Source organism: Neopsephotus bourkii, unplaced genomic scaffold (genome assembly GCF_033783945.1).
Source record: "Neopsephotus bourkii isolate Nb327-2 ecotype Australia unplaced genomic scaffold, CSIRO-AGI_Nbou_v1 NB_1373, whole genome shotgun sequence".
NCBI lineage: Eukaryota > Metazoa > Chordata > Aves > Psittaciformes > Psittacidae > Neopsephotus > Neopsephotus bourkii.
In genome coordinates, this window is record NW_026901852.1 from 2357310 (window position 1) to 2418347 (window position 61038).

The 61038-nt window shown below is 48.3% G+C and overlaps 2 protein-coding genes across 3 annotated transcripts; one reads left to right on the forward strand and one right to left on the reverse strand.

The window, feature by feature from the left end:
• Positions 1-895: 895 nt before the first annotated feature.
• Positions 896-6561, reverse strand: MGME1 (mitochondrial genome maintenance exonuclease 1). Its single transcript, XM_061367094.1, has 5 exons — positions 6418-6561; positions 4034-4640; positions 2916-3138; positions 2328-2460; positions 896-1122 (listed from the first exon to the last, which is right to left on the reverse strand). The coding sequence occupies exons 2-5, from the start codon at positions 4578-4580 to the stop codon at positions 922-924; spliced, it is 1104 nt and encodes a 367-aa protein (XP_061223078.1). The 5' UTR covers positions 4581-4640; positions 6418-6561; the 3' UTR covers positions 896-921.
• A 221-nt stretch (positions 6562-6782) lies between these two features.
• Positions 6783-24494, forward strand: SNX5 (sorting nexin 5). Of its 2 annotated transcripts, XM_061367135.1 has the most exons (13): positions 6783-6923; positions 16255-16359; positions 16895-17005; positions 17604-17725; positions 18056-18179; positions 18786-18881; positions 20105-20210; positions 20291-20366; positions 21169-21208; positions 21300-21386; positions 22058-22217; positions 22838-22923; positions 23943-24494. In XM_061367135.1, the coding sequence occupies exons 1-13, from the start codon at positions 6891-6893 to the stop codon at positions 23988-23990; spliced, it is 1194 nt and encodes a 397-aa protein (XP_061223119.1). In that variant the 5' UTR covers positions 6783-6890; the 3' UTR covers positions 23991-24494. The 2 variants fall into 2 exon arrangements, with proteins under 2 accessions (XP_061223119.1, XP_061223120.1); XM_061367136.1 differs by lacking the exon at positions 6783-6923 and having other exon boundaries at positions 16249-16359; positions 16872-17005.
• The last annotated feature ends 36544 nt before the right edge of the window (positions 24495-61038 follow it).

Consider the following 61038-nt stretch of genomic DNA (forward strand, 5'->3'; position numbering starts at 1 on the left):
AGGCAAACCTTTCAGAACACTTCCTGTATTGGTTACAGTTCTGCTCCTCTTCTGATAAGACACTCAGAACCACAGACTGGGTTGGGATGGAAGAGACCTTAAATAGCATCCACTTCCAACCCCTGCCATGCGCAGGGACACCTTCCACTAGACCAGGTTGCTCCAAGCCCCTGTGTCCAACCTGGCTTTGAACGCTGCCAGGGATGGGGCAGCCACAGCTTCTCTGGGCACCCTGTGCCAGGGCCTCACCACCTTCACATGGAAGAACTTCCTAATTTCTAATAAAAATCTACCCTCCATCAACTTAGAGACTTACCCTGTCATACCTGCCCTTGTAACACCTTTTAACACTTCTGTTAAATGACCACTTGCCTGAGTATTTTAAATAAGTGCTTACTACAACTTTGGTTCTAATTCCTAGCACAGTTTTTCCAGTTGTTGCTGTAAGAAAACCCACAAATAGCAACAAGCCTGTTAACAGATACCTTTGAGATGAGCAAGAACTAAGCTGACTGAAACCCAGTCTGCTATATTCATTTGTTTATCATTTGCATTTCTCTCAGCTCAAGACAATGCAGATGTCATTTTGCTTTAGTTCACTAACTTCATTTTCAAAGCCTCAGTTCCACAACAGTTGGGTTTTTTTTTTGTCTCAAAAATGACAAAAGAAGGATGACTTGATTAACTTTTTTACTTGATAACAGAAACTTTCCTATCAACCTCAGGCTGTATAAACTATGAGGGGAAAAGCAGAGATTAATAAAGTTGACTTTGACCTGGCTTGTCCACTCCAGTCACCTTCAGCACAAGCAAAAACACATTCCCCCTTCCCCATTCCAAATTTTCTTCCTTTTTGGGGAGGGTGAACCTGATATAAAGAAATTAGCCGACTCAACAAAAAGTATGTACAAAATCACAGATTTAACTAAAGGATTCTTGCTCTGGCTCTGTGCTCAAACCACTTGTCTCTGCACAGCTTAGTTTGGGTGCTTTTTTCTCTGTGTACTCTTCAAGGCGCAAAAGCCACTTATTCCAGTACTCGGAGCACAGCTCAGGAGCCATGAAATGCTGGTGCGCAGGGGAGCCGTCCTTATAGGCAACCACGATGAGTCCACAGCTAACCTACAGGTAGAAACAGAAGGCTGTTGGAAATCCAACTTTAATGAGAAATTCTACAAACTAAACCCCATCTTAACATGTAAGCATCTTAAATAAGAAACAGGGAACAGAAAAAGAGCAGTAATTCACCGTAAAATACTTGGAGACTGATGTTCAAATGCTCCAAAGACTCAAGAGTCCAAAGCTCTGACTGACTTCAGTGCTAACCAGAGGACTTGAATTCTGCGTCTCAGAGTGATGAGGTCTATTTAAACCTTGCAGATGCTGACAGAATTCCCAGTGACTAACTAGGTTTTGCATGGGGTCATATAACCAGACTGATGCCATTCTCCAGCATCGGTCTAAATAGAAATGGTTGCTTAGGTATGTTCTGACATCCTTCGTATTTGACAAACATCTAATCCAAACCCCAAACAGCCACCAGGATGAAAAGAAAGTGGTGGGGGACAGAAGGCTAATAGCAGAATTCTAGAATTACTGCCTATATTTCACTCTGCAAGGATCATGCCTGTTATGTGCTTGTGTTGACTGACCTCTACAGTATCCTAGAAAAGTCCTTTGCACAGCCTATGAATTACTCTACTTTTTTCTGCTGTTTCCCCCTTCAGTGTTTTGTATTGAAATAACAATTCTTCAGGCCAAGCAGGCCTGGCTAGAATTGCATTTGGAGTATTTAAAAACACTATTCCACTGTCTTCTGTGGTTAAGTGATTGACAACACACTTCGACTGTACAGCTTCCAAACACTTGAGTAAATCAGTCCCCCTTTTGCTGGTGGGATACAGCAACACATGATGCTAGCAATGCCCTGCCACTACATTTCCCTGTTTGCAGGCTCTTCTGCTTCACTTCTTCCCCTTCCTACTCTTCACATAAACAAAAACCACACAGAACTATGCACTGGGGGTTGCCCAGATGTCAAGTCACTGTGAGCTCATCTGACCTCCTGAGCATCCCTTGGTCCCACTGAGCAGCTCCTTAAAAACCACCGAATATAGACTGCTGACAGGCAAAGGCAGCAGGATTAGCAAGGGCAGTGGAGTTATTTCACAGTATGGCAGCTAAACCTGATCTAAGACTGAGCTACTTTATCACAAATCCTACCAACAGTTCCGTGATGGACAGTAAGTGCTAAAGGCAGTAGGTGGGGAGAAATGAAAACAACATGGGTGCTGCTGCTTGTCTTGGCAGGCAGCAGGGCTACTGACCTGGAAGTCATAATTGGCATCATGATTGATGGCTCCAATATATGCTGCAACCTGTAAAGGGTTGTCAAAAGTATCCTTCAAAGATGGCTTTGGTTTCTCTGAAGTTTTCCAGTCAATCACACACAACTGGCCTCTGCATAAGAGAACAAGATAGGACAATGTTTTAAACTTAAGTTTAGTCATAAGTGAGAAATAAGGGATGAGACAGCAAAGTTGTATCGCTCTCAGCCTGCTTCACCGATGGCATGCTGCTCATGATTATGCCTAAACAAGTCTCTTTCACACTTTGGTAGTTTAGATCTCCAAAATGAGTACTTAACTAATATCCACTGCAGTTCTGCCAGCTGCTGAGGATCCCTTAACCCTGCCCCACTCATACTCTGTTCCACTAAAGGAATTCTTCACAACAGCACTTCTAACACCAGGTTCATCCAGGGGAGTTCATCTATTACTATTCTCTTAGAGATCTGGTCCAGCTTCCCCCTCCCCAGACACACCAGCTCCAGCCTGGGACACAGCCTCCCCCGTGCCACGAAGCACCAACACCACACTGGCATGACCAGGTTTCTTAGAGAACCAGTCCCTCACCGATACTTAGCCACGCAGTCTACTAGGCCCAGATACTGAAGAGTCTCATGCTGAACTGCACTTTCCAGAGCTCTCACTTCGCTGATATCTTTCAAGACATGTTCCACACTCGACAAGTAGCCAGAAACAGTGACATCTTCTCTCCGCTCCTTAGTTACCATCTCTTCAGACAGGAATATAGATTCCAAAGCGGCATGAAAGAGATGTCCTTGGAGGAAAAGATCTAAGAAAAATGTGAAAAAAACCCACATTTTACATACTACTCATAACACCTGAGGGACTTGTATTCTAGATATTACACAACATAGGTCATCAACTAGTCCTAGTTTATGGACTGAAAGTTTGAGGATATGGGGAGGAGAGGGAATAAGACAGAAAAACAAATGAAATGTCAACAGTGAAATCAGTATCTCTTATATTAATGCTTACTTTACTTTTTTCTGGTCTCTAATTACACAGAAACAAAAGTATGACTTTAAATGTATTGTTAATTTAAAGGCATTTGTGAATGTCTGTGAATTAAAAGTATTATTCTAGGCTGCTTTTGCTTCTTCTGCTGCATTGGTTCATTTGAATGGAATTAATTAAATCTCCTCCTGAAATGGGCGGACAGAGTCCTAGAAGTAAAGGCTTATCTCAGAAATGATTCCAAGAAAGACAAATTTTAAATAGTTATGTAAGGTTTGTTATGCCACATTATTCACTGAAGTGCTTAACTCAAGAAGCACAAACACAGGATACTCAGTTCTAAAAAGCATAAGAATTTATGTGAGGAGCACTCAAGTGTTTGTCAACCTTGCTGCAAGAGGCTACCTTCTATCCCCCAGGTCTTCCCAGATGCCCATCAATCCTACAGCTTGGAGGAAGTTACCTTTGTAGGTCTTATGAAATGAATCATAGACTCACAGGCTGGTTTGGGTTGGAAGGGACATTAAAGCTCACCCAGTTCCAATCCCCAACCACAGGCAGGGACACCTTCCACTAGAGCAGGTTGCTCCAAGGCCTGAATTTCCAAAATGCTTGATCTGTAGGGACAGACACTGCAGCTACGCTAGCACATCCCAGCCAGCTGTCCAGACATTGCTTCCGCTTTGCAATCACGCTGTGGTTAGACTTACTTTTAGTATACTCTGTAAAACCATCTTTTCCAAGTTCCAGTATCATTTTCTGCTTCCATCTTTCTAGATATAAGGCTTGCTGTGGAGAAATAGTCTGTTGAAGAATATGGGTAACACTGGGCATTTTTGTCTTGTTTTTCTCTCGTAAAGGGATTTTCACGGGGAAGTTTGAATCACTGTTGAGAAGGGGAATCTTCTTGTTCCGGTTTATTAAAGGAATCCAATTCCTTGGAGCTTTTGTTTCAGCTTTAACCAGACGTTTGTGTTGTTTTGGTGGCCCATATAAAAAACTGTCTTCTTCAAGTATTGTCTCCGGTGTTTGGGCACTGGTTTTGTAAGAGATCACAGAGGAGACCAAATTATTGTATTTGTCCTGGTCAACTAGTTCATAGCTGTTCACTTTTTTATTTTTACTATGAAGACATGTGGAGGTAGCCAGACACATAAATGGGAATTGCTTTTGGCAAAAAGGTATTTGAAAGAGTGTTTCTAGTTTCCCTGGTTTCATGCACAGTAGCTGTAGGAATTTCATTCTGACAGGAAGCATTGTGAGTAGGAATTTTCTTTCTTCTGTTAGGAACAGTCGGTAGATTACTGTATTTCCACCCTGTAGAAAAAGAAATATGTGATTTCCAGAGTCATAAAACTCTGCCACCAACCTATTTTTGCCCATTGCCAAACAGAGAATTGCTGTGGTCATAAAGTGTCTTCATACACTTTATGCCACCAAAACTCCTTTAGGCGAGTAATAAAGTAAGAGAAAGAACAAATAAGCAATGAAAAGAGGAAATGATCCTGAGAAGAACTGGTGCTGTTCCACAGAACCTGAAGGAGAGCAAATGTATAAAGATGTTTCAAGCAGCAAAAGCTGCAACAGAGGATGCTCTTACAGCAACAGTATCAGAAATGTCATGAAAGTGGACACCAAAAGCTGATCTGCAACAAACAATCCCCCAGAGGAGGGTGAGGGTAATAGAATAAAAAGGCTATGCAGAGAGAACGAAGCAAATTCATTGTTGTGAAGTATTAAGATCATGTAAGCCTATAGTGGATGACCAGCTTAAGGGGATTGTGGCAACAAAGTACATTTGGGAGAACAAAACAATGTTCTTACTTTAGTATCCCTAGAAGAAAGCAGACAGCAGCAGTATGTGCCTTTTGAAATCAGGAGATGTGAGACTAGGAAAGCCAAAGAAACCGGATGGACTGCAAGTATATTCAGATTCCACTAAATCAGAGCAAAATAGAAAAGTATTTTCCTAAACTCAGTTTCAAATGTGGCTGTGTGCCAGGACACTTAAAAGCTGAAAAGCAAAACCAGTGTACCATAAATATTGTTCCCAGAATAGCTTTCAACACTGCTTTGGAACTGCTGTGCTAAGTCCTATGAAAGTTTATGCAGTTGTGAACGCTTCAATAGTGGCATTTAAATCAACACTGAACACTTGCAGAATTGAGGCCCTATTCTCCTACTTGAAGTTATCTGCTTACCCTGATAAAGTTCCATTCCACCCACTACAAAAAAAAAAATAATGCAGGCAATGCACACTGCCAACTATCATTGGAATTTTGCTCCTGACAACACTTAAATGTTATTCATTGTTTTTCCCACACTTCTTAACCAACTTTTCACACACTGCCTAAGCCATAGGCACCACAGACAACAAAAACATAGTAGGAGGAGTCATCCTGCATGGACAAATCCTGTGCTCAAGCAGAACTGCAGTGACACCAACGTGTGGGTGCAGGCATAGAATCCCAGACTGGTTTGGGTTGGAAGGGCCCTTAAAGCTCATCCAGTTCCAACCCCCTGCCATGGGCAGGGACACCTTCCACTAGAGCAGGTTGCTCCAAGCCCGTGTCCAACCTGGCCTTGAACACTGCCAGGGATGGGGCAGCCACAGCTTCTCTGGGCACCCTGTGCCAGGCCCTCATTACTCTCACAGGGAAGTTTCGTCCTAATCTCTCATTTAAATCCACTCAGGAATAAGATGCCCTGGTTGGGCTGCCCCCGCGGCCGGCCTGCCCCCCTCAGCGGCCATGCCCACCCAGCCCTGGAGAGTCCGGCCATGAGACCCGCTCGGTTTCAAACCGGGGACACGGAGGGAACACGCTTGACGGTTGAGACGCAAGGATCGACCACAGGCAGAGGTAGCTGCAGGCCCAGCAGCCGGGGCAGGCAGCTGCATGCCCTCCGCTCACCAGGGCCAGATGGAGACCGCCGCTGAGAACGCGCCCCTTCACCTCCCCACCACAGCCGGACAGCCCCAGCCCGCCTTCGCCTTCTCCCCCTCCCCGCACTGCAGGTTCTTACCGAGGCGGCCCCGGCCGCAAGCCTGTCACGAACAGCAGCCCCGGGGAGAAAAACCGGCCACGAGTGTTACCTCACGGACGCACTTCCCGCCACCGCCGCGGCCTCCGGTGCGCGGGCGCAGTCTGGCCACCGCCAGCACCCTCACTGCACATGCGCACACCGCGGCTTGCTGGTATTTGTAGTTCCTCCGTTGCTCGCGGGGGCTCGGCTCTGGGGTCCCTGAATACGGTGATGAGCGGGGGAGTCTGTGCCTTTAGCCTTGTTTTTTTTAGGGTTCTTTGAAAATCGTTCATGAGAATAACCTATATCTTTAACAGTAAGGAAAAAGGACAAAAAAAATCCAACTAACGTTGTGCCGCCATCTTGGATAAAGGCAAGCAGCACACTGCCCTCACCCAATATGGCCGCCGCCCCGCGCGGGGGCCGCCGGGACGGTGGGGGTGTGTCGGCGGCAGCGGGAGGCGGTGGCCGCTCCGCCCCGGGCTTATATGAGGCGGCGGCGGTAGTGGGGAGGTTTGTGAGCGGTGGTTGTGGCTCGGCGGGATGGATTTGCTCCGGGAGGACGCGCAGGGCAAGGTGAGGGCGGCGGCCCGGGGCCGGCTGAGGCGGGTTTGGGGGAGTGCGGCTGGGTTGGCCCGCGGAGCGTGAGGGAGCTCCGGTCCTGCCCGCGGCAGTGACAGGGGTTTACTTCGGTTCAGTTTCTTGGGGTGTTTCTGGTTGATTTCTTTTTAAGTGTGAATTTTCCTAGTCCCTGTGTTGTTTGTTCCCTGCACCCAAGGTCCTGTGCGAGCAGGTGGTCAGGGTGAGCGTGGGGTGTTGCCCCTGAAGGAAGAGGTGCCCCGAGAAAGATAAAGAGGGGTGGAAGGAAGAGAAGCCAGAATGGGAAGAAGGGACGGGTTCTGACTGCCACAAGCAGGGCAGGCTGAGTGTGGAGCACCTTTGGTGTTGGTGGTGGGAGCAGGATCCAGGCAGGGCCTGGGCCTGTTGGGGATGGAGGAGCTGGACCTGCTCGTCAGGGTTTGTGGCTGGGCACTAGCAGTGAAACGCTGTAGGTGCCTTTGCCGAGGTGCTTAAACTTGCAGGCCAGCTCGCGTGCTTGTGCTTAGCTTTCCTGGTGGTGTGGCCTGTGTTACCCAGGCTGTTACTGGCCCTTCAGTTGTGCCACTTCTTTGCTTTGCTTGCCCCATCGGTAGCTGACTTGGTTTGTCCTTTGTAGCAGTGTTGAAGCTTTAAGTGCAAAGGAGGCTTATGTCTTGTCTTTGAGGGAGCGGGGGGGTGTTGCCGAATGTGAAGACTCAACTTTGCAGAGGAAATGCAAATTAAATGCAAAAGTGGGAACTTTGTGAATCAATGTGCATGTATGTTGGCAGTGCTTGGAGTTATTTCTTATGCTGGAGAAGCTGCCTGGTTTAATAACTACCCCCAACACACATTGTATAGAAGATAAGCCAGTTCTGTAACAGGCCGTGAGCTGCCTATTTGACTTTCATATTGTTGCAGTAGCTTTGCACTGTGACTAAGCTTAACTCACTTGTGGGTAGATGAGATGTGCCTTATACTGTTAAGGGAGCTTGAGCCTTTTCATTCTGTGTTTTCTCTAGCTTTTTGGAAGATGTGTATTGGCTGACTTGAGAGCTAGGAGTACACCTACTTTTAACTTTCCTAGGTAACTTCCTTGCACATGGACAACTTAAATATGCACAACTTCTCCTGCATATGACTTTTAAAACAATCTTGATCCAGCAGAGTAGGTAAATGTTTGTTGAGCAAGTGTTTTCCTGTTTCTTGTTTTGAGCTATGAATGAGCCAGGGCTTTAACTTTCTCCCGCTGCTTGTGAATCTCTTAGTATTGGGTTGTCTGCCACCTGAGAATGAGTGTAAGCCTTTATGGGCCTGCAGGGACTAGCTGGGGAAGGTAAAATATCAACTGTCTTTCAGCAAATAGTAACTTTGAGTATTTGTGTGTCATTTTGAACTTAACAGGAATATTGGGGGGAGGGGAAAATGTTCCTACAGTGAGGGCTTGAGTAGCTTTAAGCTCTAATGCTCAATGGCCAAAGATTAACCAGCTTGTGTCAGGTAGTAGGGCTGCCTTGGGATTCAGGCAGCAAGGGGGAGGATAGAAATACTCCTGTCTTTGGTGTTTCCTTACCTAAACAGGAACAGACATGTGGAACTGATGTGTGGCCAGTAGATAAAGCCTGTGCCTATAAAGGAAACTTGATTAGGTATTAACCTTGAATAGGACTCAATGGTAAGTATAAACTAAAAACTGACCCTGAGGTGGCAAAGCAGGAGAAGCTCAGGATATGTAGGAAGAGGGAGGAAGAGTAGGATAAGGGTGACTGGAAGTGCAGTGGGGAAAGATGGTGTAATCTGTCATGGAGAGGAAAAGGCACTTCAGAAAGTGAAGCGAGTAGTGGGACTGCCAAGCTAAGCTCGGTGTTTTTTAATGTCAGTGGCTTGATAGCATTTTTAAAGGCTGCAGTCTGCAGTTAAACTGCTCTAGATTGAAATACTGAGAGTATTGTAGCCACTTTTTCTCACAACAGTCAGTGGGAGAGATAAAAATGCTATGCCATAGCCTGGGACTTGCTCGTATTACTCTTGAACAGTGGTTCTCTGTGCTAGACAACTTCTATATGCTCTCTAAACAGAGGAAAGATGAGAGCCTACTAGATCTTGCTTGTGTTCTGCAAGAAAACTGCTTGTGCATCCTGCTGGGCCTGAAAGCAAGGAGGGAGATGAACTGCCAGCAAGGAGAAAGCTATTGGATAATGTACTGTTAAGGACATAGAGAATCACAGACAGGTTTGGGTTGGAAGTCATCTTAAAGCTCATTCAGTTCCAACCCCTGCCACAGGCAGGGACACCTTCCACTAGAGCAGGTTGCTCCAAGCCCATCTGACCTGGCCTTGAACAGTTCCAGGCATGGGGCAGCCACAGCTTCTCTGGGCAACTGTGCCAGCACCTCACCACCCTCACAGAGAAGAACTGCCTACTGTCCCCTCTGTAAATCTCCCTCTGTCAGTTTAAAACCCATTTCTCCTTGTCCTGTCCCTGCAGGCCCTTGTCAAAAACCCCTCTCCAGCTTTCTTGTTGGCCCTTTTAGGCACTGGAAGCTGCTTTAAGGTCCCTATGGAGCCTTCTTCAAGCTGAACAAGCCCAGCTCTCTCAGCCTGTGTCCTCTTTGGGCTAATGATCTGATCTGAAATCCATGGGAAACGAGAGCATGGTGTGAGGCTGCATTGCTGAAAACACTCTATCACCAGTTCTGTCCTCGCTGCAGGAGGTCAGCAAAACACTCTTGTAGATGCTGACTGTGGCTCAGGGTTTGCTTCTGTTGCCTGATTCCAATTTAAGCTGGTCATGCATCATGTTACAGGTGGCACGTTGGCTAAAAGTGCTTAGCCATGGGCTGTGCTCTGCCAGCAGACTGCTGCAGTGGGGTGGGTTTGGCCTGTGCTGCAAAAGCTGCTTCTCGACCCCTCGAGCTGAGGAAGAAGTGGGTTGAGTGGAGGTCTCCATGTGCTCCTTGGTGGAGCAAGATGAGCTAGAGAGATTTTTCCTTTGAATATGGGATCCTTCAATGTCCTGCCCTCTAAAAAGGTGTGTGACCGCTTGGTTTCTGCAATGATGCAGAGATCCCTCTGACAGGAGAGTGAAGTGATCAAGGCCAGCTTATTGCACAGCCAGTGGTAATAGCGGCTGCCTTCTGCTTACTTGGCAAGCACTGTACTTGGTGAGAAATGCGATTGCAATGACTAAATTGAGCTGTTACTTCCTCTTTATCTGTTTTAAGCAAAAGTAATTAAACCATTGCATTGCTGGAGTTCTGTGGTCCAAAGTCACAAATTTGGGGAAGCATTTTTTGTATCCTAAGTAGCAGCATGAAAACAGTGTGAGAAGACTGGTTCAGTGGCTAGATGTACTGCTTCAGCTGCGTGGTAGAGAGCAAAGAGCAAATCTGTTACAAAGGCTGAAAAATCAAAGTTTCATATCTACTGTGTGGTGTCTACACTGCTGCGTGTGTGCAGTGTACTTTCTGATGTATTTTTAGTATCTTGATTAAAGGGAAGCTTGGACCACTTGTATCAAATGTGACTAAAACATAGTTATAGCAACTAATATCACTAATACCTGCTGGCCTGTTACTCTGAATGTTTTGCTGGTTAACTCCTGGGTGTTGAAACGAGGCCTTCTGAGGGCTCTATAAAACTGCCAGGAAAGATCATGATCTTTTAGTGCTCTCTGGAGAGCACTTAAACTGGCTTAATTAGACTGCTCTGTAGAAAGTAATGAATTCTGGGTAGTGGCAGATGTAATCACTACACTCTTGTTTGTGGCTATTGTTTGAACGACAGCAGGGAGGTGATCAGTAAGAAGGAAGGTGTTTTCTTATAAGGTAGCTGACAATAAGCAGAAAGCTCTGTGACATGCAAGCCCTTGTGGAAGGGCTCCTTGCTCCTTCTGGTAGCCTAGCTATGTGGGAAACCCCAGCATTAACCTAAACAAATATGTATTCTTATTTTGCTAGCAGTTGGATATTGTACACAGTTGCTTGCACTGGCAGATTCTTTTGTTAGAATGCAGAAGTAACACTGAGTCATCCAGAACTGATGCTAAAACTGCCAGCAGCTCGGGCCACTTGAAAGAAGCAGCTTCAGTGGTGAGGGCATTTCATTCCCCTGGGTACCTGTGAATGTGACAGTGTATTTGCATTGGGTGGGGCTGGTCAGAAACTTGTCTGTCAAGCTAAAGCCAGGGCAGGTGATAGTAATCGATGGGTTGTACTTAAATCATCCAGCCCTTTAATATCTCTAAGCAATGGAAAAAGTGCTGTAAAACTGTCTGGATTGGTCACAATAATGTTCTCTGCTGGCTCTTCTCTTGGGCTTCCTGATAAGGTGATAGTGTCCTAATTGGTACCATAATACCTATTTTTAGTCTTCTAGTCCTGGTGCCTAGAAACAAGGATCAATAGGATGACTGTCTGTTATTCTGGAGGGCTCTGCTTATGTCTTGTTTTAATTTTCAGGTCAGAGTGTGGTGGACAGTATCTTTACTGAACAGGGAGAAGTTTTTCTTCAATCCTCACAAACCCTGCTGGATCCCAATAGAAGTCACTAGAGGCATGAAGCTAGAAGGCATCAGAGCAGCTATAACAGTTGCTGTGGTCACTGTAAAACAGAAGTGTCTAAGCTTTTTCTGAGAAAGGGAAATAAGAGGTGAAAGTGGGGAGCTGTGCTGAGCTTGAGTGAGTGTTTCAGTTTGCTGTTTTCCCACTGTGCTGTTCCAGTTGCCATCCTCTACTTCTTTTGGACATGAGCTCCAAGTAAGGACTAATCTCTTGCCAGCTGCTGAGCTTGGACTATATACCCTTAAGAGTGTAGGGGTGATGGTGGTTTCTGGTAATTGGGATAGAGAAACTTCATTTCTCTTGCCCCCCTGCCTGGAGTGCATGAAAGAAGCAATGATGTCCTATCAGAGAAATGCCTCCAGAGATGGAGTTGCCAGACATGGCAGGCCAGAGAGCTAGGATGGAGTGGTTTCACGGGAAGGGCTTGGGTTGGATGCCTGTTATGGTAAAGGAACAAGCCTGGGGCCTGATGATGAAAGCTTAATTCCTTTGCTCTGCACAGCCTTCATGTGATCATAAGCAAGGTGGTCTTCATTTGTGCTTGTAGGATGGGTGTAAGAGAGATGGTGGAATGAGAAGTCCTGTGTGATGAGCTGCTAATGCTACAGGAGCAGGTGCTTGTGTTGACTGAGGGCTGGTGTGGAACATCTGCTTTAGGTGTTTGCTGGGTTAGTGCCTTACAGAGCTGTGGTAACAAGGTGGGGTGTAGGGGCTGCTTCTTGATTCTAATTCGGTAGAGAAATGCTGCTCCATCATGTTCTTGTAGGGAAAGGAAGAGCTCTATCCTCCCATAGTCAGACACTGTGAATGCTCTCTTTGTAGTCTGAGCCTTGCTGCCATGATTGTGTAATCCTAAAGGTTTCTGGCCTGGAGTTAGGAGGCCACAGTGACCTTCAGAGGGATAGAACAGAATGGTGGTTTTGATTCTCTTTCAGATGGCTCCAGGTCCTTTACTGAACTTCAGAGTCCTGAAATGCAGAGGTGATAATCCTGCATATATAACTGTCTTCGAACAGTTATATGCTTAATGTTTGAGCTTGCAGTGACCTTCAACAATAGGGGGCCATGTACACTTACAGCAGATGTTTAGGGTAATAGAGGACCAAGATTCTTTACTTTAAGCAAGTGTCTTCATGTAGGCTTGAGAGGCTGAAACCCACCACTGAATGTAGGGGTGCTCTTGACTCTTCTTCTGTTTCTGGGCTGCTCTCACATTTTGGGCACTATGTGTAGTGCTCTGGAATGCACAGCTGAGCACTGCTGCTGACTTCCAGTTGTTTCTGAGTGAGGCCACACTGGGACAATCAGCTCTCTCACAGCAGCATCCCTGGGGATTGTTGAAGCTGGAGGTTATTTGTTCTTGCTCATTGCCTCTGCAATTTATAGGCCTAGTGTGTGGGGAGAAATGCCTGTGATACATGAACTGTTTTAATCTGACTAAGTAGTACCATCCTTGTCCATACCTGCCTATCTCCTGTGCAGCCAACTACTAGGCATGGAAGGGGGTGCAGACAGCACTTAATCATGGCTTACCTTCTTCACAAGACTTAATAAGAAAGCTCACAAATTCTGAACTGGCTGATTGGTGTAATCCTTTCCTTAGTTTAACTGAGAGGAAGCAGTTTCCTTTGGCTTATCATACTTTCTAGACTCAGCAGTTCATATTGTTAGCACTGCTGAGCCTGTTTGGACAGTAAAGATAAGTAAGCAGGATGCAACACATGGGTCTGCATCGTTGTCACTGCTTTGGCTGCTAGTGTTATCTGGCTGGGAAACACTGACCAACTTGCCTTTTGTTTAGCTGGCAACACAGAGCTGTACTTGCAGTGAGACTAATGCCTGAATGGTGGCCTTCTATCTGTCCTTCCTCTAGTGCTTGAATGGGGCAGCTGCTGCCTAAACCAGTGTGAGTGACCTCTGAACCATGCACATTTGGGCTGTTTGGTCTATACCTTCCTAGTAAGTATCAGAATTTGCATGCCTGTAGGATAAAATGATAATCTGCCCTATGGGGTTACTGGAGAGAATTGACTGCCACTGGAGTCCTTGAAGTGTTTGGAGTCCCACTGTGTCCATTTGGATGTGAGCAGTGCTGGGACTGCTAGGAACTGTGTTCCAGGGTATGCTGTGTAAGCTCAACATTCTTGCTTGTTGCCAAAGCAATACCCAGAATGGGATAGAAGTCTTCTGTCCTATAGAAGCCAGAATAGGAAGCTCAGTGTGCTTGGTCTTTCCATAGCTGTAGAATCGCAAGCTTCAACTACCAGCTGAAGTGGGAGATGGAAGCCTTTAGCATGGCTTGAAGGATAAGGCTACATTGACTGGGCTATCCCTTGTTTAGGTGCGAGACCCTGATTATAGATGATAGCAGTAACCATCAGTGGTAGTGGGAGTCTAGGCAGGGATAGGCAGGCTGGAGGCAAATGCAGGCAGCCAGAGACTGGTTTCCCACCAGATCTGGGCTGCAGCACACACACAGAATTGCAGTATCAGTTAGGTTGGAAAAGACCTCCAAGATCATCAGGTCCAGCCATTCCCCCAGCACTGCCAAGGCTGCCACCAAGCCATGTCATGAAGGGGCTTGTCTACACGGTTTGTAAACACTTCCATTGTTTACACTGCCCTGGGCAGCCTGTTGCAATGCCTGACCATCCTTTTGGGGAAGAAATTGTTCCCAATATCCAGTCTAAACCTCCTGTGGTGCAGTTTGAGGCTGTTTCCTATTGTCCTACCATTTGTTCCTTGGGAGCAGAGCCCAGCCCCCTCCTGGCTCCATCCTCCTTTCAGGCAGTTGTAGAGAGAAGTAAGGTCCCCCCTGAGCCTTCTGTTTTCTGGACTAAACCCCCCTCAGGTTCCTCAGTCATTCTCCATCACACTTGTGCTCCAGGCCCTGCACCAGCTCCATTGCCCTTCTCTGGACCCACTCCAGCACCTCAATGTCTCTCTTGCCATGAGGGGCCCAGAACTGAACACAGTTGAGATGCAGCCTCACCAGTGCCCAGTTCAGGGGAATGATCACATCCCTGGCCCTGCTGGCCACACTATTGCTGATACAGGTGAGGATACTGTTGGCCTTCTTGGCTGCCTGGCCGCAAGCTGCTCATCTCCAGTGGCCATCAATCAGCACACCGACATCATTATAAAGCTATTCAGTTAAAAGACAGAAACAGGGAAGAAAAAAACAAACCTAAAAAAAAAACCCCAACAAACAAAACAAACCCAGAAAGGACAGCCCTCGAGATATTTACATCAACAGACTAGGACCAGACTAAGGAGAAGGAGCTTCTGAAGCTTTTGGATGCAAAGCTTCACTGTATAAAAGGCAACCCCTCAAAAGCTTCTGGAAAGCTGCATAAGAACTGAAGGCAGCATTCAAGCTATCTGTGACATGACAGCCTTGCTCAGATGCTGTCTGGCACTGCTTGCTTGTGAGCTTTGATGCTGAAACTTGTGCTTAGTGGGAGGCTAGGGCAAGCTCCTGGCTGGTGGGTTCTGTGTATTTATTTGTATGCTGCAGGGTGGTGAAATGATACCAGTCTCCTGCTTGATTTCCTGGGAAGGCATTCAGAATTATCTCTAAAGGATAATGTTGGGATTCAGCCTGGCTGTGATGGTCGCTCTTCAGCAAACTTCCTGTGTTGTGACCTTGATCTCTGGCTGCTTCTGCCTTCTGCAGAGAGTAAGTGCTGCAGCACTGAAGGGAGGGCCTCTTTGGAGACTGGTGTTTCACGTTACGGTGGTTCCTGTGCTAGGCTGAGGTTCCTCCATGCTTCTGGACTACAGATGACTGAAGCTTGTGATCACTAGTGTTTAATAGCTTGTGGAAGTCTATTTCTTGGTATCTAAACACATGATCCTGCTTGATGTAAGAATTGGATGTATGCATTCCTCTAAAGTGATGCTGGATATGCCTAAACTTTTTTTTTGCTTGTTTCTGAGGTCATTCAGGAAATTGAAGCCACAATGAATAATATGATGCCAGGTATCCTGAAAATAAGATCAAATAGTTCTACTGCTGTAGTGTTCTTGGGTTTTGACCCTGTTTCTGCCAATCAGTTGGCTCTTAGACTTTATGGGAGTCTAAAGGTGTTTTGTGCCCCACTTTTCTCCAAGATCAGAGGTGGTGTAGTCTCTGCAGCTGTCAGCACAGCAAGTGGAATATGTGCAATAGTTTTGGGAGGTAGGAATGGCAGTAGTGATCAATCTGGGCCTGGTGGGGAAGCATCAGGCTCTTGCCTAGGGCTTGCTACTTGTGATAAAGCACTTAATTCTTCTTGCCTTAGATTAAAGCAGCTCTCTGATCTAAGAGTGAGGAAACAGATCACAAGACTAGGCTCTTGGGAGCTGTGCTGCCACATATTGTGGAGGCACAGAGTAATGAAGAGAGAACTATTTTGGTTGTTGCTAAATGGCATAATAGGCTCTGGCTTGATGTGTTCCAAGTAAACAAGCTGGAGGAGTACTTGAAGGAAGAGGCTTCTTTTCTTTCAAGGCAGGTATTTCCAAATACTTGTGTGAATTCTACCAACTGGTTCTATTGGTTCTTCAGGCTTTAAGCTAATAAGCCTTGTTCTTTTCCTGTGTTGGGAAGGCTTGCCACAGTGATGTGCAGGTAGTGTCAAGTCTGTTGTGCTTGTTCATATGTGCTCATCCTGAAGGCAGCAGTTTAGCGCAGTGTGGTTCTTGTTGATAGCTGATGGCCAGTCTAAGCTTCACTAAACCTACTTGATATTTGAACTGAGGCTTATACTGTGAATTCTCTTGCAGCTGAGGTCTGTATCGGTAGACCTGAATGTTGATCCTTCTCTCCAAATTGATATACCTGATGCCCTAAGTGAAAAAGACAGGGTGAAGTTTACTGTGCATACTAAGGTAAGATCATGGGGTAGAAAGAAGCCTTTATAAATGTTATGCAAGTAATGTTTGTGTTTGTAATATGCATACCTGTAAAGATGGACTTGGCAAAGAAAGAAATCTAATTAGATGGAGATTTTTCCACTTAAAGGTGGCCTGAGGCTGTATATATATATATATATATATATATATATGCAGAAACTTCAGATTTCCTGAGACTTGAACACTCCCTAAATAGAGACAAGGTAGCTGGTACACTAGATTGGCTTTTCTGAGGAATCCTAGCTTGACACCAGGAAACTGGGGAGTAGGGGTGGAGAAACCAGTTACTGTGAAACTTCATAGAATAAACTGCATTAATGCTGTTTCACAACAGTGCCTTTTCTTTAAATAGTCTCCTTGGGAGTATGGCTCTGAAGTGAGTGCCAGCTCAGCTAAAAGGGAGTAGGCGAGGCTCTTACTAGGCAAAATAGCTTCCTTTGGAAAGGGACTGAACTGTTTCTAAAAGCTACTAATTTACAAAACAGTAGGGCTTCTATATCTTCTTTTCCAGACTACACTGCCAGCTTTTCAAAACCCTGAGTTTTCAGTTACAAGGCAGCATGAAGACTTTGTGTGGCTGCACGATACGCTCACTGAAACTGAGGAGTATGCAGGACTCATTGTAAGTACTTCCTAAAAAACTTCATTCCAAGCAAAAGACTGTAGTGATTTTAAAATGCATATTAGTAAGGGCATGAAGCTTACTTTACTAATATTACTAGCATTTAAAAAACTTGGGTGTTCCCTATGCTTCCTCTTGCCTTAATTCCCAAACAGCTTGAGTGGTATGGCTCTTATGTTAACTTATGAACTTATGGCTGTTGTTATAGCTTGGAGCAGCAAAAAAACCTTGATGCTCTGGGAGTCTTTGACTCTCTGGTGGTGCTGGAAGGTAACAGTGAAATACTCCTACTTAATATAGTCTTTCTTTCCTATTGTGATTTCTTTTAAGAGGCCCTGAGGGCCACAGAAGATGGCTGACTATAGGGTGGATATAGACACTATTCTTCTTGGTTGGTTTCCTTCCTGGGGCAGGGGGTAGCACAGAGCTGGGAAGAGCAAACAGGGACCCAGACATCAAAATGGCCTTAGAATTCCTGTGTGTGAAGCCTCCCTGGCTTGTGATGACCAGGCAGAAGGGCCTCCTTCCAGGGAAGGCTAGAAGTAACTTTGGAAAGCTTTATTTGCTAGCATCTATCACTAACCAGTTCCTTGGCTAGATACCTCCAGCACCTTCGAAGCCTGACTTTGATGGTCCCAGAGAGAAGATGCAGAAGCTGGGGGAAGGAGAAGTGTCCATGACAAAAGAAGAGTTTGCCAAAATGAAGCAAGAGCTAGAAGCGTAAGTAGAATGAGACTGCTGTCAAAAGCAGCTGCACTTTGAGAATCCTCCTGGGAGGCCAACTTAGTTGGTGATAACTGATTTTGAGTGTGACTGTTTTGAAGGGTGTCTGATGCTGCATAGTCTTTAAAATCTTAGAGCTGGGAGTTGCCAGTTTATTTTCAAACTGGATAACTTCCTAGCTAAAGGGATTGAAAATAGCTTCTCTATCACCACTAGCTATTTCAGAGGACTGCTGTTGAATATTTTCACTGGATAATCTTAAAGCAATTCTTTGTGTATTGAAGAAGGCAGTACAAGAGAAGATCTCAGTCTGTTCTTTCCTTTCAGTGAATACCTTGCTGTCTTCAAGAAGACTGTATCATCGCATGAGATCTTTCTTCAGCGGATTTCTTCTCATCCTGTGCTCAGCAAAGATCGCAATTTTCATGTTTTCCTGGAGTATGACCAGGATGTAAGGCACTCTTTTCTCCTTTCTGAATGAGGCACAATGTTAGAGGTGTCCCTTTTTCTGGCACGGTCAGAATGTTATGTAAGTCTATGTGCAGCATCAGCGAGCGAGATATTGCCAGTACTTCTGTGAGATGAAAGGGTGAAAAGCCTGACCTTTAGACCTCTTTCTGCTATAAATCTGATATTTGTTTCTTAATTCTAGTGAAGTTGGTTAGGAAGTCAGCTTTGTATGTCTTTATCTTAGGAACAAGTATGGTTCAGGTGTAGCTGTTCTGTGTGTTGCATGGAGTAGTGTAGGTCTATTAAAGTTAGTGCTGCATCTGTTTTGTCACACCCAGTGATGAATGGTAGATGCTGATCCAAGATATGTAAGGAAAAACTGAGCTGTTTCTGAGAATGGGAAAAAAATCTGTGACACACAATAGTTGAACAACTTCTAGTCAAGCCATTTCTTCATGCATCTTATACAAGTGATCTGGAGAGCTTGGAAATCATCTTGCTCTGTCATATGCTAGATGTAAATGATGTTACTTCATTGCAAATGTCAAAATCCTCACTTTTTTCCCCTTGGGATAACTTCTTAAAGCTTTTTTGGTCTCTGTTGCAGCTGAGTGTTCGGAGGAAAAACACAAAAGAGATGTTTGGTGGCTTTTTGAAAAGCATGGTAAAGAGTGCTGATGAAGTCCTCTTCTCTGGAGTCAAGGTAGGTAGTTGCTGTACCTCTTGCATACCCTCATTGATTTTTGCTTCCTGCTCTAGGGAGGTTAGTTCTGTCTGCTTTAGGATTGAGGTATGTAAGTCTCAGCTATTAATGCTAACCTTCCTTGTTACTGCTGGCCCATGTTGGGTGGAGTAGCATGGATTAATTTTGTCTCTTGTAGAAATAAGACAGTAAAGATATAGGCTGTTAAAAATTGAAGTGCATATTTAAAAGTTTCTGGTGGGTGCAGAAAGGTTGCCTTGACACCTGATACTGGTGAAAAGGAAGGAACTACACCTTCAGCAAATGTGCTTGTGGCTTTTGTCTGCTTTGGAGCTCTGAACAGACATGATTTAACAGGTTTGTGCTTGCACTAGACAAGATCAACTACCAAAGACTCCTGCAACTAGTCCAGCTTCAGCTTTTCTATGGTGCTGCCACAGTAGCTCTTTCTAATACACTTGCTTTTCTAATCAGGATGTCAGGAAACATTACAGTACGTATAATGTTTGGTGTGGATATGAAGCAAGCTTGTAAGCTGCTTAGCTACTGTGTTGTAGCAGGCCTGGGAAATTCCAACAGTTGGTAGCCCTGAGGGCTGTCTGATACCAGCTTACTGGTTGCTTCAAACAACCTGCAGTGTTGAATAGTTGAGTGTTAAGTCCATCTTCACCGTGGTAAAGAAACTTGCTGGACAGCTTGGTTTGTCAAACCCTTGGGTCAGGATCTTGTCTTGAACTCTACTCTTCAGTAGAGTTTGATGGGCATAATGAATCCCAGACTGTTTTGGTTTGGAAGGGACCTTAAAGCTCATCCAGTCCAAGGCCCTGACATGCACAGGGACACCTTCCACTAGAGCAGGTTGCTCCAAGCCCTGTCCAGCCTGGCCTTGAACACTGCCAGGGATGGGGCAGCCACAGCTTCTCTGGACACCCTGTGCCAGGGCCTCAGCACCCTCACAGGGAAGAATTTCTTCCCAATGTCTCATCTCAATCTCCCCTCTGTTAGTTTAAAGGAATTCCTCTTTGTCTTGTCCCTACAGGCCTTTGTCAAAAGCCCTTCTCCAGCTTTCTTGTCTGTCCCTTTAGGCAGTGGGAGACTGTTTATATGGTCTCCCTTGAGATGCTCAGGTGGTTGTGGTTATAGCTCTTGGCTCCTTCCAAAATAGGGATGTGCTTGTATTCTGCAGTAATATAACTGACATAACAGGTCATTCTCTCTTTCAGGAAGTAGAAGACTTTTTTGAACAAGAGAAGACTTTTCTTGTGAACTACTACAACAGAATCAAAGATGCATGTGCAAAAGCAGATAAGATGACAAGATCTCATAAAAGTGAGTATTTTCAAAGACCTTCCTAAAGGTCTTACAGTCTTGCTGATTTCAGCCTGAAAGCCTTGCCTTTGTTCTTGCAGATGTTGCAGATGACTATATTTATACTTCAGCTTGCTTGAACAGCCTGGCACTAGAAGAGCCTACAGTTATCAAAAAGTAAGCAATTCTAACTGTCCATAAACATACCTTGAGTCTGGGAATATCAAGTTGCTTCTGCAGAATCCAGGGGATTGAGTCATAGCTGGTTTGAGTTTCTTGAATTGCAAGCAAGTGGATTGAAACTTTCTTTTCTCTGCTGCTCCTGGTGATTCTTAACTAGCTGATCTCTTGCCAGTAGTGCCCTAGAGCTGAATTGTTCTGGTCACCAAAGCTTCTTTTAAACAGAAGTCTCCTTGATATTTTTTTCAGGTCACAAACTCCCAGAGAATATGAGAGGAAGGGGTTGTGCATCTGTTCTAATGTGCTGTTAAATACAACCACAGCTTACACTAGGCCTGTATTATCTTCTGGACTTTTGAAGTTCCAGAATAATAGGGCACTTTTCAAGTTATGGAAACATTGTCGGCTTCTCTAAGGTGAATTATTCCACCTTGCTAAACTTTGCTATCTATTTACCAAGGCTGGTAAATAGATAGCCTGGTGAAAACAGAATATACCTGGTTAAAACAGAGTGTATAGCTGAGTAATCAAGACAGTTCATCCATCTTGGAGGGTAGTAGCAGGGAAATTCTTCACAAGACCTTCATGCTCTAGAAGTCAGTGTTTACTTTAAATGGTGTTTAGCTGCTTAGCTGTAGTTGTCTGTTAAGCTGGAATCCAGCACCTCTTCCACTGAACCTTTTGTCCAGGTCTTTGCCTAGACCTGAGTTCTGGTCAAGACCTTGATGGGGTCTGTATATCCTGTTACTTACCAGACTAAGAAGTATCTACAACTTACTTATGCTGTTTTTCCTTGTAGGTACTTGTTGAAAGTTGCTGAGCTTTTTGAGAAACTCAGGGTAAGAGAAGCTTTGGAGGGGGAGAAAAGAATCTCTCAATGTGGATGTTGCTGTTTCCTGTTACATACCAACTATTTGATCTTTTCTGCAGAAGGTAGAGAGTAGAGTTTCATCTGATGAAGACCTGAAACTCTCTGAACTGTTGAGATACTACATGCTCAATATAGAAGCTGCTAAGGTGAGAACAGTTTTCTCTTTGAAGCTTAGTTTTATTATGGGCATCCTGACTCACTTGTGCTCTTTGTGCTTTAAGAAGACAGGAAGTCCACCTTAAAGGAAGCTGGACCCTTCTTTTGCCTAAGGAACCTGGCATTTCTAAACCACAGCAGAATATAGTAACTATATATTGGCTAGCTGCAGTCCAGCCCACTTATAGAAAAGCTGTAAGATCTCCAAAGAGTTTTTCTAGATTAGAAAGAAATTAGTGCAGAGATCTGTACTGCCTCTCATGTCTAGGTTAGTATAGTCCATCTGTTAGGTCTTTACCAAATTTAATGATAGGGACACATCCCTTAATAGAAGTAGACTGAGGGAGTTTAGAAAGTGCCATTCCTTCTTAGTGGAAAGATCCACCTTATAGGATAAAGACACTTCAAGGGAAGAAGTGAGGCCTGCAGTAGCCATCAAGCTTCTTTCTTGCTCAGGCATAAGTGGCTGTACTGAAAACTTGGCGCTGCACTTGTGAAAGGCTTCTGTTGCCATGCTAGGAGCATAACAGATTATAATATCGTGTTGGAAGAAGGAGAATCTGGTGCTGAAAGAAGTGAAACCTGCTGCTAAGATAGTTGAACCTCAGTTTGGGAAGTAGTTCTCTAAAGGCTTTGATGCATTATTACTGTCTGCTTTCAGGATCTTCTGTACAGACGTACAAGGGCTCTTGTCGACTATGAAAACTCGAACAAAGCTCTAGATAAAGCGAGACTAAAGAGCAAGGACGTCATGCTTGCCGAGGCACATCAACAGGACTGTTGTCAGAAGTTTGAAAAGATTTCAGAATCTGCAAAACAAGGTATTTGTGCTGAACGGGGATCTTAATGCAGTGCAAGTCTCCACCTGACTTTTAAGTACTGAAGGCTTCTGAAGCAAGTAGTCTAAGGGCAATATAGATGCCTGTAAAACTAATGTAGCTCAATGCTTTTAAGAATTGACTGAAGTGTTGTTTTCCATCTCCACCTGAAGGTGACTACTTAGGCTTCTGATTGTCTCAGTTAGAACTGTGCAAACAGGCTTTTACTCTGTCCCAGTACAGCTGAGTCTTATAGAGAGTTTCAGACACTGGTTCTTAGATACTTTTGGACAGTATAAAAGAGGAAACATGCTTTCATGGTACACATGCTACTCCTTTAATGTTCTTGGTTAAATGCACAGTGAGAGCATGTAATGTGTGGTTTGCTTATGTTTTGTTCTGATTGTCTTCCTACAAAACCTCTGTCTTAGACCAGCTGTTTCCTCACCAGTGTTGTGTGATGAATGCATCCCTGGCTACAAACAGAAAGGCTACCTCTTGAACCTCTTTGTGGTCGAATACTGTAACTAGAACTGTACAACAGAACTCGGGAAACATCAGAGGCATTACTGAAAGTTCAGTCAGACTTTGTCTGTTTTGTCTTTGTTCTTTCTTCTCTACAGAGCTGATGAGCTTCAAACAGAAGAGAATAGCAGCATTCCGCAAAAACCTAATTGAAATGGCAGAACTGGAAATAAAACATGCAAAGGTGTGTTCTCTTCGGAATTTAACAGGCATAGCTTTAGAGCAGTGAGTATGATGTGACTTGGAGAATTTGCTGGGTTCCCTTTAAAGCTAGGGAATGTAAAATAGAACAGTGTCGCTCTTCAGCTGAGAGCTGAAGAGGGGAAGGAATGGAAGTGAAAAGCTGTAGGTACAGCACATACAAAGACAGTCTTGTCTTGTCTGTCACGTGCAGAAGTTGTTTTCAGCCTGTGACTCCTACAAGACCAGCCTACTGCACTGCAAGTGAGAAATCTCAATTTGCAGGTAGTATGTAACAGCTCACCTCATTTACCATCAGGCAGTCTTATCTGTGGGGGTTGACCCTTCCTGTATCTAGAGGCAGCTGCTGCTTCGAGTGTTCCTGAGTGCTGTGAGAGCACACATACTGCTGCTTGTGGTTTAGCTGTCAGCCTTTCTCACTTGGCTTGTCAGTGAAAGGGGACACTGGCTTTGTAGCAGCCTCTGCCAGGCTTTACTGAGCAGGCTGCAGAGACAGCACCATGTACTGCCAGCTTAATCCAGGAAAGTGTACACTGGTGACAGGGTCTGTTAACTTAATGTAGAAACAAAGCAGGAAGGCTCAGGAAGAGTTAACTGTGCGTCCTCAGCTTCTCTTGGAAGAATTCTAATTTCTTCTTCCCTGGGAGTCCTGGACTTCATCACAGGTAGCTACTTCAGTGCTGAGCTTGAATGTGACATAAAGGCTTAACAATAGTGCTCAGTGCGGTCCACATTAAAACCTTAATACTCTCTTGCTCCTCTCCTGACCATACACTGAGTCATGGTTGCAGACCTGCAGGAAGAGGCAGATCACAGACTCTGTGATCTGGTTTTGGTGCTTTACTGCTTAAATGCTTGTCTTTGCAGTCTAAGCTCTTTAGTATTGACATAGGCTAGAAAATCCTGGGATGGACCTACTGGTTTGGAAGTTACTTTGGTGTGGGAAGCAGGTTGTTAAATGATCAGTCATACTCATCTGAAACTAATTCTCTTCCTTTCCAGAACAATGTCTCTCTCCTGCAAAGCTGTATTGACTTGTTCAAGAACTAAAGCGCCTTATTCTGAAAATGTGAAAAAAAGCATCAATTGCACTCAATGGCCAGGGGCAACTTATTGGCTTGACTTCATTAGCTTAAATATTGTCACTGAGGTTCTGTTTGACTAATACTTAAATATATTGATAGTGATACATTGACTTTCTTGGTATAAATGAGAATTGTGTATGAATTGTCTGGATGTAGCTAACATCCTCTTGGCTGATAACTCAAAATGAGTCAAATGTAAGAAATCAACTTGCTGTTGACTGACTTCATCTAGCAGAAAATGTTTCCTGAGAACTCCCTTTTTTGCAGGATCAGAGAGTTATCTGTCTCTTCATAGTCCTGATATATTTAAAACTTGCAAATGGGAGTGACTTATGTGTAGTAATTTTATAGAGCAAATATCTTTAACATTCCACTTCCCAGACAGATTTCTATTACAATATATTTTGGATTTCTATAACTACATTCAGTATTTGTACACTTGGGCAATACAGCAAATAAAGATGTCTGATAGAACAAGCTGTTGTATGGCAAGACTTTGTGTGGGATGTAACGTGACAAACTGAGATTTCAGGCACAGAACTGCGACAAATCACTCATCACCTGGAGCTCTTCATTCAGAGCACTAGAGGTGTTTGCCTCAATATGGGGACTTGAGGTCATATCTGAGTCTTTAAACTTTTACTTCCTACATGCTGCACACCAAGGTAATCAAACTTTTCCAAAGCATTGATCCGTACAGATGGCTTGGGCTCCTTCAGATTACTTTACAATGCTTGATATTTTGTCAGTCTTTTCACTCCTGCAAGCAACAGGAGGCTGTTCACAACTTCAGGAATCTTCTGTAAGATAAACATCTTCAAACTTGGTATGGCCAACTGGGTGTACGCTGCCATAGCTGAGGCAACTCAGCCTGTAAAACGGGGTCATTTCTATAGGTTGGCTGTCATATGACATATGTAGATACAGGTCACTGAGCCATAACCTAAAGGCAGCTTTCTGAACGGATATCTGAGCCTTGTTTCATGTCTTGTGACAGAACTTCTAATTGTGCTCAAAGTAACCTATGTGGCTATGCTCTGAGCAGACTGCCTGAAGCAGCTTCAAGCAGAGCAGCTTTGAGAATGGGCAGCTCAGCAGCAGTATATGAAAGGGTTGTTTAGTAATTTACTTTTCCATGACCTATTGCCTTTTCTCTTTCAGTACTCCATGACGACTGAGCAGCTCTCACCAGCCACACTATCCTGCATCAGTCTAGCTGAAGAATCCCTGAATTGTCTTTATCTTTGCTTGACAGGAATGGTTTCAACTTGTGGTTAAGGTTTCTACAGTTCATGCTCACCTTCTGCCCAAATAACTCTGTTCTAGCAGCAGCCATACAAGTATATTGCTTGGGGATACGTGGCCCCTATATAGAAGAGAGCTGGTAGGTGCCATCACTGTCACCTATGACAGATGACTAGGAGTTTATATGGTGCTTGTCCTGGGGCAACTAGTGGTCCTAAGCTGGGCAATTATTGCTGTCAAAGTTTTGGCTTTTCCTAGAAATGCCCACTGTGCCTCTTGCCCTCGCTTCTGGCTGCTTCATCCTAGGCCCTGCTTGTGGACCAGTTCAAGGGCCTTATTTTCCCCAGAGAAAGGCTGCAGCTAGCATCAACATGACAAACAACACTTTGTCCTTACTCGAGAAGCAGTCTAGACTGTTGTGGGCTTCATGCACTGCCAGTAACATGTATTTGAGGCTGAGATGGCCTTTTTTAATACTCTTAGAGTATTAGATGTTTGCTCTTGTGTGGCTTGCACTCTAAATTCCTGGCATAGCTCGATTCAGATTAAAGTATTAAATCTGATCAGGTTAAAAAGCATGTAAAAGACTTGAGTGGATGTAATTATGGCTTTATACCGACGTGGTAGGTATGGTAGTTCTAGTTAATCAATAGTTAACTGCAAGAAACGGTAGCTGGAAAGCGGTTTGCCAGTAAGTTGCTCTGAAGCTGTTCTGTGGCTGCTCTGCCGGTAGGGTGCATTGCAGTCAGCTTCGACGTCTGAACCGCGTTGACTTGGAAAACACGAGTCACAGTACAAACCCTGTTGCTGGAGGCCAGTGGGTGGCGGGCTGGGGCAGCTGCTGGCAACTATAATTGCACGGTGTTTACTCAGGCTGAGTTGTAATGAGGTACTGGAAAGGCTGCTGCATACCCGAGTTTCTTACCTGGCAGCTGGACATGTGTTGATCTGGAAGAGAAATTAGCTGCATATGTGGGCAGTCTGCTCGTAAGAAAGGACAGAAATCTTTCTTTAACTAATGCAATATGTCTGGACCTGGCTTTCCTTGCAGCAGGGCCTTGAATAAAACCTTAGCAGAGCTAAGATCCACACAAGTACATCAGTGTGATAAGGCAGGTTAGCATCAACATGAAAATAAGCTTTTAGAAACATTGCTGAGGCTGAATTTAAAAGGCTGGTTGGGGGAGTGAGAGGAGTTTCATAGATGTCCCAAACAAGGATGGACTAGTGTACATTTACTGATCGCATCTGTAAAGCAGTTTAACTTTACAAGCTTGTTACTCTGGTTTATGGGTTGTAAATGGGCTTTCAAGAACAAAACCAAGCCTCATCACTGTGATGGTTACTGATGTGATGTCAGTTCTTTCCTGTCCATTTGAATGAAGTCAGAGGGGAAAACTAGTGTTTGATAAAGTTTACTAAACTGTGTTAGTAGTTGGCTCTAGTATTGTTAATGAAGGCAGATGCTTACCTTTACGTAGTAGTAGTAAGTTGTTGACCTGCAGCACAAGTGCTTGGGTTCTATGCAATTCCTTCCAGCCATGTTCCCTCCAAGAGTTTAAATAGTAGGTCTCTGCTAATCTAGCTTGCCTTGCATGAGATAGGATAGGGGCTCTCCCAGCAGGTACAGACCTCCAGCCTGAGTCAAGGGCATATTGTCTAACCCGATATGGTAGCAGAAGTGCATCACTCTCTGCCTTAGTGCTGTGCTTGTGGCCTGTGCCACAGGAGATGGGGCACTGCCCTCCAAGGAAGGATGTTTCTGCTGGGCTGCGCAGAGTGTTATAGGATACAGTGCTTCCTTCTCCTTTTTCCTTCAACTTCTGGTGAGGTTTGGAGTCTAGCTTTTTCTCTTCTATGTTGGGGAGGAGCAGATGTTTGTCATCCTTCCAACAGAAGCATGGATCCTGACAAATCTGGCTGCGTGCTCAGCATTAATAAGGAGATAATTCGTGTTCTTGGACAGGAGTAGCACATCTCTGCTTACAGAGAAGCAACAGGGACTGTTGTGGTGATGCAGGCAAGGTGGGCTAGAACCAAGTCCTTGGGTGATGGCTCTCTCCAGTGGAGCAGAGCTAATAGATAAGATGGGCACAAAGCAGTGGATCTGGATGACAGGGCAGACCCAGGAGGGACTAGCAACAGGATAACTGTGCAGAGGGCTGCAGTCCTGGTGCTTGCAGCAGATCAGGCATATTAAAATGAGAGCATCTTAGGGATGGGAACCAGCCTGGTTGCATAGGAGAAGCTCATAAATGTGTCCTGTTTGTATGAAATTGTGATTCCAGGTGGTGAAATAGAACAGATTTGTAGCCATAGAAAGGGAATGATTGAGGGTTGAGTGTACTTCAGGAAAGAGCTGGTTTATGCAAGCACTCATGATTCTGGGAAGACACATTGCTGATGCTAAGGCTGCTGAACTAAGCAGAGAATGGTTTCTGTGCCTTTGGGGTACAGAAAGCCTGGAAGAGCTGTGAACATAGACTCTTTATGTTAGTTGTTGCTGAGTCTGTGCTTCCCACAGTGGTTCGCAGCTATGACTGGCTTTACAAGCCTGAGAAACTCTGCTAAGCACCCTGACTGGGGGCAGAAGTTCAGGTGCAGCCTCACTTATCTTGGGATGTGCTGCCAACTCATTCAGCTCCTCTCCTGTTTCTGTTCCATCCTGTTTCTTCCTGACTGCACACTCTGTAGGGGGGCCCTAATCTGCAGCCCTGACCTCTAACAGTTGGTGCTATGCTTCTGATAGCAGCAAATGTGAACTTCTCAAAACATGGAGCTGGGGAGGTTTTCTCGGCAGGTATTAATAGCTTCTGGCACTTGCAGTCTCTCAGAAGACTGGGAGGAGCTGCTTGTTTATGCTGTGAAGCAGAGAGCTCTGCAGAGTTCCCATTCTTGGCTGCAGCTTCCAGTACTTCCCTGCTATCCCAGCACTTGCTGCTGTGTCTCAGAGGGCAGTTATGGGTTATTCCAGAGTGTGCTCTTCGGCACCTGCGTCACTGCTGGTGACAGTGGAATATCTGTAATGGATCTGAAACCTGTCGGCAGCTCACTGGTCACCAGCGAATGGCTACAGGCACTGGTGATCCGTTTTAATCCCTCAGATGGTTGCCTGGCTCCAGTGTTCCGAGACCTGGGGTTCATCTGCTGTCTAATTGCTGTGGCCAAGCTCTGGTGTGAGCTCAGCCTTGGGCTTTGTTTACTTTTCACATTACAAAGCCAACGGAGAAGGCCCAGCTTGACATCAGAGCCCAGCTCTGCTGGGCTTTTGTGCTTGCTTGCTAAAAATAACCCCTGCAAGGCCTGCTTTGTAACTCGAACAGACAGGCAGGAACAGTGCCTGCTCTACAGGGCAGGGGATTCAGGTAGAGTGTGGAAAAGGTGCCCTGCCTGTTGCTCCACAGGGAGCTTTGGTCGGAGCCAGAAACTTGGGTCTGGAATTCCACTCCGGGGCTCCTGCTGTCTCGATCCGCTGCGGTTGGAAGCAGTCAAATGAGTGCTTGTGATCTGTAGTTGGGCTGTCCCTTGGCTCTGGTTTACAGCTCCTCTGTGGAGACGTGGTAACTGCCAGCGTGACTGCTCCGCCTGCGATGGAACGTGGCCGTTTCAATGACTCCCAGTGCTCTTCGCTGTGGGTCTGTTTTACCTTGCAATGAAACTGCAAGGGCACTTTGTGCAAGGCAAGGGTGGTGGAGTCCCAGGGAGGTAGAAACACGAGTGCTTCTCTGCTGGTGTTTTAGCTTCTTGTCAGCACTCGAAGGCAGAGCGCAGCGGCTGGTTTGTGTGCACTTGCTGCTTGCACCTTCCTTTCTTTAGGTAAGGCTGTGCAAGTCTTCCCCATCTCATTCTCTTTGTGTTTGCTTTGCCATTACTTAAAACTTTCCGAAGCCCGTGTGGGGAAAATGCCCTTGAGAGTCTGATTCACTGGTATAAAATAAGGGTGGAAAGAAGTTGAAGGTTCCTGTTTAACACTAGTCTGCTACCTGCTTTGGAAAACAACATACTGCTTTATTGTGTTGGGTTTAGTTTGGATCAAGTTTGTGCTGCTTCCTCTCTGGGGGATCTGGAAATTAAAAGGAAAGCCTGACTCTGTAGGACAGCACAGGTTTAGACTGCACCAGTGGCTCAGCCCAAAAGCGTACCTCAGGTGTGGTATGCTACAGACAGGGGCTTCCAGCTCTTCGTTGACCTGCTCCCCCTTGAAGGCCTTGCTAAACAAAGCCTCATTAGGCAGAAGAGGTTAATGAGCAGGTTAGCAGAGACATTAACTTGTCTGGTTCAACTTGAGGCAGTGATGGATGTAGTTTTGTCTCGAGTCTGCTGCTACCGCAAGGGAACGGCCTCACTTCCCCTCCTGTTTTGTTCCCATTGCATCCCTCGGCCTGCTCCCCGATGTTCACGTGGCCTCGTGCCAAGCTGATGTAACTCACTAAAATGGCATGAGATGGGCCAAGGCGAAGGCAGGCTTTGTGCCAAGTCAGTGCACTGAATCAGTGTTCCTGGAGCAGGGAAGCATGCAGGCCTGTGCGAGGGGATGGAAAGGGGGAGACCTTGCTGGAGAGGCTTAGCTTAGCCCAGTTCTGCTTTGAAACTGGACCAGCACTGGTCCAGTCATTGCTTCCCTTTCAGGAGAGAGCGCAGAGGAGGCCATGGAGATGCTCTGAGGGCTGGAGCAGCTCTGCTCTGGGGCCAGGCTGAGAGAGCTGGGCTGGGTTAGCCTGGAGAAGAGGGGAGACCTTAGAGCAGCTTCCAGTGCCTAAAGGGGCTACATGAAAGCCAGAAAGGGGCTTTTGACAAGGGCCTGTAGGGACAGGACAAGGGGGAATGGCTTTAACCTGACAGAGGGGAGACTGAGATGAGACATTAGGAAGAAATTCTTCCCTGTGAGGGTGCTGAGGCCCTGGCACAGGGTGCCCAGAGAAGCTGTGGCTGCCCCATCCCTGGCAGTGTTCAAGGCCAGGTTGGACACAGGGGCTTGGAGCAACCTGGGTGCTGTTGTTATAAAAAGCTCTGGACGGTGAGCGGGGAGGTGGTGGTGGTAGAAATCTTCACAAAGCTTTTCCATCACTGGTGCTTAAGGAAAACACCAGGAAAACTCCCTTGTGCAGGCAGTGCCGTGCTGGAGGTGACCCCCACTCCCTTCTGAGGCAGGCAGCAGGGTGGGTTTGGGCCATGGTGTGGAACACATCGGGAAGCTGAAGCCCCGACCGACCAGGACCAGGCAGTGCTGCTTTAAAACTTCACTCTGCTGCGGAGATTATTGGCACAGCCTCCTCCAGTAACTGCAAGGTTGTTGCCATGGAGGACAGGAAATCCCTCGTCTGCACAGAGAAGGAAAACATTGGAAGCTGTCCTACTGTAAAGCACAGCTGCCTCTGAGCTGGGAGAGGGGTGCTTGCTTCTGGAGGGGGGGTTCCCAGAGGTCTCTGTTTCGTCTGTGAATCTTTGCACATGTTTGCTCTGTTCCTTAATGGCCAGAGGACGTGGGAGCAGCTGGTTAGGACTAGTTTAAGTGCCCTGATTAATGTGAGCAGCAGGCGGGATTTTCGCTTGGGATAAGACACTTAGCCAATGTACAGTATCTGCCTCTCCTTTTAACTCTGCAGCTCTTCTTGTTCCTGTTTCCCTCTACTGCTTGCAGAGGAAGGTCTCTGCCTTTTCTTCCTTGGACCTCTTCGAGCAGGAGGCTTCTGCTGAGGTGGGTCTGTGTTGCTGGAGGTGGGAACACCAGTCTGGGCTGTGTGTGCTCCTCCAGCCGCTGGCCATCCCTGTCTGCTGATACCTACAGGCCTGGGGCTGGCCTATCCTTGTCAGGTGGGAAAGAGGTGAGATTTGAGGATCATCTTTCAGGGCATGGTGGTGCCGCCTTTCCATGCAGGCTCTGTGAGAGGATGCGGTTCCTTCAGCAGCTGAGACCTGACAAGCCTGTGTGTTAATCAAGCTGTGTAACATTGGAGCTACTTGGCATCAATACCTAACCCATTACCAGTACTTGTCCTTCATCCCCATTGTCTGCTTCAGAGGCCAGATGAGCAGATTACCACTGATGTACACCAGTGGCTATTGATCGTATGTGGATTGATGACTGGGTTGGGAAGTGTCTTCTCCAAGCAGAGAAATGTTGTTCCTAATGCTGCATGCTGTTAAATCACCCACCAGGCCTTGGGGATACATCCCAGGTATTGCTCATAGGGATGGTGTGGGTGAATTTGCAGCACCTTTGACATCTGGTGTGATGGGAACAGCATCAGAATCCTAGGGCTGTGACTGTGGGGGTTAAACTCCTCGATCCTTCCTGAAGCTGCTCCAGGATTTCCCTGGCAGCTGTTCCCAGACTTGCCATGGCCCAGCTTCCATGCAGTGCAGGATGACGCAATCCTAGTTCAAACAGCCCTCTAGTGCTGTTTCCTCTGTGTTGGGAGAGTGTCTTCTGATGTAACCTGGCCTCATTGGGTTGACTTGCATGAACGCATGGCAGATTTACACCATGGGGCTCTCTGGCAGCTTTTGCCTAGCCTGGAATATGGCAGGTTGTGACTTGTGCCTGGAGTCAGCTTACAGTGACCTGATTCACATTGTCCTCTCATGACTGACCGCAGAGTGCCATCTCCTCCTCTCTATGCCAACTCTCCCTAGGTATATTTGTGTAAGTCAAGTCCCACCCTCTGGGCTACTTTATTTTTCCATTTATAGTTGATGGTGTGTGCTTGGGAGGTCTGCACCTCGATGTGATGAGGTTCCTCTGCCCCACTGTGAGAGCAGGCTTTTGAGGCTTTGTATCCATCTATCGTAGAAGCCTGCATCAGCCCTGGGGTTGGGCCGGCACCATTTTGCCTGTTGGCTGGGTTTATTTAAGGATGCTTCATCCTATGGCATGTAAAATGTGCAAGGTGGCACAGAAACCGCTCATTGATCTCAATGAGACAATGTGAAAAAGTGAAGCTCTGCCTGTCCCTTACAAAGGGAGGAATTCAAGGTAATAAATGGATTATAGAATCCCAGACTGGTTTGGGTTAGAAATGACCTTAGGATCATCCAGTTCCAACCCCCTGCCATGGGCAGGGACACCTTCCACTAGAGCAGGTTGCTCCAAGCCCCTATGTCCAACCTGGCCTTGAACACTGCCAGGGATGGGGCAGCCACAGCTTCTCTGGGCACCCTGTGCCAGGGCCTCAGCACCCTCACAGGGAAGAATTTCTTCCTAATGTCTCATCTCAATCTCCCCTCTGTCAGGTTAAATGAAAATGGAGCTGATCTTGCTGATCTTCAACTGCATTGTCCATAACAGCCATCCTGGCAGCTGTGTGCAGTGTGCAGCCTGTCTTTTATTTGCTAGAGGGACCAGGCCATCCTTTTGTTAAAAGCAGAGGCGAGGGAGCATGGCTCAGGACAGCAAATGAATCATCTCTCCCGTGAGACCCTGAGACAGTGTCTTCCTCCTCCGTGGAGGGGTAGGCAAAAGGACATCCAGAGTCTGGCCTTCTGCAGGAGGATGGAGGAAAGCAATGTCAATAGAGCCAATGCCCCCCAGAAGGACTGATGGGTGTATGGCTACCCATCTTTTACGTTCTGCATGCACATGCCTCTGAGCTTTGTCAGACCTTTTGAGGGGCTCTGGAGAGGCTGACTTGGTAAAATCCTCTTCAGAATGCCTGAAGTCAAGTGCAACATGGAATGTGGTGTTTGGATGTGGCTCAGCCTTGGGCCGAGGGGAAGAAGGCAAATGCAACTCTTATTTACTGTCCTTGGAGCGGTGCACGTAATGTTTGCCTGCTTGAGTGAAACGGCGAGCTGCAGGATGTGTGCTGGAGGAACAGAGGTGGTGCTTGGCTGGAAGGCTTTCCTAAAGCAGGGAAGTAGCCTACAGCAACCGGTTAATCACAGCAGCAGGGCGGTGTGAGCATGCAAGCCTTCAGCTGCCAACGGTGCACACAACCAGAGGGAGGTCCAATGCGAACAGGGAGTCCTCTGTGGGAGACAAACATCCCTATGTCTTTGTGGACAAGCCTTTGTAAATAAACCACCTGGCTCTGTTTGGCTATGGAGGAACTAAAGAAGGAGCAAGGACGCTGGGAGGACAGGCAGCCCGGCCTGGCTGATAGCTGGTGGGAGATGGATTGCTTTGGTGAAAGATGGAGGTGGTGACAGCTTCCTCCCCTCTTCCCTCCCCCAGTTTCACCCATGGCAGGAAAGATGTAGGAATTGTAGAATCCCAGACTGGTTTGGGTTGGAAGGGACCTTAAAGCTCATCCAGTTCCAACCCCTGCCATGGGCAGGGACACCTTCCATTAGAGCAGGTTGCTCCAAGCCCCTGTGTCCAACCTGGCCTTGAACACTGCAGGGATGGGGCAGCCACAGCTTCGGTGATCCCAGCTCTTGGTGGTCTCCCTGGGAGCAGGCACTTTTCAAGCCCTCTGAACCTTCAGAGCTCTTTGCTCTGCAGGGCCATAGCCAGGTACGTGCTGAGTGGTAGAGAGAGGAGGAGGCTCTGCCAGGGTCTGGGCTGCCTGCAGCCAGCCTCTGTGCTAGTTACAGGAGAGGCTTCTGCAGCCTTGGGCCAGAGAAAACAGGTTTATACCCTTGGCCTGGAGCTGCAGGGATGCTTAAAGGAGAAGAGTTGCAGCACTGCAGTGCACAAGTACAGGTTGGAGAGGGGAGAGACAGCTAGTGGCTGCTCACAGTGCTGGAATGAATCGAGAATCTCCTGGCTGCAGGAATAACTTGTCCTCAGCCTTCCTACCAAAGCACATAGAGGTGAATGTCTCCGTATCCAGAGTGTTTGCCAGTGAGGAGTGGTGTGCCAGCCACTCAGTGCCCATATGGAGGACAAGCTTGGTGGCAGGAGAAGGTAAACAAAAACCTTTGCCCTGCCCTGAACCCCAGTGTCCTGTATCCTTGCCTGGCGCTTTGGCTTGGGCTCCCCTGCCTCCCTGATGGGCTCTGCAGGATGTGGTCTCACCATCTGGTTTTGGTTGCCGTGAACGAGCGAGGCCAGCAATCTGATCCGTGGAAGCAATATCACGGCCGATTTCCTGGGGCTGGGAAGGACAGGGGTTGGAAAAACACCTTGGCATGTTTCAGTGAGGCTGCTTGTTGCATAGCATTACATTGGGAAATGAAAAGCAGCAAGTGGAGCGTGATCAGCTGTGACAAGGACTCTGCAGCAGGTAGGAGCGTCTTATCCTAGTGTGCATGTTTCCATGCTATGGGCTCCTGCTATATATTTGGGAGGAATATGCCCCCAAAGCAAGGCTAGCTGATTCTCCCTGTTAAGCATCAAAGGCAGGCTCTGCTTCCCTGGCCAATGTTCCCCTAATCCCCAAAATTTTCTTTCCAGCTTTAGGGAAGGGATAAACCCCAGGAAACCGATCTGGTGCTTTGCATGGCTGCAAAGGTCAGATCAAAGAGGAATTCATGGGCAGGCCTGCAAAAACTGGAATGGAAGATAATCCACCTGCCCCAGGGTGCTCATCCTTAGCTCTCCAAATGGAGAAATGCTGGGGGCTACATTGCCATAAAGAAATTGAAGGTACGTAGGGGTGTTTTGTGGCCTGGTTTGTCTGTACATTGCCTTCAGGACAGTTGTGCCGTGTCCGTGCTGCCTGGTCCATCCTGTCTCTTGGATTTGGGATACCTGCAGAATGAAGTTACTTGGCATGGGCTGAAGCCACACCAGGGACCATCCAAACAGCCTCAGTTCCACTTCCCAGTCAGTCCAAGAACTGCTTCTTCCTTCCTTTGATCCAGTGGGAGGCTGGTTTGTCCATTGGCCTGGACAGGGAGGATGCGGACCCTTGTGTACCCAACCAGGGTCTGTGGTAGTTAGGCAGCAATGGGACTGCTTCCTGCAGCCCTGGCTGCCTCCAGCATCTCTGCTTTAAACCAGGGGCCTTGAAAGCAGCCCCAAAATAAGCACTTTGCCGGTGCTTCTGGGCTTTGCCGGCCCTGTTCCTGCAGCAGACACATGCCACAGGCACCCTGGCTGCTCCGTTTGCTGCCCGGCAAAGCACAATGCCTGGCAGAGCTCCCACCTTCGCCTTGTCTGTCAATATTTGCATGGCTCCCTCGTCCATCAGCAGCCTGGTATTTGCACAGGGAGAAGGTTAACAGATGTTTGAAGCACTGATGCTTTGTGCAGCCTGGCCATAGGAGCTGGGTAGGAAAGCTGCTTGGTGGGCAGGAAGCAGTGGTGTTCCCTTCTGCCGTGTCGTGCACGCTCTTGGAAGTGTTCCTCTGGGGGTTTATGGGGCATTCAGCTTATCTAGTGACTGCCCACAGACCAAGAGGTGCTTTCAGCTGGAAACACCTTGTAGGCTTCTACAGGGCTTTCTGTAAAGGGACGTGTCTAATCACTCATCTTTTAACGCTTTCCTGAGCCAACCAGCTCCACTGGCTGCAGATTTAACCTTTCTTCTTTCCTAGACTCTCTGTGGCCAGATTGCCCAGTGGTGGGACCAGTCGCCATGGGCACTCTGGGATCTGCAGCACACTGCTTTTCCTTCCACTCGCAGTGCTCCAGGCGTGTTTGTGCTGCTGCATAGAGCAAAGGGAGGCACTGGGGCTCTGATGTGAGGCTCTCTCTGGTGTTTCGGCAGCTTGAAGTCCTTGGGCCTCTCTCAGTGATGCCTGCCTGAATGCCACTCTCCTCTCCATCAGTACTGCTTTGGTTCCACAGCATGAGGGTCATCACCCATGTGATTTCTGCCCAGCCTTGCCCCAACAGTGGCTGTATGGTGGATTGGACCAGGGATCTACTCTGGCTTAAAGCCCCCTTCCCTCCTGATGGATCCTCAATTGAACTCCCAAGCTCCAGGCATACCTTGTTCCACCATACCAGTGTCTGACAGTTTTCACACTGTGGTGGACTCCTGAGCCTGCTCAGGTATGTTAAAAGGGAGGTAGCTGGGGAGACACGCCAGGCACAATGAAAGCACTTAGCTTAATTTCCTCAGCTCTAAACTGTGATGTAGAAGTTGAAACCTGTACCTTAAGGGCATGTCTACATTGCAGTCTTTGGACAGCACTGGTTTCAAACAGACTGGTGTGCAGACTGCAGTAAACTGGACCACATTGAGCATCCCAAGTAGGATGGCTGCTCCAGTGCTCTTTATCGCATCCCTTGGGAGCAAAGGGAAGCATCCCTGCTTATATCTCTGGGTGTTAATGTGCAACTGACTTCTGCCAGGTTCTGCCTGACAAGGTTTCCTTTCCAGCCTTTTTTCCTGAGGCTGTTCAGGAATATCAATTTTCTCCCTGCTCAAACAAACGTATTCTCTCTGCAGCGATACAGGCTTAAGCAATAGTCCCTGCTCCTGCCTCCCTGTTTAGCCACAATGTGGAGCCAGGAGTAACACAGCAGGGAACTGACACAGGCTAAAAATAACACTTGATGGCTTATGTGTTGCTGCTGACACTGCTTGTGAAACCATGGCCATGGTCAGAGAAGGCAGGTGTGCTTCTCAGAACTGCTCTGACCTTTTGAGCACAGGCACTTTTCACCTGAACAACTACAAGGTTGATGGTATCAGAGAGGGGTTTGAGAAACACGCTGCTGCTTCTGCTGTTGTGTTGGTTCTTGAAGGTAGTAATTTCAGAGTAAGAAAGCCCTAAACCCTGAATCACACCCAGGACTGGACAAGGTGAGTGTGAATGTTGCAGCAGCCTGAGTCTGATGGTGTTCTGTTTTCTGACTGACTTGCTGGGGAGATGTTTGCATGGGTTGAGAGGTGTAACACTGGCACAGGGACCAGAAACTCTTTATTTTAACCCAGAGAAAGGGCAGGGAGCAGCAGAAGGGGTTGCCCAGTGTCAGCCCACAAAGGGGCAGGAGGCAGATGGTGTTCTGACTGGTAAGTCCCTGTGTCTCCACTTGTGTTTTCACCCTGTGTATTCCCACTTCCTCAGGAAGTGCTTGTTCTTTTGACTGTAATAGTGGTTTCATTAATCAGTCACAGACTGGTTTGGGTTGAAAAGGACCTTAAAGCTCATCCAGTTCCAGCCCCCTGCCATGGGCAGGGACACCTTCCACTAGAGCAGGTTGCTCCAAGCCCCTGTGTCCAACCTGGCCTTGAACGCAAATGGCTTTGCTGGGTTGGAAGGAGTACTGGTCATTCAGCAATGGGTTGTCACCCTTCTGGCAGGCTGTGGTTCTATGTGAATATATGCTGGTGTCTGCGCTGGAAAAGTCTTTGGTTTCTTGGGATGTTGCTGCATCTTGCTATGAGCTGCCACCATCCACTCCAAGCTGTGGCTGCACCAAGGTCTCTGCAGAAGCAGCTGCCACGCTCCTCCCTGAGGCAGAACTACTCCAGTGCTGGGTAAAGAAGCCTTGTGTCAACAGCTGCTGTGTTCTGCTCTCTTCCAACGGCTCCCAGATAATTCCTTACAACACGATCCATCTGTTCTCAGCCTGTAAGCTGCTCGGGATCAGGGCTGTCCTTGCCGTGCGTGCTTGAACAGCGCTGCAGAAAGCACTCCTGGCCTCGGAGAACATGGAACTTGTGGTGCAGTGGCTGGGAGTCCTGGCGCACACGCAGGCTGATGAAGCCATCAAGGGAAACGGACTATTCTTGTCCTTTGACCATGTGCAGAAACCATCACAACTGCAGAAGTGCATCTGGTCGCTTTAGAAGTGCTTTCCTATCCCGTTGTGCAGCTGCTGCCTTAGCATCTTGGCTACCACTAACCCGTGTAGATCTCTTTTCATGCTGTGTTTTTGCTGTCGTATTTTAAGTTTCTCAGGCTCTTCTGCTTTTCTATCAGCGTGTTGGAGGAGCTGAGATTTGTCTGTTCATCTGTGTGGTCCTTAGATAAGCACAGTTATTGTGCCCTGCCTGTGGCAGGGGGCTGGAAATAGATGGTCTTTAAGGTCCCCTCCAACCCAAACCAGTCTGGGATTCTATAACATTTCAAGGCTCTGCTCTCCAGAATGAGGTGAGGATAACGGTGCTGCTCGTCACGTGGTGAATCCTGTGCTGCCTCCTGTCCTTTGCCATATTCACGCCGAGGGCTGGAGTCTGTGGTTTCAGGGCTCCCGGTAACCGCATCAAAAAGATATCCCAGCCCCATGACTGCAGGCATTAATGACTGATGCAAACTCCCTTTTCTGCTTCAGATTTGTTAACTGGTTTTGGCAGAGCCTTGTGCCACATCAGAAGCTGCCTGTCTCTGCGGCCCACTAACTGTTGGACCACGTACTGCCTGTTTCCCTCTGCAGAGACAGCATAAACTCCATCACCATGGCTAATTGGGAAGGAATTGAATGTTCTGCCCATGCAAAACCGAGATGCAATGTGTGCTTGTGAGTGGTCTGGTGCACAGATGCTCTGTTTCTGGTGGTGGAAGTGTAGCTTAAGCACTTAGATGCTCTTGGCACAGCTTGCTGGGACAGGAGGCCGGATGTCATCCTGTCTTGGGGTAGATGAGATGCCCCATCACGGGGTAGTCTCCACTGCTGAGGGTGCAGGGACAGATGCCAACGTGGCTGAGCCGAGATGTGATAATTCCCTGAGTCCCCAAAGTCTGCAGCATCTGAAATCAATTGTTTCTTCCACTGTAAAATTGTTGCTATGTAATTTCACCTTCGTGCCTTCCAAATAGGCACATCTGTCAGATTTGGATGTTTTCAGTGTTTTGTTATGTGGGATTTTCTTTTTATGAAGAGCAGGGCTATTACCAAGCAAGCATCTCTATCACCGGCTCAGTTTAAAAAGTCTATTTAAAGGTCAGCTTGGGCAATGCTTTAGCTTAGAGATGCTGAGTTCTTTATATGCCATCCTTAACTGTGACCAGCTTTCATCTCTCTCCAGGCTGGGGCAGAGAGAAGATGTGATCTGCTTTGCTTCATCCTTGCCTTTGCTTATGTGAATAATCGAGCCTGTATTCAAACACTAGGGAAAAAAGAAGAGGTAAGCTGTCTTCTGTGTATAGATAAAACCCGAGTCCCACAGCTCTGACCTTCCGTGTGCTCTCTCCAGCCCAGTGATCTGGCATGCCACATCATCCCATGGGAGCGTGAGGAGGAGGAGAGGGCAGGGGAATCTCTGAGTAATGTTATGATCAGAAAGTCATTCCCTGCAGCCAAACTTATACCAGTGAGCTCTCTGCCAGCTGTGTGGGCAGGCTTAATGCCTCTCTCATGTGGTGGGGATGCAGATTCAGGGCGCTTGGAAAGCCAGCTAAGCCGGAGGGCTGTACAGTAAAGCCAGTGGAGACCAGCTGTCAGACGAGTGGGATGGGAAAAACACTCTTCCCTTGTTTTGGAGAGAAGAATCCCTCTGGGTTTTCTATGGGGCTGCATGTTAGACTGTGGTCTGTGTCACGGGATTGAAGTGGGAGAGACTGCCTTGGCTCTAGCCCTGAAAGGATGGGAAAACCCCACGCCTTTGTTTCCCTAATACATGGCTTTTCAGACCAGCAGGCAAAGTGATAGCGAGAGGCTCCAATGCCAGGAGGAGCTGCTGCGGGATGCTTGGATATGGGAAGGGTTAAGCAGCCTGGATATGAGGAATGAGCTGTGGTGTTCCTTCTGTGATTCAAAGAGGGGAAAAATGCGCCCTCCCTCCCGGATGCTTCCTCCTGTCCAAAAAAGGGTAAATGGGCTCAGTGAGCAAGCAGGGAGGCAGTCCTCACAGTGTCCGGAGTCACTGGGTGTAAAAGCCCGCATTTAAAGGGGTAGCTTGAAGCAGATGAAATGTGATTGGGGAAGGAGTTCACCTTCAGCAGGAAAAGCTGGCTGAGGCTGCAGTAAGGAAGGATAGGCTGGGCGCTAGCTAGGGAACGACAGGGCTATGTAAGAGATGGCTATTAACAGACACAGATGAATCATTAGTCATTGCAGATTATTAAACACAGGAGGCCAGTTTGTCTTCTTTATTTTATTAGGCACAGCTTACACAGAGTGTAATAACTATAGGGCTGGCTGGCTTTGCAGCAGCTCCCAAGCACACAGCTTAATGGTATCAACCCCCATTCAAAACCCAGTCATGGGTCAGTCTCCCCTGACTTTCAACGTGTTTGAGCTTTGGAACATGCTTTGGAGCATGACCAAAGTGAGTTTAATAAGCTCTTTTAATATATCCTGTGTTCCTTCTGTAGCCAGATAGACTCTGTTGTCTTCTCTGGGCCGGGATTGCAGGCACTCACTGCACCATTTGCTAGTGGCTCTCTGCCTATTGTGAAATACATGGGAGGGCTGATTTGCAGAAACACCTCCGTGCAGAGAAAAGCCATCTCTGCCCCACCACCTTCAACCTCTCCTGTGGTTCCCCTACCACCTAGAGGGGTCACAGAGATCATCTGGGGCCTTAATGATGGGAAGGGGGGGGATGGATGACATGACACCTTTAAAAGAGAGAGAAAAAGGAAGGAGGAGGGAGGCTGAGGATGACTGCCAACATCAACATGATGCGGAAGGGAGAAATCTCTGGCTCACAGGCCCTCTGTGTTGCGGTCCTTCCTTCGCACCTCCAAGCAGCTGGAGATGGGAACAGCATGGGGCACATCTTCACAGTGGGTAAACTGCTGCCTCCTGCTCCCATCCACCCTGCTCTACTCGTTGCCCAGAAGCAGGATTTCAAGGAGGCTGGGTTATGAGCAGGACCACCCTTGACTTAGGGGATGAGCAGGAAGGTCTCTGTAGGCCAAAGATCCTAGTTGGGCTGCTTATAGTGTCTAATCTGGAAGAGAGTAGAGTGAGGTCTACCATACATCAGGCTATCAAACACTGGACATGTGTCCTATCAGACTCCACTCCCTTGCGGGGGATATGGTGGCTTCTTTTCAGATCCCAGTTCTGCTTGAGTGACAGTGCCTGAGCTGCCAAAGAGGTCTTGGTTAGCCAGAGCATCCCTAGTGAGCATGGGTGAGACTGAGTGACAAGTCAAGATTAGGGGAAAAAGTGGGGGAAGAAGGAAAACGATCAGTGTGGGGTTTGGAGGAGGTGCTCTGGGGTGGAAGAAGCTCTTCCCTGTGAGGCAGGTGGGACCCTGGCCCATGTCAGGGAGTTGGAACTGAATGAGCTTTAAAGTCCCTTCCAACCCACACCAGTGCGTGACTCTATGACATGGGCAGTGCTCTCTGTCCTGGCTTCTGCATGCTCACTAATTGGTCCTGACATCTCAAGAAGGACTCCGTGTGAGGCTGTCAGGAGCAGTTACTGATGCTTGGCAGCGCTTCTGTGCCGGTGCTGGGTGAAGGCTGCAGGTCAGGGCTTTGCAGGTGAGGAACCAGTGCCTGTTGCTCCCCTCAGCAGTTTCCCCTGTAAGTGCTGTGTATAGTGTGTGGCTGGAGTTTGACACGCATGCAAGCCTGCTCCTGAGGTGTTAAAAGTTACTTCCATGCGCAGCAGGGGTTGGCTTGGCTTTTTGTGACTGGGAAAAGGAAAGAATTGCCACCAAAACCAAGGATCTTCTTAATGTAAACTTGTTCACCAAGTGCTCACTTAGAACAAGAATAAACTGACTGAGAAACCAAACCCATCCTCTCCCCTAGTGAGCGCCTGGCTTGAAGTAGCATAGACCACCCTGCAAAATGTCCTAGATCAGTCCTGTTAGGTGATGCACTGCCTAGAGGTGGGAATACCTGCATGGATCTGTTGTGGAGCGCAGCCAGCCCTGACAGGGTTATGAAGTTAAACAGGAGTGTATTTCAAGAGAGGGAAAGGATGAGATTCTCCTGGGCTTTTCCTTGCAAGGAAACGGAGAGGAAGCTTGGGAGAGATGGATGCCGGGAGCTGCAGAGCGGGACACAGTGACTTCCAGAAGCTGCAGAAGGGAGAGGACTGCACTGAGGGTCATTTGATCCTCAGGCAAATGAAGGGCTCAGGGCTGATGGGAGAGCATCAGGGGGCAATTCAGCTGCTCTCGAGTGCCTGCAACACATTGCAGTGCTCCTGATGGAGCTTATTCAATGGCAAACCCTGGTTTGGTCCACCTGAAACTGTAGCTTGGAACTGCCAGATGTGTTTCAGTGGACACCATTCCCAGCTGGCTGAGATGAAGGGGCTAAAGGATCTTCAGGCAGGCACATGCACAGCTGGACATCCCCAGCCAGGGCCAGTGTTCCCAGGGCTCGCTGGAGTTGTGGGCTGGGGAGGGGAAACTGAGCCAAGAGCTATGCTGGGAGTCCCAGCGGCTTCACAGCGCTTCCTCCCCATTGTGCCTTGAGCCCACTGTGGGCTGCGTGGGCAGAGCATCCTAGTGGGAGGAGGGAATTGCTGGCCCTTGGACAGCAAAGGGAAGCCTAGTTTAACACAGCTTCATTGGTGAGCCCCATTCCAGCTCCTGTCCCTGCAAAATCCACTCGTTTAGTTAAGAAACACAAACAAAACAGGCGAAAGAGGAGGTGAAGGTCTCATTCCACAGGCCTGAGGGTGGGTAGAGGCACAGGGCTGCCCTGCGGTCACTGGTCCAGCAGTGAAGATGCAGTGACTGGTGTCGTTACATGTGGGACCAGCCAGAGCTGAGTTGGAGCAGCGAGCACCTCTGGGATATCCCAGTGTGCCCAAGACACCCATCCCTTTTGCAGAGGGAACCAGCCCTGCAGGGGAGAGGAGCCTCTTCTCTCCACTTGACAGCAATACCAGCAGGACTTTGCTTGTATTTTATTTTGTTAGGAATCTGACCCCTTCCCTTTATAGCTTTGGAGCTTTTGGGCTGCCATGGCTGATCTGTGCCTATCCTGGCACAGAAAGCTGAGCCCTTTCAAGCACTGATTAAGCCCACTCATCCCTACAGAGCCTGCTGCCACTGGCTTTCCTCAGAGACCAAATGCACATCATTCAGCTCAACACATACATAAAAGCTGGAGCTGGTCTGCGTTGTGACCAGGGAGGTCAATACTAAAATCTGTGTTGCCTGTAAAAAGAACAGGTCCCATGGGTGAGTCCAGCTGGGATCATGGCACGATTAGACAGGGTGTCAGATGAAAAACATTTATTTGATTGAGAATGCCCATGATATCTATGGAGACAGAAATGGAGTGAGTTTGGCTTCAGCAAATCGGTCTTTGGCACTTGCCCTGGGTTTAGACTATCAGAAGGACGTGGGGGTGACTTTGGCTGAGGCTTTGCTGTTAGCATACCTTGAATAACCTGGAAGACAAAGGGAGAGGAAAGGCAGAGTCAGGAAGGCAAATAATAAGTGGAGAGGATGAATCTGCAGCCTGCATTGAGTCATCTTGTGCTGAAGTTATTTCCCTCTTGACCTGCAGACTTGTAAGCTGTTTTGTTTGCCTTCCCCCTCACCCTCTTCGATCTAAAAAGGCACTAAGTGGAACCAGCCCGCTGGGATGTATTTAGGAGTGTGATTCAGCCTTTGCAAGAGCCCAGGGCTTCCAGCTGTTGAACTTGCACATCTGGGCACAGGTGAGGTGCTCAAGGGCTTTATTCTTATTTCCCTCCACTTAAATTGGCTGCTGGCTCTTTTCTGCTGGTGCTAACTGGCCTTTAAGGGAGCCCCTGGATCACAGGCATAGGCAGGGTAACGAAGTCATTTCTCTGACCTAGCTCATATTCCTGACTCTGAGCTGGACCCTTTTCCCAGCTTTTCCTTGCCATTACTTACTCTATATATTGCTATGGTTTAAGAGCTGGTGGACTGAAATCAAGATGTGTACCTCCAGCTCTCCTCCCTGCTTGCTAATGATACACATTAAATCTCTGCAGGAGGCTTTGCATCTCCATTTGCTCTCAGAGAATTTGGAGTATACTTTCCAAGGGAGCTAAGGAGAACCGGCACCTTGATTCCTTGGGCTCCAGTAAAGCCCCTGACCTGTGAGTATGGCTTTGCTGCCAGCTCAGAGGGTCAAAGAAAGAGGAACTCCTCAGAGTTATGAAAGTGCTTAAAAAACTTGAAAAACTGCCAAAACCCACTTCTGAATTTTCATGTTTTTATCCTCTGGGGCAGAGGACTGCGCCTCCTGTGTTTGTGCTGCCTTAGACAACAGCAGAGGTTTCTTTGCAGTGTTAACTCTGGGTGCTGAGTCTCAGAGAGGGAAACTCCCACCGTGAGGGTTGTGAGTGCTGCAAGCTGGAAAATATCTTCCCCTTTCATAGAGTCCCAAACTGATTTGGGTTGGAAGGGACCTTAAAGCTCGTCCAGTTCCAACCCCACTGCCATGGGCAGGGACAGCTTCCACTAGAGCAGGTTGCTCCAAGCCCCTGTGTCCAACCTGGCCTTGAACACTGCCAGGGATGGGGCAGCCACAGCTTCTCTGGGCACCCTGTGCCAGGGCCTCAGCACCCTCACAGGGAAGAATTTCTTCCCAATGTCTCATCTCAATCTCCCCTCTGTCAGGTTAAAGCCATTCCCCCTTGTGCTGTCCCTACAGGCCCTTGTCCAAACCCCCTCTCCAGATTTCTTGCTGGCTCCCTCCTTTGCCTTGTACAAGGGAGCAGGTAGAAACCCTCCCTTCTTTCTTTATGCCAAACAGAGCATTGAAAGGGGTTTGTGCTGGAAAATCCAAACCTGAGGAAGATTTCACATGACCCTTCCACGTGGCTGCCCCTTTCTCTGCCAGACCTGGGTCTTTTCCATAGTATTTCCTCTCTGTATCTCTGGAAGAAGCACCTCCCCGATGTGCAGTCCTGGCTCCTGCAGTGGTGAGTGGGGCAGGTTCCTCTGTCCGGCACTGGGCTGGTATCCCCACGTCAGGGCTGTGATTCGGTGCCTGGCAGAGGCAGGGAGGGCAGGCAGCAGCCCCAACCTGCGGCCGAACAGGCTCGGCTTTGTGCTGCCTGGCTTAAAAGGAGCTTTATGATGCCTCAGCACGGCTGAGCCCTGCTGCTGCACAGGCCCCTCTTTGTGGGGGGGTGACGTGGTCCTGGGGTAGAGGCAAAGCCAGGCAGGAGGTGGGGAGCAGAGAGATGGGGTCCATTGAAGGGACTGGAACCAGGAAGCAAGACCCCAGGGATGCATAATGCCTGCCTAAGGGTATGCCAAGGTCTGACTGGTCAGAGCTAAGATCAAACACTGGAACAGGCTGCCCAGGGCAGTGATGGAATCAACATCCCTGGGAAGTGTTCACACACTGTGTAGATGAGGCCCTCGGTGCCATGGGTTAGTGGTGCCCTTGGCAGTGCTGGGGAACGGTTGGACTGGGTGAGCTTGAGGGTCTTTTCCAACCTGGTTGATTCTATGATTCTTGGAAGCTGGTGTCAGAGGTCCCAGTAACGCTGGGTGAATGCTCTAGAACAGCACACCTTGCCAAGAGTCCCTCATTACACGTAAATATGTGAAATCTCATCTCTGCAAGGCTTTTGTTCCCACTTCTGCTGCTCGGTTTCATGTTAAAAGAAACCCACCAAACACGCTGCAGCTGCTTTCTCAGTCACGGGGACAGCTGTGGGGACAGTGGCTTCTACAGCTTGGTTCTCAAACCAAGATACTAATTTTTGGTTTGCCTGAACTCAAGTTCCTGGTTTACTCTTTCTGGAGGTGGTTTCTCACTTTATTTTTACCCATTTATTTCTCTGTGGGCAAGAGCAGGAGATGTTCTCCCATCTCTCCTCCCAGTGCCTCTTCCCGTGTGGCACAGCTCATGTGTTGGTGCAGGGTGTCTTGTTGGGAAACCCAATGGCCAGAGTCCTCCTTGCTGCCTCCCCCACTGACCATGAGCATGTTAATCTCTGCCTCAGTCTCACCACCTTCACAGGGAAGAACTCCTTCCTAATGTCTCATCTCAATCTCCCCTCTGTCAGGTTAAAGCCATTCCCCCTTGTTCTATCCCTGCAGGCCCATGTCCAAAGCCCCTCTCCAGCTTTCTTGTTACCCCTTTAGGCACTGGAAGCTGCTCTAAGGTCTCCCCTTAAGGAGCCTTCTCTTCTCCAGGCTGACCCAGCCCAGCTCTCTCAGCCTGGCTCCAGAGCAGAGCTGCTCCAGCCTTCTCATATACACAGGCTCTGATGTACAGGGGAAATCCTGTTAGTCCAGGTTAGTCCAGATGTTTCTGGACTGGGCAGGTTCCACAGCCAACCGGTTTACCCCATGCCAAGGTGGGAGGCACCATACCTGGAGTGCTTGAGGCCAGCAGGATTGGACCAAATCCATTTGCAGGACTGGAGATCCTGGTGCTGGGCCACCCCTTGGTGTTTTGAGAGGCTTTTATAGAAATAGCTCCTATACATGGGCCTCTGCCCAGAAACCCACGCAGCTGGGAGGAAACAGAGCACCTGAAACTGCTGCAAGAGACTATGATGCTGTTTTTTAAATGGTCCCTTCATTGTGGACTATAAGCTAAGACTTAAAATGGAAAAAGACAGGAGACAACACACCTCTTAAATGGGAAATAGCTCCCTAGCAGACATATGGGGATGCTAACGCCAGGCCAACAGGTAAATTGACATGACTACTGGGCACTGGTTTAGTTCTTGGAAGTGGGTGTACTTTTAGCACCAGGATTTTAGGTGTTTTAGGTCCGAAACCACCTCAGAGGCTGAAAGTTCAGCCTGCTTTGCCGAGCCCTGTGGCTATGCTTGGGCAGCCGGGTGTTAAAAAGGGCCAGGTAGCTGGAGAATTCAAACAAAGACTGTTGCAAAGCTTGTTTGCTGGGAAGATGATGGGGAAAGAATGGTTAATGGGGTGTTCTGCTGCTCTTGTAGCTACGTGTTGGGGAGGGTTGGGGGAATTTAGTGCGAGTAAATGCTCGGTTACTGCAGCAAGGGGGATCACAGCTCACCAGGGCAAGTACCATCCTGTGGCTCTCGCTTTAGGTGGCACATGGAGACTGGGTGATGAAAGCTGGGCTCTTGAGAAAGGAGGGGAGTTTTAAGCTGGCACTGTGGATCAGCTTGTCTTTACTATGGGGGGAATAACTGACTTCTGAGAGAGGGATCTGTGAGCAGGTCTGCCTTATAGGCTCCTCCTTCTGAGGAGCTCATGGCTGTCTGTGGCTCACAGCTCAGTGAAGCTAATCCTGTAGAAATGATGCAATATCCTCTTAATTCCTTTTAAACCAGGTTTTCTCCAGGATAGCTGTGGCAGAGCCCTCAGTCTGTGCCAGCTGCATGAGCTGTGCTGAGATGCTGCGTGGAGAGTTGGAAGGGCTGGTAGGTCTCATGCTCTCCTGCCATGCTGTGATGGGGCAGTAAATTAGGCTGGAGGGCCTGTGGGATGGCCAGGTTTATTTGTCCATGTAGACATTTATGGGGCGGTAGGGAAAGAGAGAAAGAAATCCTAAATCATCTTCTTTCTCCCAGCTTTCCACAAAACTCCCAGCAGAGCAAGTGGCTTATGCCACTTGGGGCATATGGGGGTTTGCTGAGTCAGGAGACAAGACCTGAGCTCCATCCCTTCAGGTCTCAGGTGTCAGTAAAAAGCTTTCTTCTTCTTCATGTCAGGAAGGTGATTCCGCTCAGGTGAGAGCAATGGGACATGCGATTTGCAGATCTCCTGCAGCAAAATTCAGAAGGGAACCTGTGCCAGGGCCTCACAGGGAAGAATTTCTCCCTAATGTCTCATCTCAATCTCCCCTCTGTCAGGTTAAAGCCATTCCCCCTTGTCCTGTCCCTACAGGCCCTTGTCAAAAGCCCCTCTCCAGGTTTCTTGTCACCCCTTTAGGCACTGGAAGCTGCTTTAAGTCTCAGTGGAGCCTTCTCTTCTCCAGGCTGACCCAGCCCAGCTCTCCCAGCCTGGCTCCAGGGCAGAGCTGCTCCAGCCCTTGGAGCATCTCCATGGCCTCCTCTTGGGCTCACTCCAACAGCTCCATGTCCCTTGATCCAGTTTCTGGTGGCCAAATCCAGAGCGGGTGAGCTGTAGCTCCCACAGTGCCAGGAGAGGGCTGGCTGTGGAGGCAAGGTCACCCCGAGCAGCTCAGCACAGACATGGCTCCTGCACCGACGGAAGAGGCGATAGCAGCATCTGAGGTCAATGCGTTGTCTGCAGCTGATTGATGTCCCCTGAGCCTGGACAGGCCTCTCGGGGGAAGTCTAAACATTAACAAAGCCGGCGGTGCACGGGCAGCGGGGCAGCTCAGGGGTGGTGTGGGTGGTTTGCTGAAGGGCATTCACACACACACACACAGGCAGGCAGGCACGGCGGAGGAGGGTCCTCCCGCTGCCGGAGGTGCACTGTTCAAGGCTGCCCTGTATCGGCTCACCAAATATTTGTTTGCATCTGTGACCTTCAGACTTTCCCATCATGGGGGCTGATTTCGGCTGCAGGTGTGCTGGCGCACGCTTTGGGTTTCAGCACGGGCCAGAAGCAGCACAGGATGGAAGAGCGCCCTACAGGCGATGTTCCTATGGCAAGGTTCAATTCCAGCTATCCCAGGGCTGGTCCCTGGTAAACCTCACCCCTGTCCTGGCAGCAAGGCTCTGGCCAGCACTCTTTTGCCCAGAACGCTTTTCCTGAGCAAAGGTGGTGTGAGGGGGACCTCTGCCCCTGCATGATCCAGGCTTGGCCATCCCCGTTGCTGTCAGAGCATCAGTGGGGAGCAGTGATTTGTACCTGCAGGGACCCCTCTTTCTCCAAGCAAGCAGAGGGCAGGCTGTCCTTACTGATGCAAATCCTCTTTGTCAGTTCAGTGCCTGCCGTGATGCTTTATGGATGAGCACCTCTATTCCCTTCCAGTTTGTTTGCCCCTGAGGGAGAATTTGCAATGGAGTAAAGGTCCTCTCATTCACACCCAGGAAAAAGGCATGCTTTCTCCTGAAAGGAGGCTTCCCTTCACACAGAGTGTTCTGCTTTCAGAAAGTGAGTTTCAGACTTTAACACCTAAGGGATATGGCCCTGCTATGCACAGGTATGGGACAGGGTTGTCTTAGGGGCTGACTGATTCTCAGTGTGAGTGTGCCTGCTTCCTTTTCTGTCTATCAGGTGTAACCTGCAAGGTGTATTCGGGCAATATTCCCTGCTGCTTATAGATACCCAAGCAGAAACGTTTCTGTTCTTTTTGCTAGCTTTTGACAGGGCCTATAGTGACAGGATGAGGGGGAATGGCTTTAACCTGACAGAGGGGAGACTGAGATGAGACATTAGGGAGAAATTCTTCCCTGTGAGGGTGCTGAGGCCCTGGCACAGGGTGCCCAGAGAAGCTGTGGCTGCCCCATCCCTGGCAGTGTTCAAGGCCAGGTTGGACACAGGGGCTTGGAGCAACCTGCTCTAGTGGAAGGTGTCCCTGCCCGTGGCAGGGGGTTGGAACTGGATGAGCTTTAGGGTCCCTTCCAGCCCAAACCAGTCTGGGATTTATTATGCCCATCAATCTCTATTGTTTCTGAGGATGCTTCCCCTTCCCCCTGACCTCTTTTCTTCCTAGCTCATGACTTCCTTCCCCAGCCTGGTTTGCTCTTGCCCCTGGGCAGGGTGCCCAAGCTCTCTTGCTGGGTGGCCTTGCTGATTTGGTAACCTGCTTGCTGGCAGGCTTATTTGGACTCGGTCACATCTTTCTTGGCTCCTCTGGGTTTGCCTGTTCCTTTGTAGCACAGAAAGGGAATGGGCTCAGCAGCTAGCAATGGCTACTGGCAGGGATGCAGTTCTTATTGCAGTTCCTGTTTCCTCTTTCCAGAAAGGCACATTGCTATAACCAGGCTGTTAGTGACTATGGGTTGAGGCCAGGCTTTGGGCTGGCTGTGTGACTATGTGAAGGCTCTTGCTCAATGTGCCAGTTCCTCATGGGAACAACAGCAACAGTTGGTAGTCAAAACTTTTGGCAGCGTTGATCAGCCAACTCGAACTCGCTATCTCGATGATCCACCATCAGCTCTTGCTTCATCTTCCCATTCCCCATCAAGTAGGGTGTTGCTTTCCATCTCATACACTTCTCTGCAATATCCTGAAGTCTTGTACCTTCATGGCCATTGTTGCCATTCTCCTCAGGCCTCCTGGCTGGATGCCTGTGGTATGTGCTGAGTGACACGGTCAAGCTGTGGCAGGAGCATGAACCTGTCTTCCAGGGTGGTGGAGTCCACGCTGAGCCTGAGCCTTGTGCCATTGTCTCCTGTCCCATCTGCAGGTCAGCGCGCTCTCATTCAGCTCCGAAGCTGGTTTTGTTCAGGATACGCTGCATGGGGCTTCATTTTCAGGGCTAGTATTGCAGTTTCTGGTATTGTGAAATCCAAGACAAAAACAAGCTTGGTGGTGTTTAGGCTGAGCTTTGGGTAAGTACTCCTAGCTGCACGGAAGATGATGATGTGTGAGGGGGGTGGTGGGGGTTCCATGCACATGCTGGTGCCAGGGATGGATTTAGTGTTTCACAGTATCACAGTATGTTAGAGATTGGAAGGGACCTCAAAAGATCATCTAGTCCAATCCCCCTGCCGGAGCAGGAACACCTAGATAAGGTTACACAGGAACGTGTCCAGGCGGGTTTTGAATGTCTCCAAAGAAGGAGACTCCACAACCCCCCTAGGCAGCCTGTTCCAGTGTTCCATCACCCTCACTGAGAAGAAGTTTCTTCTCAGGTTTAAGTGGAACCTCTTGTGCTCCAATTTGTACCCATTACCCCTTGTCCTTTCATTGTTTGCCACTGAGAAGAGCCTGGCTCCATCCTCGTGACACTCCCCCTTTAGATATTTATATACACTAATAAGGTCACCCCTCAATCTCCTCTTCTCCAAACTATAGAGACCCAGCTCCCTCAGTCTTTCCTCATAAGGGAGATGCTCCACTCCCTTAATCATCTTAGTTGCCCTAACACAGGGCTGGTTCTTGGTGCTGGCTCTGGATGCATGCTGTTGCTGGCATGTGGGTGGGAAATATGAGGGTCACAACCCCCTGCCTGCCTCATTCACTGAGGATGTGACCTCCAGGGAGCTGACACTAGGCATGGAAAACCTAGTTTCCCCCCTATGGACAACTAGGAAAGGCTCTAGGTTCAGCCTTTCAAAATATTTCCATTGGGTATCCAAAATCCGGCCAAAAGTCTCCTTCCACGTGTTGGAAAGACAAACAAAACAGAGCACCAGGGAGCAGGCAGAACCAGCCTTTTATTGCCTGTTCTTGGCTAGTCGGTGAGGAGGAGAAGATGTTTCCCTCAGGCCTACTTTGCATCCGTCTCTTTTTTTCCCCAGTAGGAAACTGTGAGAGCATGAGTTAGGCAGCGCCTCAGGGAACAGGAATCTCAGGAGAGCCCATGGTTGTGGGCAGTATAGTCTCTCCTTCATCCCGAGGCCGTCCTGGTTGCAGCCACCCTGCTCTGTCCATTGCAGCTACAGCAGCAAGAGCTGGTCCAAGCTGTCCATGTGGGAAGGAGGTGATGTCTTTCACCCCTGGCCTGAGCCCCTAAAACCCCTTGGGGAAAATCAGCCCTAAAACATTGACTGATGCTTCCCAAGCAGCAGAGGCTCCTGGAGCTGTGGGGCTGCTGCTGCATGGGCTGGATGTCCGTGGGAGCCAGAAAAGCCTGCAGCAGCAGGGGGTTAATATACCCCGATGACATGCCGTGTTGAACCCAAGAGCATGGGCTGGCTAATGCACGTCAGCACAGAGACCTTCCAGAGGGGCCAGGAAAACCCCAGGAGATGGAGAGATGGCAGGGCCAGTGCTGGAAAAATATATGAGTGTAGCTTCCTGTGATGATGCGGTGTCCAGCACGCTGCTGCATGGCGCTTCTCCCCTAGAGCTTCTGCCCAGGATGCTAATGCTGAGGTACCTTGTGCTATTTACTCCACTCTCTCCTGACATCGCTGGGAGGAGCAGGGGTATGAACCTGCTTCAGGGGGTATTACAGCACTTCCAGCGGCTGTGGGACAGGTCCTTGGTTCAGATCAGCTTCCCAGGGAGCAAGGGTCCTGTGTCTGCGCATGCATCCAGGTAGCACTGGGCATGAGGACCTCCTCCTCCTTACAGGTCTAGCTGCAGAGCAGCACATCCAATACAATCAGAACAGGCACAGTGTCATTTAAACCATTAGGCTTCTGTAAAAGGATTACTCTTTGGTGTTGAGCTGCCCAAGGGTGGGGGCAAACCCCACTATTTTATATGTATGGAGGAAACCTCCTGACACTTCAAAATGCTATGGGAAAGAGTTAAAAACGTTAAGAGAACAGAGCAGACCAGGTGTTCCTCTGGTGATCTGGTGGATGAGCAGAAGAACATCAGCTTCCAGAGTGGCAGAGATGGAGCTGCAGGCAGGCTGGCCTCATGTGGTTCCCTGAAATGCTGCAAGGAGCTGGTAACCTTCTATCTTCAAACAGGTAAGCAAGCCTTGGGAACTGCACAGCGTTGTTCCTCCTGTATCCCATCAGAGCTGCTGCCTTCGATTTGGCAATGAAGGGATGTTCCTCTGGAGTCAAGTGCTGAGCCTGCATCATTAGCACAACCCAGCCTAGACCTTCACACTGTCACACAAAGACCTGGCCTCAGCCCAAACCCTTCCGGGAGGGAGAGCACAGGGCATGGTCCATCCCTGTCCCAGAGGTCATGCCACAGCAGTGGGTGCATCACATTACTGGCTGTAATCCTGAACAGGGCTGGTTCTTGGTGCTGGCTCTGGACGCATGCTGTTGCTGGCATGTGGGTGGGAAGTACGCGGGTCACAACCCCCTGCCTGCCTCATTCACTGAGGATGTGACCTCCAGGGAGCTGACACTAAGCATGGAAAACCTAAACCATCCCTGCCTTGAAGGAGGCTGTGTCATCTGGCCTTCATTTGTTTCCTTGCCCACATGCTGTCCGTGGGTCTGGTGGGTGGCAAAGCCAGATGCCCTTGCAGCTCAGCTGCCTCCCAGTTGCTCCCAGGCAAAAATCCACCAAACCCATCCAGGCTCCTGTCCCTTGCAACAGCGACCCATCCCAAATGGTTGTGCCAGGTCTCTGTGGATCTGTGCTTTGCCATGGCTTCTCTGATGTGTATTGATGGTCCAGGCTCTCTGGTGAAGAGGGAAGGCTTTGTGGGAGCATTTCTCCAGAGCTCATTTCCCAGGGAAATCACTGGACCTGTCTTTAGAAGCTCTCACCCTCTATCAAATCTATTTAAAAGGCTTCAGTGGGTTAAGATGTTACAAGAGGGGGAATGATGAGCAGATGCAGCTCGTGCTTAAGCTTTAATGGCCTTAAGAAACCATACTAAAACCACGGTAAGAAAAAAAGGGCTGTTTCCAGGAACAGTTTTCCAAAGTCTCCACTTGATTTCCTTTCCAGCACCATGAAAGCCTTTCTTTGATAAATATTGTCATTCAAAAACCCACCAGCCTTATTTTCAATCCAGTTCATTTTAGTGTTAGGGATTTGAGTGAGGGAAGGCAGTCCCCCGAAATCAAATCTCTGTATTTTCTCATACAAACATACCGCCCTTAGGAAGACACTTTCTTCTTTGCTGAGGCTCTTTCTGTTGGGAAAGCAGTTGTTTAGCTTTGCCCTGACAGCCCAGGGACAGTAAAACTTGTCAGCATGGAGAAACTGAGTGGCCTGGGGTGGGATGATGTTGGTATTAACAGGGCAATTGTCCCTCTAACTCCACGCTGTGGTTCCAAGGGATTTCCCTGCTCTGTGTTCTCCCCTCAAGCTCTAACGCAGCTGCTGACCTGCAGCACATTTCTTTCCCTAGATGTCACCTTTTATTCCCTGCCTCTCTGGATTTCGAGGATGCTTGAGCTCCTTTCTGACTGTGGTATTGCAGATGCGGATGGGCTGGGCTGCATTTTTAGGGTCTGATTCAAAACCCACTGAAGAAGGGCAGCAGTGATTTGCCGTTGATGTCAGTGGTCTCTGGAGCAGGCACTGGGCAACTGCTCTCATGTTTTAATCCAGACAATTGCAGTTAAACCTCCACATTTTTATTACAAAAGTAAAGCCTTCAGCCCAGCTCTGCTGGCTGTTGAGCAGCCCAAACAAGGGCCCTGCTTAAATCAGGGTGTTGCATCCCAAAGCAGAGCCCTTGGGAAAATTGAGGCTATCCTCTTTAAAAGAGAGATGTTACTTTCTCTCTTTGGATTCTGTGTTCGAAGCGCAGCACGACCCATGCTGTCCGTACCAGTGAGCCATAGCTGAGGTGTTTGCTGCCTTTTAGAGTCTTCAAATACCCTTCTAACTGCAGGAGGCTCAAGGAGGAACACCAAATGCTTGGTATCATGGGATAATGTCAAGGGAGCAGAGAGCAGCCAGAAGAGCAGGACCCAGTAGTAGTCGGTATGTACAGGTATGTATAGGTCAGTACGCATAGGGAGCCCCTAGTGCAAACTCCCAGACTGGGGAGGAGCTGCCAGGGAAGGTGTGTGAGATTGGGGTGGCTATTTAATCACGGAGTCATTGGGACTGGGTCATTTACTTGCCTTTCCCTGGGCTTCATCCAAAGCCTGCTAAAAGCTAACACTGTTTTCTTTCCTGCTGGCTTCCACGGGCTTTGGATCAGGATCTTTGTGCCTACAGGGTTATCTCAGTTTCCTGGAACTCGCTCACTGTTTGAGTTCGCTGAGCCTATTTACTGCCAGGCCGCTTTATTCTTTACCTCCCACCATTCGATTGCACCAAGTTCCCGGCAGCCGCTGGTCTTTGTTGCTCTTTCAAAGAGCGGTGTTGCTCTTTCAAAATGGGCTGTGCATGTTCCTGGCTGTCCCCTTCTCCATCTAGCCCCATGTAACTCTTAGAGCATCATGAGATCTACTACGAGCTTGACTCTTTCAAACCATTTGGTGTGGATAAAGAAGATTCAGGAGTGTCAGGATGCATCATTAACATCTTTCTCTTCTTCTTGGGTCTCACTTTATCCTAAAGGCACGGGCACCCCAGAAGATGTGTTTGCTCTGTGTTTACTACTTGCCTATTCACAGGCTGAACCCTGCCTGCCATTGCCCCTTGATCTCCATGCGAGCCTTGCCTCTTCCCACGTAACAGGAGGCATTTCTAAAGGGAAGACAGAAACACCTGAGAACAAAGCTGCTTGTTCCTGAGCACAATGAGTACGGGGAGAACATTTCCCTGGATTAATGAATGTGGCTTCATTCATGCACTCAATTAATAAATGAGCAAGGATACCTGCTACAAACAGGTTTCTTTTCCAGTTCCAACATAACATCAATAAATGAGGGAAGTTTTCTAGTAACAGCCCTAGCTGTAGGTGTTAACACCTTCTGAAGAACAACAGAGCCTGACATTTAACCCTAGAAGAACCCAAAGTGAGAGGGGGTGATTTGGGGAGCAGAGGCTGGGGATGAGCAGGACTAAGCCCCTTCACTGCCTGTGTGTCCTGCTCCTTGGAGCCCCAGCAGATGATGGAGAGCCAGCATGGAGACAGTCCACCCCACGGCAGTTCCCAGAATGGGGTGGTTGTGTCACTTCCAACCCCAGGTGCTTGATGATTGAGCAAGGCTTTGATGATCCTGCCTGAATTGCTACCAAAGTGCATTTAATCCCAAAGCTGCTCTTTGGAACAAAGTGCCCTTAGTAATATCTACAGACTTGCAAACAAGTTTGTAACTTGTTCTTCCCATTGAACTCGGGCAGGCTGACAAGTATCTGTTCTTGCTTTTATAGGTATTCATGGAAAACTGACTCTTCTAGGAAAATGCATCTCATCCAGGAGTCAAGATAGCCCTTTAATTTTGGGAACCAGATAGAACCCCCCCCACCTTTTAAACCAGGCCTTGAGCATCTCTAAGCCCTCCAAGCAGACCTGCATTCCTGTGGGAGGAAGAGCCTTTTTGCATTGGGCCTTTTCAGATGGGGCTTGGAACTAGGTGAGCTATAAGGTCCCTTCCAACGCAAGCCAGTCTGGGATTCTATGCATTTGCCATTTATTTCCCAGCAAAGGTGTGAGTGTGGTGATTGGTGTTTCAGAGGCTGGCAAGGTGGGATACGATTAGGAGCAGAGGTAGCTCTGCAGACAAGCTTTACATTGTCGCTCTCAAGGTAAATATTTCCCTTGAGTACACAGAGTCAAAGTACAGTTTACAATATATATGCATATACAAAGCTGGGGACAAATGGCAGCTTGCTGGCTTTATTCCGGGTCAATGCTCGCCACATCCTCTTCTGGGACCTCTTGCAGTTCCAGCATGGGATGTTCTGCTTGAAATCTGCTCTTCCAGCAGCATTAATGGAATTAGAGCTAGGAAAGAGTCCGGAGAGCATGACCCCTGCCCTCTGTTAAGTTTTAAGCACTTGATTCTGCACGGGGCTTTTAATTTAGGATAATCTTGGCATTTCTGTCACATCCAAAGGCCTGGATTTCACATGTTGTTCTTTATGAGCAATTCCCACCGGGTAATTACGCTGCATGAAGAGATTAATTAACTTTATGAGAGGCACTGCCCTCGGCAGTGGAAACGGGAACAGCTTCTGCTGGCTGGGATGGATCCGTGCTGCGGCACGCTCGGCTCCCCGGGCGCTATGAGCAAGCCAAAGGCCGTTGCCCATGGGACAGCTCTGCTGTGTCAGAGTGGTTCAAACAGCCAGTGTCATGGTGACCTTATTCCTCAGTGTTCTCCTGTTTAATCACTGCTCTCTCCGGGGGTTTTGAAGGCCCTTGTCATGTCCCCAGTAACACTGCCCCTTGCCAAGGCAGGGGGATGAGTGGTGGTGCATCCAAAGAAGAGATGTTTTGTGAGCATCCCTTAGAGCTCCCCTTGGAGACACCAGGCAAAGCCTGGCAGGGCATTTTGGAGTGTTGGGGTGCCTTCCCCTTGCCAGGGTCCAATGCTGCTATTGCAGGGCTGGCACAAGCAGCCACCCTGGCTGTGTTAATTCAGTACCAGTCTGTTGTCTCTGGATGGGGGGATGAATGTGACACCTCTGGCAAACCTGAAACTGGACTTGGAATTTCTCCCACAAATCAAGGCTCCCCCCTGCACACCCAAAAGCCTTCCTCAAGCCCCAAACCCCTGATATTTTGACCCCCCCAACATCAGCCATCATACTGTGCTGCTGCAGCAAGGGCTGGGGCTTGCATGGTGCATTGCTGCTGACCCACGTGTGGGTTCAAACCTCTTGCTTGGATGAGATGTCAGCCTGGCACCTGGGTGCAATCGCATATGCACTCAGAGAGGTCTTTCTTTTAATCTGGTAATGTAAAATTCCCTGCTTTGCTCAGAGTACAAAGTGTGGTGTGCAGGCAGCAAGCACAGAGTGTTCTTGGATGGCCCTGTGCAGGTACACGGCTCTGCCCTAAAGAGGAGTAATTCAGAATTAGGATTTACCTTGGCATTATTCAATGCCATCTCACGCACAGATTTAACCTCTCCTCAAGTCTCAGGTTTTCTGCTGTGTTTTTTGGAAAGAAAGCTGCTTAAAAAAAAAAATCTTTAAAAACATTCTTTTTCTTTTTTTTTTCTTTCTTTTATTTCTTTTCTTCTTTTCTCCTTCTCCTCCTCCTTATTCTCTTCTTCTCCTTCTCAGGATCTGGTTCACTGGTCCCATTACAGAGTCAGCACATTCAGAGCATTCCCTCTACACCGGTTCAGCTTCTCTGGGTAAATAACCATTCCTAGGTGTGTCTGCTTGAGAGACCTTCTGATGCGTTTCAGTGCTGATGTGGCAGATCCCAGGACATCTGAAGCAAGGTTTTCCCAGCAGAGATGGAGAGGTAATGCTGGACCTTTGCAAAGTCCTCTTTGCAAGGTATGTGTTGGGTGTCTGTGGCTGGAGAAAAACTCAAACAGGCAGAAAGGAAAGCTGGGGGGGGAAATTCAAGTTCATTTTTTCCATAGAAAGCCCCTTAAAATTTATTGGGGTGGAAAAAGAAGGGAATTCCATATTCAAACCAGGAATTTTTCTTCTCCAGAAAAACTTGTCCCTTATAGGGTGTAGGTTTTTTACATGAGTGTGGAATGTGATTTTCTGGGAGGAGGCACTGTGCTGAACAGACATGAACAGTGGATGATGCTGTTCTCGCTGGGGAGTAAGCACGTTCAGCTGGGACCTGGGAAATGCCTCCATCACTGGCCCTGGAAAAGCTGCATCCTCCCTCTGCCTGCATTTCTCCTCCTGAAAAGTGGGGTTGATGGCACTGCCTTTCTATCCGAAGGGCTTCGCAGCAGCTTGATGTGATATACTGGAAACTGCCATTAGCACCATGTCCACAGTACCATGACACAAAGCCATGGGGTGATGTTTTTCTCTCTTATTATCTTTGTCTGCAGCTTTCATTGCACTGTGGAATAGAAGAAACCCCTTCAGGTCTTTGCTTTCCCTTCCCGGCTCTTGTGCCAAGATTTTGCAGTCCCTCTGCCCACATCCAAACCTCCAGCCATGGACACAGTTCACATTTTCCCATATTGCTTCCCTGCAAACCAAGCCCAGAGAGAAGAGGAGCTGGTGTGACAGAGTGGTGGTTGCCACACCAGCTCCTTTTGCTTTGAGTTCTCTCTTCCCTTTGGCCTTCAGGGCTGTGAGCATCCAGTGGCTCTCAGGCTTTGCTGTGCAGTGTTTGTGGGGTGGGAAGCCCTGATGTTCTTCCCATGTGGTGTCCAACCTTCCCCCAACTGCTTGTTCTGGCTTTCACCCAGCCAAAGCACTCGTGGACTCCTTGGGTACCTCTCCTGTTTACACCAGTATCTTTGAAGCTTATGGCCTATTAGTAGATTGGTCAGAGATCAACTGCTGACGGGAAGTAGATAGATGGATCACATAAGCCTACTTTTGTCCCCTTGCCATCTGCACACAACACCAGCATGGACACACTCTCGTGCACAGCTGAAGCAATGGACTGTCTCTTCCTACCCCTGTCTTTGCACAGGTTGCACCAGGCAAAAGGCACCTGCAGAAGCAAATACCTGATGCTTGACCCAGGGGGGATGTGTTGTATGAGTTTCACCTTTGAGGGGCAGTTGCAATAGGCAGAGGAGGCTTGAACATGGGAGATCTTCAACCAAAGCAGCCTGAACCCAGAAGAGGTGTCTCTTAAGCCAGAGGTATTTTGTGGCTTTATATTTAATCCCACCAGTGCATTTGTGACCTCTCCATAGCTCTGCAGTGCTCGTATCCCCCAAATACCTTTAATTCTCCATCTGGGGCCATGCCCTGGGCTTTCTCAATGGGAGCTGTGTTTGTTCCTGGCACATCAGGAGGTCCTTCCTGGGCTGTTTTCAGCTGGATTACAATTTCCAGATGTTGAGTCAGGCAACAAGCTTGAACCCTGCTGAGATAACACATGGGAAGTGAGAATAGTTCCCTTGATATCATCAGTGATTGCCCCATCACAATCTGTTAGTGGTGGAACAAGACAAGCTGCACGTCCCTGAATCACTGCAACCCTTCTCTCTGGGCAGATTTTCCAAGTCCTGAAGAAGTTTCTTGCTAAGCCCCAGCTCCTGGAGTCACGTCAGTTTGTGTCCAGCCAAGCTTTCAAGATATGCATGAAGTTATCTGGACCTAAAGCCAGTTTGGGGTGGGGAAGGGGGAGATTCTCCTGCATCCAATGTGGATGAAGAACGTCTGGAGGAAAAGAGATCCCTATGCTTTTTTCCTTGCCTAGATGAGAATGGCTGTTCTTCTAAGCTGTGTATAGCCCTGCTTCTGCAGACTGGGCACTGGGGTGCCACGTTGCATGGTGAAGGATTAGGTAATTTCCTTCCCTTCTTTTCTGGAAGGTGTTTTGATTAGCATAACCATTGTGTTCCCAAATTAGCTTGTGATCCTGGCTTTGCCCTTAGGCTGGCTTTTCCTGTTCCAAGCTTGCTCTGACACGGTGATACTGCAGCATCTACAGCAGCATCGAATGGTGCAGCTGAGGTTGGGATGGAGCCAGCTACACTCAGTCTACCAGCTGCCCTTCCTGAGTGACCTTAGGCTGATGCTGAGTCCTACAGCCCTGCAGCATTCCAGTGCCTGGCATAGCTGTGTGGAAACTTCCAAACAGCCCAAGCCTTGATGTGAGATTTGGGAGACCACAGCATGTGCATCAGCAGCAGCCAGGACAACTCCATCCCCGTCATCATGGCAGAGGGAAAGTTAACATCTGGCATGGGCTAAGCTGTGCAGCTCTGGCATCTGAAGCCATCCTGGTGGGATGTGTTCATCTTGGCATGTGAAAGGATGTGGAGTTCTGGGAGAAGATTAGGAGTAGAATGTGGAACATTTACCAAGTGGCAACGAGATAGGCACACACAGAGTGATGAATCAGGGGCTCCCCAGTGTCACAGAGAGCAGGAGCTGCTTGCAGAACAGGTCTGGTTGAGCATGCAACTGGGAAGCTGAAGTCACTGGTTGGCACGTCCCTTTGGTGTCAAGCCTTATCCAGGCCAGATGTACCAATTCCTGTCTTTATACGAAAGGAAAGACTGCTTCCAGAGTCTCCAAAGGGATGAATGCGGATGCAGGACTACATGGAGGATCAGCTTGGCTGGTAGACAATGCAGCATCGTGCCCATAGTGCAGGCAGCAGCCAAATCTGGAGCAAAGGAGCCCCTCTGCTCTCATTCCTACCAGGTTTCTGGTGTATTTCTGTAGCATTAAGTATCCCATGGTGGGAGCAAGGGTGGCAGGCACAGTCCAAGTGCTCAGGATTGAAATACAAGAGCTGACTGCTCGCCTGTAAGGAAACACAAGCCATGCCTGGCTGCATGCTCAACCTCCTGGATGTGGATCACAGTCCTACCCAAGCAGGATTTCATGGTCGTCTCTGCAACGACTGAGTCTGGACCTTCAGAAGAGGCAGGGCTGCAGAGAGAGCCCTGCAGACCTTGTGGCAGGGTTGGTTTGATGACTGCTGCGCAGAGCTAAAAATACCCCGGCGATGGTTATGAATTTAGGATAACTAATACATCCAGTGAAGAGACCTGGAGCCGTTCCAGGGCTAAACAACAGCTTCTTTACCAACAGCCAAAGACTTGTGGATGCAAAAATAACTGGGAACTGCAAAACTTGAGCTGGAGCAAGGGGTTTTCAAACCGAACCCAA

Coding starts and splice junctions, on each gene's coding strand:
- MGME1 (XM_061367094.1), bottom strand. CDS start 4,580: ATGCTTCCTGTCAGAATGAAATTCCTACAGCTACTGTGCATGAAACCA. Junction 3,139..4,033: donor TTTTACAGAGTATACTAAAA/GTAAGTCTAACC, acceptor CATTTTTCTTAG/ATCTTTTCCTCCAAGGACAT. Junction 1,123..2,327: donor ATGCCAATTATGACTTCCAG/GTCAGTAGCCCT, acceptor TTCTACCTGTAG/GTTAGCTGTGGACTCATCGT.
- SNX5 (XM_061367135.1), top strand. CDS start 6,891: ATGGATTTGCTCCGGGAGGACGCGCAGGGCAAG. Junction 17,006..17,603: donor AGGAGTATGCAGGACTCATT/GTAAGTACTTCC, acceptor TTCCTTGGCTAG/ATACCTCCAGCACCTTCGAA. Junction 18,882..20,104: donor TCCTCTTCTCTGGAGTCAAG/GTAGGTAGTTGC, acceptor TCTCTCTTTCAG/GAAGTAGAAGACTTTTTTGA.